At 46.7% G+C, this 71,702-nt stretch overlaps 1 protein-coding gene across 1 annotated transcript; it reads left to right on the top strand.

Moving 5' to 3' along the window:
* Positions 1-38,894: 38,894 nt before the first annotated feature.
* On the top strand, positions 38,895-66,840 carry LOC309793390 (RAD52 motif-containing protein 1-like; the record flags this gene model as incomplete). Its single annotated transcript, XM_082603862.1, has 6 exons — positions 38,895-38,900; positions 61,638-61,760; positions 62,137-62,305; positions 63,256-63,354; positions 65,005-65,090; positions 66,552-66,840. 6 exons carry the CDS (start codon positions 38,895-38,897, stop codon positions 66,651-66,653), a joined length of 585 nt encoding a protein of 194 aa, XP_082459988.1. The 3' UTR covers positions 66,654-66,840.
* Between the last annotated feature and the right edge of the window lie 4,862 nt (positions 66,841-71,702).

The raw sequence follows: 71,702 nt of genomic DNA, 5'->3' as shown, positions 1-71,702 counted from the left end.
AAAGGAACACAAGGCCGCAGGCTCCTCTTTCCTGAAACCGTACTTCAAAGGCAGGCCTTGTTCCTCCATCCCGCCAAAATCCCCATCTGAGGCTAAAAGCAAATCAAAAGGCTTATCCAACGCTATTCATGTTTTCGAAGATGCAAAGGCAAGAGTTAGAAATATTAAGGACTTTGAATTAATCTCACATTCTGGAAAAAAAATAACATCTTCCATAAAATTAGGTCTCATCGGGTCCACAGAAAACCCAAAGTTAAAAGGAGTCGAGGGGCTTCCCTGGTGGCACAGTGGTTGGGAGTCTGCCTGCCGATGCAGGAGACACGGGTTCGTGTCCTGGTCCGGGAAGATCCCACATGCCGTGGAGCAGCTGGGCCCGTGAGCCATGGCCGTTGAGCCTGCGCGTCCGGAGCCTGTGCTCCGCAACGGGAGAGGCCACAATTGTGAGAGGCCTGTGTATCGCAAAAAAAAAAAAAGGGAGTCGAAAGTTCAGAAAGAAAAGTTCACTTGATAGAATGATGCTTGCAAGCCCTCCGTTCTCTGTCGTGAGGAGTCTCATAAATTCCCCTCCACGAGAGGCTGTTTCGTCTTCAAGAGAAGTGACTTCTCAGGAAAATCCTTTTCCAGAATTATTTTCTCTTTCAGACCCTTCTGCAAAAAACACTACTTCAGAAAACAATACTGCACAAAATGTTTCTGAAGCAATTATTTCTACAGGAAACGCTACTCTGCCAGGAGGAACCGGCCCTGGAAACACTAGCCATAGGAACGTCTCCACTGCACATTCTACTGTTGCTGCAGACAGCAGTATGCCAGCTGTTCAACACACCAACAAAACACAATGGGAGCACCACAACACGGTCACTGAATTATCTTCTAAGCCCACAGGCTTCACTTTCCCAGGGCTCGCATCCCCGGGTGATCAAGTTGAAACTCAGGTAAACCAGCAGCTCTGGTCCCTCATCCCCAACACTGACGTGCAAAGGCTCATTTCTCATGTTATCCAGACTTTGAAAATAGACTGCTCGGACACCCACGTGCAGCTGGCCTGTGCCAACCTCATCTCTAGAACAGGCCTCCTGATGAAGCTTCTCAGCAAGCAGCAAGAAGTAAATGTGTCCAAAGCGGAATGGGATATGGACCAGTGGAAAGCTGACAACTATATCAGTGAGAGCACAGAAGCCCAGAGTGAGCAGAAAGAGCAGGAGTCAAGTGAGGTGAGGATAACCCCTGACACATGGGACTTGGACTTTTACTCAGTTTAGGACATGCCATTAACGTGCCCAAGCGGGAATACCACGGGCTCCTAGTCAGTATCTTATCTTCAGCCATGAAACGGGCTAAGACAGTGATCTCCAACTTTGCTCATTGAGAGAGTGTGTCACTATTCCTAGGGTAGACGCGAAAAGGACATAACACAAGATAAATAAATTGTAGATAAATTGTAGAAGAAAATGCTAATGATAAGACTAATAACATTCAATTTGACTTGTTCTTATAGAAGCTACTCGCCTGGAAGGATTGGGTTTCATAGTAGTTTAAGAAGAGTTAGCTATCGTTTAGAATAGGATTAAGAATCGTAAGTTTTCATCCCTTCTATCGCCTTGTTTTTAAAAATTGTTATATATTTTTTTAGCTCACAAAAGAAGTTCCAGGTTATGACTATAACAACAAACTCATCTTGGCAGTATCTGTACCTGTAGTAGTGACGATTTGTGTTAGAATTCTCTGTCTCATTGAGGTAAGGACAATAATTAATTCAGATTCAGAACCCAGAAACTGAGAATCAAATCCACCTTTCCACCTGCTACTACTTGATTCTTCCCTTTAGCCATGAGGACTGACATACACTTTGTTCTTTTAATGAAAATTATATTCCCAGGATGTTTTTGTGTGTGTGTGTGTGTTTTTTTTTTTTTTTTTTTTTTTGGCTGCCTTGGGTCTTCATTGCAGTGCATGGGCTTCTTACTGAAGTGGCATCTCTTGTTGTGGAGTACGGGCTGTAGATGCACGGGCTCAGGAGTTGTGGCACACTGACTTAGTTGCTCCGCAGCATGTGGGACCTCCCCAGACCAGGGATCGAACCTGTGTGCCCTGTGCTGGCAGGCGGATCCTTAACCATTGCACCACCAGGGAAGTCCCCACAGGATTTTTAAAAGGAACTTCACTCCCAGGAGATCCCTATGGAATTGGATCCCTGATAACAAGCTATTGGACTATTTTGACACGTGAAGTTTATAAGAAGGCCAGAGTTGACATGATAGTAAATTTTCTTCAGCTCAAGAAAGTATGCTGACTTGATGTACTCACCAGTCACTCTCATTCTACTGTTGATTTCTTTCCTTCTTGGCTGAAGTGATGAGAGATATAGGATCTCCATACTCAAGGAGCTATCAGTCACCCTGGGAGGGCTAAAAGGACATGCCTAAAAGACAAAAGTGTGATCTCGTCAATTCCTCAGGTTTACTTAGCAGCTTTCTTCTCCGGTGTATTAGGAATTGTGTAGATAGGTTCCATTAAAACACTGCAAGTAAACTCTTGCAGCAGGCTACACTCAAATATTTATAGTAGCCTATTCCTGGAGCTAGCCTGTTTACCTTTTGTTCAGTTACATAGTGGTTGATTACTTTTCCCAGCAGGCAGTTGCTAACATTAAAAGAGTGATTTTAATAGGCTGACAGTCTTGATTCTACACTACCACTCCACATTACTTTAGTTATCTTTTCTCCTGTAATGGCAGCCCTCCATTCCAGCCAAAGCAGCTCCTCACTATACGCTAGTTACACCATAGCCATTCCTACTTTTGTCTGTGCCTTTGTCCATCGAAAATTCCTTTATTTTGCTTTGCCTGTGGAACTCCTATGAATCTCTGAAAAGCCAACTCAAGTTCAGATATCTTTCTCTGTAAAGCCTTCCCTGAATACTCCAGCCCTCCTGATCCTAGTCCTGTGAGGTTTGTCACCATTTCTTAGGGGCCATAGCAAAGCAGTCCCCTCCCCTCAGAACTCACAAAAGTGGTAAGCAGTTTTTTGAAAGGCAGCCCCCCAAGAGAGAACCACCAAGGTTAGCACATCATGGAGCTGAGCAGAGATGTGTAAGGACCAATGGCTTCCTGGCCTATCACACTTGAATCAAACCTGACATGATGTACTAACTTCTAAAGAGAAATGTGTCTATCTGCAGGAGGGTTGGTCACTAGTGAAAGCATAGAAAAGGTGAGGAGAGGCCAACATGGGCAGTGCCCATCCTCACATTGCCCAAGAGTAGAGATGGCACCTTAGGCAGCATAACTGAGGAGTCAGGCCCACTAGCCAGGCTGCCTGTTGAGGAGATGGATGGATCCAGTTACCTCAGGCCTTCCCATTAAGTTCTGGATTCAGCTGATTCCTTTTCTAATTCTGTTCTCACCAAGTAGCCTTCGATTCTGTGATTGTGCTTTAGTGTGCCACGGAGGCCTGTCCCCACAGAAGGTAATTCTCTGATTGTGTAGACACAGATGCCCCGTGTGTAGAACAGATGTATTTCTCATTGTCAGGTAATAATTTGGCATTCTGATGTTTGATCAATCCTGTGATATTGCTAAAGTGAGACTGCCACAACAGGAAGACGTGAGTTCTCGCTTGGTGAGGAAGAGTATGATTTCTGAGCCTAGGAGGCTGGGGACTAGCTTGCTAGTCATTGGCCATTGCCCAGACTGTACCCTCTACATCTCAGGTGGCATATGGCCTTTGGCATTTTTAGAATTTCTGTAAAGTCCCCTTTTTATTGTTTTTAACTTCTTGCATTTGTTTTGTTTTGTTTTGTTTTGTTTGGGCCTGTGTGATCTTAGTTCCCCAAGTAGGGATTGGACCTGTACCCTCGGCAGTGAAACCGAGGAGTCCTAACCGTTATTTCCTCTCCCCACACATACCATAAGCTTTTGGAGGACAGGGGCCATGCAGTGTTCTTCCTATGGTAGACAATAATGGTGTTCAACGGAAGAGAGATGAGGCGTTATGTCAATTCCACAGTGAGGAATAATGCAACCGAATATTTATTTGAAGTAGGATAGAGTCCAGCAATAGACCCCTGTGTTCTTAAGACTTTTGAAATGTCATGTTTTAATATTGCAATCAGCGGAAGAAAATGAATAAATGGTGATAGAATAGCTGCCTAACTATTTGGGGGGTAAATAGCAGATCCCCATGTTTCATGTTAAATAAACATATATCCATAAATGTGAAAAAAGACCACATAAAGGTATTAGAAGAAAATAAAAGCAATATCTCTATAATCTTCTGGTGGGAAAGAGCCTTCAGAGCCTGATGCCACAAGCAGAGCCTTTGATATATTCCACCATCTTGTCTGTGACACCAGCTTAGCACTGATTCATGCCGAGCGTAAGATGAAGAGTTTTCCATATATTGTCTGATTTAAAGCCCACAGTCCTGTGAGGATGATATTACTATCCCTCCCTCATAGATGAAGGAGATCAGTGTAAGGCCCCAGCGGCCAAACCGAAAGCAGAAGGCAGTTTCACCCGACTGCAAAGCTGGTGCTCCCTCCTCCACTCTTTTGTCTTGTCTCCTTAGAGACAAAAACACTGGAAATATTCGAAACACTGAAATTCAATGAAAGCCAGTATTTCTTTACCATAAAGAGTTTTTGTTTGTTTGTTTCGAAGTGGTGGGGTTTGGCCATGCTGTGCAGCTTGCAGGATCTTAGTCCCTTGACAAGGGATTGAACCTCGGGCCACAGCAGTGAAAGAGCCACGCCCTAACCAGTGGACCACCAGGGAACTCCCAAGAGTTTTATAAGTCAACAAGAAGACAAACAGTCCAGGGGAAAAGGGGGCGAGGGCTGTGAAGATTAGGTGTGTTGACAGTCTGCCACCATATCTGCCTGTCGTCTCCTCATGGCTCATGTGGGGTGGGTTTTGTTAGCCAGGCCTTTGTCACCTCGTGATGTAAACATCACCTCTAATATTTTCTTCAAGTACTTTTATAATCTGTCCAGAATTTGTTGTATTTGTTTGTTCGTGTGGTTGAGGTAGGGGATCTAACATTTTCCCCGTACATGAAGATCTGATTCTTTTCAAATCTTTCACTGAATGGTTTATTCTTTCTTCCCTGGTCTAATATGCTATCTTCATCTGGATGCTGTTCTATGATCCAGTTATCTTGTCCTGTACCAGTACTAATATCACACTGCTTAATTCCAGTTGCTCTACAACATATTTTATATCTGGTAGGGAAATGTCCTGCTCTTTGACCTTCATTTGCATACATTTCGTAACTATTCTTACATATATTCTCTACCAAATGTCAGCTGGCCAGGTTTTATTTAGAAATTATTTTGGCTATAAAATGGATTGCATTGAATTTTTAGTTTCATTTGAAGAGAATTGACCTCTTCACAACATTCTAGGAGGATGGTATCTCATGCCATGTAAGTACTTCTTAATGTCCTTCAAAAAAGTTTTAATATTTTCATCACATAGGTCTTACAAATTTGTGGCTAAATTTATTCCTAGGTGCTTTATGCATTTTTATTGATATAGTAAATGGGATGTTTCTTCTGTTTTTTAGTTAGTTAGTTGTGTTATATGGGAAAGCTATTGAGGCTAATATGTTGATCTCTTGATATTGTATGGAGCCATCTTACTCATGTTACTTCCAATAAAATTTCAGTTGATTCTTTTGGTCTTTTTGGGTCCCTTGTTTCATATGCAGATATGTTTGTCTCTTCTTTCCAATACTTCGTTTTTCTTATCGTACTGATTAAGACCTCCTCCACAATGCTCAATAGTAGCAGTAATGATTGGGCATCCTACTCTTGTTCTTGACTTTAAAACAATGCTTAGGTTTCTGCCAGATAATTTTATTTTCTTTTCCTACTTCTAAGAGTTTTTATTAGGAATTATCTGTTGAACGTTATCTAAAACAGTCAATAAAATATATCGCCAGCTGCATGCAAGACCCTAAGTTAGGTACTGTGGAAGAGTCAAAGGATTCTTAAACAGGGTAGAATTCCTTTCCTTGAAAGAGTTATCATCTTACTGGATAGATCAGATTTAAAGTAAAAAGGAATGAATAAGGATTTGGAAATAGTTGTAATGGATAATCATGATCCTGTTTTCTTTCAAAACAGATTTCTTCTCATAGAATTGCAAAAGAGGAAGATAGAAAAAGAAGCAGAAGGTAAATATTGGTCTTTGAAAGCAGAATTTTACAACTAGAGGAGAACTTAGAACTCATCTATTTCAATTTCCTCGCCAAAGGCAGGAGGAATGTTTAATTACCCTAAAGGTTTACCCTAATTTATTTATCAGCAGAATTAGCTCCCCAGCCCAAGCTGAGTTAGAACAGGACTGGCACACATTCATCTGCTTTCACTAGTCCTTTAAGGAAAGAGGGTGGACGGGGAGAGGTTTTGGTTGTACCTGTTCCTGCTGGGCTGATGCCTGGCTCCCAGGCATCAGGCCAGGCCAGAGGCCTTCTAGGAGGCTCTGGGGTAGGGAGGGCCACATGGTTGGGGATTTAGGGGCTGGCCTCACTCAAAGCTGACGAAAGGTAGAACATATGAGTCCCTCCTGGAAAGTGGCAAGAAAACTTCCCTTCTCATCCTACTGTTTTTCAGGCCCCTACTCTCTCTTCCCTTTATCCAAACCTCATAGAATTTTAACCGGGAGAAACTTTAGACACTAGTTTGTCTCTTCCTTTTGTAATAAGGAACTGGAGAAAGAGAAAGGGAAACTATCTTGCCCCATGGTCATGCTGCTAGTGATTACCGAGAAGAAGATGGTCCCTTTCCACTGAGGACTTCTCCACTGATCACACACTGTGCTTGGGCTGTGAGCTACGTTTTATGTCACAGTTGAGTAGACACATACTATATGGACATAAGTAGTTTCTGAAACAAACTTATTGTGCACTGTGATTTTTTTTCTCTTCTATTTGTATTCGAAAAGAGTATTTTGTGCTGATCATGGCCTTTAAACGGATTCCACAATTCACTGACACCTGAGTGACAGCCTGCAGAGTGAAAGTCAGAGAGCTATAGATGACTTTGCTCGTTGGGTTCAGGTGTTTACTTGGTGTGATTCAACTTATAGGATAGAGCAGCCAGGAAAATAAAATCGCCTTCTCCCCACACCCACACCCCCAGCAAATGCTGCATGTGCGACTAAGTCCGAAGCGGACTGGTGTGAAGCGCGTCTAAGGGAGTAACAAGTTTCTGCCCAGTGCCGTTGTGCAGTGTTTTCACTGCACGAGGGCAGTTGGCCAAGGGCAAAGAAAGGTGAACGGGGCTGAAAATCCTGCCTATGCTCCATGCTAAGCCACATACAAATGTCTCTCCAGAGACACTTGGGGTCCATTTTGGACAGACACAGAGAACTCCTGGAAGGCCAGCATGCATGCAATGATTTTCATGATCCTGGGTCTGTGGTGATTTTGCTCATTGTGATTATGGACTGAGGTCCCCATTTAGTCCTAATGAAAGCAGAGATAACACATTGTGAGAGAGATGAAAAGTGACATGTAACACTAACTGTGTGTGTTTTCCTCCAAGGGGCCTTTTTTTGATTTCTGCTGCATAAGAGAAGCTCAGGGGAAAGTGAGAGTCAGGTAGATGTGAGGAGGGTAATGTACTGTGGCCAGAGAAAGCAGGGGAGATGCAGAATTAATATTTCCCTTTCTGTGTTCTAGGAGGGCTTTTTCCGGAGAAGGCGGCCACTTTGGCTTAGGGATATGTATAGGCCTCTCAGCGCCACACGCAAGGAACACATGGCCCAAAAGCTACACGACAGGGAGTCTTCTGATGAGGATGAGATATTTCTGCATCCCAGCAGGAGGCCCAAACTCGTCATCCAGAGCTCACTGAGGAGGCTGAATCTTTACCCAGCAGGAGGGCCCTGCTCAGCATCCACAGACCCCTGAGGACGTTGAATCTTTTTCACCCCAGGCAGAGGCCCAGGCTCAGCATGCAGAGCCCGCTGAAGAGGTAGAACCACCTCCACTTCCGCAGGAGGCTCCATCTCAGCCTTCAGAGGCCCCTGAGGAGCTAGAAACTTCAAGTCCTCAGGAGGCCCTCGCCCGGCCTTTGGAGACACTTAAGGAGGTTGTAGTTCGACTAGAAGCACATCATGGGGTAAATGAAGCTCAGCAGTCACACTTGTACAATGTCACTGTTAAATCTCTGGCTCTGGCACTTCCCATAAATCCACAGGTCACTAAAGAGGTTGAACCTCCTCCAGTCCAGGAGGAGACCCCTTGTCAGCCTCCAGAGCGCCCTGAGGAAATTGATCCTTCTCTACTCCATCAAGAGGCCCCAAGTGAGTCTCCAGCTTTCCCTACTGAGTATGTACTTAAAATTCCAGTGACTGATGAGGTAGCATCTCTACCTGGCGTTCAGCGTCACGCTCCTTCAAACTTGCCCAGTGTTCCACTTCAACCTCTGGATTTGGAATTCACCATCAATCCAGAGGCCACTACGGAAGCTGAGTTTCTGCAGCTCAGCAGGAGGCCCTGGCTCCACCTCTTGAGCATCCTGAGGAGACAGAATCTTCTACAACCCAACAAGAGACCACAGCTAGGCCTCCAGAGCCTCCTGGAGAGGATGAGACTTCAAGGGAGCAGTAGCAGCCAGCTCAGCCTTCTGAGCCTCCTGGGGAAGTTGAACCTTCTCCAACCCAGCAGGAGCGCACAGGTCAGCCTCCAGAGCCTCTTGTGGAAGCTGAGCCTTCTCCAAGTGAACAGGAACAACTGACTCAGCCTTCTGAACCTACAGAGCCTCCTGAGGAGGTGAAAGCAGCAACCCAGCAGGAGACCCCAGCTCAGCTTTCAGAGTCTTTTGGAGAAGCTGAAACTTCTGCAACCCAGGAGGAAGCCTCAGCTCCGTCTCTAGAGCCTCCTAATGAGGCAGAATCTTCTCCAACCCAGCAGGAGATCCCAGCTGTGTCTCCTCCGGAGATAGGACCTTCTGCAACCCTGCAGGAGCAACCAGCTCAGCCTCCAGAGCCTTCTTCAGGGGAGGTGGAACCTTCTCCAACTCAACAGGAACAGCCAGCTCAACCTCCAGAGCATCATGAAATGACAGTTTCACTTCCAAGTCACTCTCATGCTCAGCATTCAAAGTTATCCAGTGTCGCTGTCAAACCTGCAGATGTGGAGCTTACCATCACAGAAGAACCCACTCCAGAGGTGGGACCTTCTCCAAATCAGCACAAGCCTTCAGCTCAGCCCTCAGTGCCCCTTACTAATGCAGAATTTTCTACAACCCAGCATGAGGCCCGCACGCTGCCTTCACAGCCATCTGAGGAGGTGGAACCTTTGCCAGTTCAACAGGAGGCTCCAGCCCAATCTCCAGAAGCCGGTACACATAATAAACCTTCAGTAAAAGAGGAGACCCCAGCTCAGTATCCAGAGAATCCTGGAGAAGAAGTTATACCTGCCACAAGCCAGCAGGAGACCCCAGCTCAGCTTTCAGAGTCCTTTGGAGAAGCTGAAACTTCTGCAACCATGGAGGAAGCCTCAGGTGGAGCAAGACACGCCCCCGCAGGAGTGCAAGCAAGGACACGGGGCCATCCCCCCTTCCTGGTCCCAGTGGTTCTAGCAAGCACTGCGTCCCTCCCAGTTAAGCCTCAGCTGTAGCTACACTCACTACATTAGTCTGTCTGTCCCCTTTCCCTCTGCAGCTTGGCTGCCCCAGGCCCTAACCCCCAGATCCCCAACTCCCCGCTACACTCAGCCTCCAGTTGGGCTCAAAGATTAGGGACACATACCCTCTGCCCCACCTCTAGGGATGAAGCCAGAAGATCCCAGAGGCCTTAGAAAATCTCCTGGCTCCACCCGGCACCCCGGCCTCCTTTCTGTCTCCTCTCTCTTCCCCCCTAGCTCCGCCTCACAGACTGCTGGCCACAGCCCCAGGGAAGCTCTGCTGGGAGAGGCCTCTAGGGTGTTAATTTGCAGTCACCTACTCAGCATTTGTTGTACCTGGGAACTTGCTCTGGATAGAGACCTCAGGAGGAGAACTGGAGAGAGAGAAGTTTCGAAGCTAAGATGTTCTGGGGCAGGCGCTGTACTGATGTTTCCACCTTGGCCAGGGCCCCTCCAAGCCGCAGCTCTCATAGTGCAGGGCCCTTAGCGTGTCTCTGGGGCAGGGAAGAAGTGGATCAATGAAACACTGTGTGTGTTTTCGGGGCTGTGGAGCAGAGGCAGCAATTTTGGTCCTGGGCCCCAATTCTCAGCCTGCTGGACTAGAATCTGAGGATGGCCAGGGCTGGGGGCCGTGTGGCCTGGTGGGGTGAGCTGGCCCAGCCCCTGCCTGGGCAGTAGGGTGTCCATGGGCCTGCACTGGCGGGGAGGGGGGCAGTCTGGGCCAAGATTTCGGTGCTGTCTGGAGGTGGGGCAGGGCCTGGCTTCTTACAAGAAGGCGCCCAGGCTGGCCCAGTCATGCAGGTCAGAGGCCAGTGTGGCATCCCAGGCCTCAAAGAGGAGCTCGGGGGGCAGGGAGCTACAGGTGCTCTCGTCCAAGGGGTGCTCCAGGAAGGATGTGGCCAGGAAGGTCTCATCAAAGTCCAGGCTGTCGGCAGCCTGCTCCACTAGAGGCCCCCAGGTAACAGGGCAGTCGATGTGGTGGCCATGGATGGTGAGGTCCACGTCCCCATGTGAGGCAGGGCTCAGCGGCGGGATCAGCTCCGAGGTCTCCAGCGTGCCCAGCTCCCCGTCCACCGTGCCAGCGTCCAAGATAGCCTCCCAGTCAAAGTTGCCCTTGAGGGGTTCCAGCTCACCCTGCTCCTCGTGAGTCTGCAGCAGGGAGCTGGAGGACCGCGGCACTTTGGCCACCTGCTTGGGCAGCGGCTATTTATGCTTACAGCCCAGCCTGCCCTCGCCTGCACCCCAGCCCGCCTCCCCAGTGGCCTCCTTGAACTCCCGCAGTAGCTGCTGGGCCTCGGTGTTCACGGTCAGTGGCCCGGCCCATGGGGCGGCGCTGGGCACCGGCGCGGCCTGGCGGGCAAAGGCCGTGTGGATGTGGACTGGGAGCAGCCGCCGCTTCTTCAAGGCCCCACTCGGCAGCCGCTCGGCATACTGGGGGTCAGTGCGACAGAAGCCCCCCTTGCCTGGCTCGTCCTTATCCCGAGGCACCTTGATGAAGCCCTTCTTCAGGGACAGGTTTTGGTGGATGGAGTTCTGGACACAGGGAGATAGGAGAGAAGGAAGACAGCTGGGTGAGTGGGTGCGGTCAGTGATGGGGGGCTCCTAGCGCCATTGCCAGTCCCACCACTACCTTCTCTCTAATGGGGGCAGGGACACAGAGACGCTGCTGTGACTGCGAGGCTCTGGGACACCAGCCATGTGGCACCAGGAGCTTGGAGTGGTGTCGGGGGCTTTTGTTCCCTTTTGCCAGGATATCTGCCTGCTCAGTCATCCGAGCCCTGAGCCGCAGGGTGGCTCTCAGTGCCAGCCTGTCCTGCCATCCCTCCCTTACCCCGCTGCTTGCGGCCTCTGGTCAAAGGCCTTGGCTCCCCCAGGTCCTGGACGGCCATCTCCCTCTGCCTGGGCCTGACTGGCCTTCTCTGTTTGTGAAATGAGTGAGTGGGTGTGAGGGGCTGTGTGTGTGGGGTGTATGTAGTGTGGGAGGATCTGATGACTTTCCTTGTTTGTAGAGCCGGCTGCTGGCCTGGGCCCTCACCCACCATGTCCCCCTCCTCCCACCCCAGGCTCTGAGGCCTCAGTTGATTATTACCCAGCCAAGAGCATAGCGCTCATTCCTGGGGCCTCTCGGGCTTGGGGTAGGGTGGGGAGTGGTGGAGGGTCTCTGCTTTCTCACCAAGATTACAAATGGTACCTGCCCCAGCATCAGGGCCCAAGCAAACGTGGAATAGCTGTGATGACAGGAACTTTGATCCTGTGATCTGTGCCAAAGGGAAGGATCTGTGCATCCTCAGGGTCTCTGTCCCCAAGTAGCCCCTGATCCTGATGGTCGAAGAGGCTCAGGGCAGTGTGTGCCCAGCCTGAATCACCATCCTGCCTTGTTCACGCCTGGGTGCACAGTCCAAACCACGCTGGGGCACAGGGGTCTGGGGCCTGGTGGGTGGGGCCGGCAGGCGAGTAGTGGCCCCTGGCAAGACTGGGAGGTTTACATGGTGGCCTGGGTCCCTTGGCTGCTCTGTGCCAGGTTCCGGAGACTTGGAACATGAAGCCAGTGTGGGAGGAAAGAGCCCCTGTGGAAAGCACGTGGCTGAGGTAATTGTCCCCCCAGGGAGTTTGATGAGAAGAGGGGGAGGAGTGAAGGCAGGAAACTAGGGAGGGCTTGGGGTGGGGGATGGCACAGCAGCTTTCGGAAGGCCCCGTAGCCCTTCCACTGGGACACAGATGGCCTTCACACCCCGCAGCACGCCCCTCAACCATCCCAGACCACCTCCAGCCAACTGAAGCCAGGCAGGATGGGGAGCCTGGCAGGAACGATGCTCTGCTTGCAGTCACGCCCTGACAAACTGAACTTGAGGAGGGTAGTGTCGAGGAATTCCAGGACTTGGGACAAAAGTGTGTCCCTCAGTCCATCAACCTACCCTGGGGGGCTGTGTCCACGCATAGTTCAGCCCTGGTCTTTGGGCTGAGCCTGCCGGATGAGTGACAAGTTCTTTCCACTTGAACCTCTATGTCGGCACCCCTACAGCCCTCTGAACATCCTCCCTCCTCCGTCTCTGAAGTCAAAGGGGCAGCAGTCCAAGCACTGGGCTCCCTTGAGGTCCTTCCTGGACGGCCTTCCTCTCTCGGGGCCCTGGCCGTACCGCGCCTACTTGGCCTGCGGACCTGTCATGTGAGTCCAGTCTGCGCGGGCATGGGGAGGGAGGGAGGGAGTGCCTCCCTACCTTCCAGGTGGGATCAGCGTGGCGGAAGTAGCAGAAGTTGTCCGTGATCCATTTGTAAATGGCCGACAGGGTGATCTTGGTGGCCTTGCTGGCCTGCATGGCCATGCAGATGAGCGTGGCATATGAGTAGGGCGGCGTCACGTGCGGGTTGGTAGCGTAGTCCACGTCGTCGGGAGGCGAGGCCTGCAGCCCCGAGGGGGCACTCCGCGACGTGCACGAGGACGTGGGCTTGCCAGGCGTGTGCAGCTGCCCCAGCCCAGTGGGGTCCGCTGCCAGGGGAGACCCCAGGTCGGCCGAGCCTGCCAGCTCGTGGGAGCCGTGGGGGTCGGTGTCCCCCGAAGGCAGGGCGGGGAGCTCGGCGTTGAGAATGGAGAATTCCTGCAGCCACTGCAGGCTGGTCAGGCTGTCATTCAGGGCGTTGGACTCCTCCAGGCCGCCTTCCGGTCCGGCCTCCTCCGCTGCCCCTGCTCCCGAGACGCGTAGCCAGCTCTCCGCCATATCTGCGGGGACTCTCCGAGGGGGCTGTCAACATCCACGAGCCGAGCCGAGGGTGGCCGCCGAGCTCTCCGGCCCGCTGACTCCCGCGGCTTCGGTCACGCAGCCTCCCGGAAGCGGGCTTCCATCCCACGATCCGGGGGTAACCTCCTCCAAACGGAATGTGGTGCCTGCGGGGACCAGAGCGGGAAGTGAGCCCTCTTTCCCCACCCCCGAGGGGAGAGTGTGGGCGAGGGGGGAGGCTCTTACTAAAATCCTTCCTGCAGCTGGGGAGGATCTTTTACTGCCGAGGTCTGGGAAACAGAAGGTGTGCCCGGGGGTCCGACCCACACGGGGTTCGCCTCGCTCTTTTCCTCTTTGATTTTTAGAGGAGACTTAATTAGCCAAACGAGGGAATAGTGTAGGGGCATGCGAGGCCCCCCCTTTCTCCCTCAAAGCGGGGAATTAACCCCCCTCTCTCCGTCCACAACCAATGGAAATGGGGCGAGAGAGTCCAGGAGGGCAGTACGACGGGTCGGGGGGCAGGGGAGGTCGTCTGATCTTTGAAAAGGGATATTAGGATGGGGATCAAGGGGAAGGAAGGAAACAATACAGAGAGTTATAAGGGGGCAGGAAGTGAGTGTCCCCCAAACGCCTCTGATGTCAGTCCCCGGGCCCACCACTTCCGTCGGGGACGGATGGGAGAGCGGGCTGGTACTGACGCCCTCCCTTCCCACGGCCTGCAGCCCTCCCCGTCCCTTACCTGGCTCAGAGCGCAGCCCGGGCCAAAGGAAGGTTCTCAAAGAAATTCCTCCCACTGCCCACCCTCACCGCGGCTCTCTGCTCCCAGCTCCAGGGCACAGCCAGCAATCCTCGTCGGCACTCACGCCCGCCGGCGCCTGTCTGAAAGCCAGCGGCCAGGGACCAGCACTCAGTAGCCGCTCGCAAGGCGTCTCCTGCTGCCGTGGCGACGCCCCGCCCATATAAACAGCTTCCGCTTCTGCCATTGGCCAGGGCGTCTCCAAAGAGACCGCAGGCTCTTAACCGCTCTCTCACGCGGTAACTCTCTTCCAACTCCGTCCGGCCGCCCTCTCCCGCGCGCGACCCAGCCCCCTACCCGCCACCGCGTCCCGGCTCCGAGCATTCCCGCCCGAGGGCCCCGCGCAGGGCTCGGAGAGGCGCGCGGCTCGGCGCTCCCGCAGAGGCCCCGGGGCCCTCGGCGAGCAGTTCGCGGCGCGATCCGTACTCCGCCCCACCTCCTTCCCATATGGGCTGCTCAGAGGTGGCGACGGCTCCTGGGACGCAGCCCGTGGCGCGGGGGCCAGGGCTGGGGGCATGCTTGGGGCTTTCCTTTCCTCTCCTCTGGGCTGCGAGTGGCAATTCCTACGTTTCTGCGGCCTGCCCCGGTCTCTCGACCGAGTGTCGTCTTGGTGCCCGCAAGCAGGTCTGACACTCCGATGCCACCTGCCGTTCAGGTCCGCAGAAACCGCAGCCCTGGTCTCAGACACCCCAAGGTGGCTAGGGTAATCCAGTGTTTCCCGGTAAGCGCTCCCTCCCCGCCCCGTCCTCAGCAAGATTCCCAGAAGCTGACATTCCAGAGGCTTCTTCGGAAGTGCTCTCCCTCCTTTCCAGATAGCCGAGGAAACAGAGCCGCTGGGTGAAACCCAGGAAAGCCATGGACTTGCCAAATTCTTCTACTGGGTTCATTAATTTCACCAACCTTTAAGTGACGGACTAACGGTGGACTGTGGTCTTTCCTCCTCCCTTCCCCCAGCCTACCTCCAGTCACCAGCTTTCCTGCTCTTCAATTATTGAGGAGCTGCAGTTGGAAATTCTCCGGTTGAAGGGGGTGGGGTTCGGTGTGGGGGGGTGGAGGAGAGGGCTCCTTATCAGGCCTCTGCGCAGGAGCTGTGCCCAGGGGATGGTACACCAGCTTCCACGCAGAAACATGTCTTTCCCTCTACCCCTTGCCCTCTCACTCCTCCATGTCCAGCTTGTTTTGAGTCAAAGTATTAAAGACGTGCTGGAGAAAGTCGCACAGAAACTTTCACAAATAAGCCAACTGCGCAGTTAACAGCTCTTCTTCCCTTGTGAACAGTTTTATTCATTTTTAAAAATCATGCAGCAATCCATAAATATTGCATCCTTGACGTCCCCACTGTAGTGTGCCCATGAGTGTACTCCAGGGAGTGAGGGGTACACAGATGGCACAACAGTACACACATACTTACACACACTAGGTGTGCAGATCCTAAAGCAAAGTGAGCAAGCAGCATGCCAAGGTCAGGTGAACAGGACACAAACCCTCCCCAGGTGAGATGGCTTAACGTGTGTGGGTCCGTGCCCAGGAGATGCCCCAGCGTGGGCATGACCTCTGGTGGGATGGGACTGGGGAGGAGAAGGAAAAAGGGCTCTGTGAGAAGGCTGGGATCACCACACCACCCGGAAGTGAGCTCATAGGTGAGCTCCGACCTGAGTGTGGCAGGAAGGAGCCCCAGGCCTCCGGTTAGTCTGTGTCCTTGTGTGAGAAACCAGGCCCCGTCATATTCTCTGTGGGTCAACTGCTAACAACATGACCATCTCCAGATGATGACTGGGGCGGCTGTCCTGTTCCCCGACCAGGCTCTGTGCCCTGTTCCCTGATCCCAGCCCTTTTGGATGGGATATTTCTGCTCGCCAAAGAGCTAAATGAGGGCAAAGAGGTGAGGGGATGGGGGAGAGAGCAGGAACTGTCTGAGAAACAGGAGTGAAGGGCCACTTCTCACCCGGGTATGTCTTGGTTATGGAACCAAGGCCTTGAGGAATCTCTCTGAGCCTCTTCCTGGGAGAAGACAGACCCTCCAGAAAGGGTGAAGGCAATGGCTTCCTCTTAGGGTTCCTGGCCACTGTGGCAACTGTTTACCTGCATCTCCTTCATCTCAGGTAACACCACACTCTGAATACTACCTGTCGGGAGAGGAGGTGGATCTCTATGCCACCACCCCAGGCTAAGGGAGCACCCCCTTCCCTAGTGCTTCTGGGACTCAGACTTCAAGGAGATCAGGAAGTGTGGTTTTTGCTCGAATCTTCAATATGAAAGGGTCTGTAAGAATATTTCGGGGAAAGGAAGGACATTAAATGGGGCCTGAAACAGCAGAGCCCACTGCAGGATTTCAGAGCGGGTGGACACGGGAACTCAAGGCGGAAGCTGAGATTCAGGCTTGGCTCATGTAGTGTCTGTCAAGACCACAGGCCTCCCCCTGCCCGCCCCCAGGGCAGGATGTGAACCACAACCACCAGGCAGTGAGGGTCACCAGGCACCGGGTGGCGCAAAGCAGCCACACAGGAGGTGCAAAACATTCCCGGGCACTGGGCTCTCTTTGAGGCCTTGGGAAGGACCCTGAAAAGCTCTTCTAGGGCAACAATTCCAACTACTAATTCAGGCCATCATGGTGGGCATAGCCTAGGGCTCTGTCATATCTCAGCCTCACAAAATGTTGGATCCCACTTTGCTTCTCAATCTCATGCTCCACTAAATAACCACCTCTTCCAAAAGCCAGCAGACAATGCATCTATCAGAGAGCTATGAGGAATCCATTGATAACACTAGTGTTGAGGGACGAACAGCCAACAGCTTACGGTCTTGCTGTTTCAGGCTGTTATTTATATGCCCTACAGCAGAGTGAGGTGGGGTGCACATGTGATTTGAACAATATCTCTAAATCTCTGATGAGCCTATGGAAGGCAGTACCTCCGGCTCCCCCCATCAGGCTCAGCTGATCTGGAGGACAGGGGAGGAAAACCGGTGGGGTGGGGAGCCTCCCAGACCACCACTGACCCCAGCTCAGCCCTTCCCCCAACCTCCTTTGGGGTTCCTGGGCACCAAATGAGAACCACCGGTCCACCCCTCTCTCAGCTTCTTTCTTCAACTCTTTCAGAAAAGCGGGGTGGAGACGGGGGCAGCAGGGGTAAGAATGCCACCTGACAGGGCGGTAGTGATGAAACGTGATAATATACGACAGTCCCTAACAAGTGCCTGGTACATAGAGGGGGTCAAAAATGCCTTTGCAGTGTCACCTTAGGATGGAGCCCCAGGCCTTCCTGAGTGCACCTGATCATAAAGAACTCCCCGGTAGGTCATCATGTAACTGAGGGGTTCTCAGATTCAAGGCCTCCTTCCTAAGCAGACACACGAGGCATAGCCTCTGCTACCAGAAGCAAGAACTGTTTTCCCAACCAACCTTCTGGTGGTTGCCACTGCTTCTTGTCCTTGAGAGAGGAGCTCCTAATGCATTTTGAGGGAAACCCCACTTACAGTGCAATATGGCTTTCCCTTCTCACAGGAGTCATCCCCCAACGCCACCCCAATCTGCAGGTCTCAGATTGGTTATGATGTCCCAGAGACTAGAAAATGCCAGATGGGTGTTTGTAATGAAGTCACCCAAACTCTTGAGTCTTCTTGGTCTACCTCCTCAGGAGAAAAAAAAAAAAAAAAGATGCGCAAGAAATAACCAGTCTGTAGACCACAGCTCCACCTGAAGATCAAGATACAGTGGAAACATTCCAGAGACTCTCTGCAAAGGGTCTCATGAGCTGCAGTTCGAGTGACTTTAGCCCACAAGGAGAAAAGAGGTTTCCAGTCCCTTCTGAGAGGGGAAGGATCACGGTTGCGGAAGAAGATGAGTCTGGGAGAAGGGTCAGGTGCCCTCAGCATCCAGCTTTCACGTGGGTCTAAAAAGTCTCCGTATGTCTTGCTGAGGATGCCCAGGAGGTCAGTGGTGCCATGAGGCCAGGATGGGATGTGAGAACGGGAGGAGAGCCCTGGTACAGGGGCTAAGGCTCTCAGATGGCCAAAGGATCCCACACGCAGAGCCTGTTCTCGGGGTCCCCCAGCCTGCCAGAAGATGAGCGTCTGCGCTGCGTGTTCCGACGACTGAGCACGTTGTCGTCAGCCTGCCAGGCACCTGAGAAGAGGAAAGGAAGGTTACCGGACCTTTGGTTTGGTGCAGATGGTGTCTCTGGCAGGACAGTCCGGGAGTTTGGCACGAAAGCTGGCAAGATGCGCATTAGCTGGAACTCCCACAGGGTGCAAACCACAGCACGTGAAACTTGGGAGCAGTGGCGTCCACTGGGCGAGGGACAGTCATGGCCACTGTGGCCCACTGATGGAGGGACATGCAGGATGGTCCTTGTTTTGTGAGCTTGCCGTAGGATCCACCTTTGTATCTTTATTTGGTCTTGAAGTTTGCCTAAGTGTTACAGCGGACCAGGAAAAGAAACTGAGTCTGGCTGAGACTTTCACGAGAGCAGGAGGAGGTGAAGGGGAGGGAGAAGAGTGTGTTAATTTGGGCTCAGAGTTAGTGTTTGCTGTGGGGGCCAGGGTGGGGCAGGAAGGGACTGGCTGCCCAGCAGGGTTCCAGGGACCAAATGGCATGGCAGAGAACAGAGTGACAGCTGTTCCTCTCCTTCTGCACCCGAACAGCCCACCGAGAGTTGCTATCAGCTGGTGCCACCAACCCCAGGAGACATTAGCTCCAGAGCTTTGGGGTCCCCCGGGTACCATCCACGAAACTCATCATCTTCCCCCCTTGTCCTGCAGTTCCTGCACGAGAAGCACCCGCTGCCCATGCTGGAAACCCACTCTTGGTGCTTCTCTCTCCTTCATGCTCTGTATCCAATCCATCCTGACCTCCTGCTTGTTCAAGCTCTAGTAAGGTCTAAATCTGTAGTCAGAAAACCGGGATACAGCCCCAGCTTGTAACGTACTGACTGTGTGACCTTGGGCAGGTCACTGTACTTGGAGCCCTGGTTTTCCCATCCATCAGATGGGAGACAAGTACTTACTCCCCAGGGATGCTGTGAGACTAAGCGAGGTGACATGGAAGAGTGGTGAGCAGGGCGCCTGACTCACAGAATGTGCGCGACAACCATCCGCCCCCCCAGGCCTTGTTCAGGCTACACTCATCTCCCCGAAGTCGTCCTCCCAGCCCACAGACTGTCTCCGTCTGATTCAGTCCCCCCAGTGCAGCGAGATGCCCCTTCTGAAGGGAGAGGATGAAGCCCTAACCCCCTGAGTTGGGGGAAAGCCTTCCATTCTCTGGCCGAGGACTGCTGAGCTGCCTCTTCCAGCACCTGCCCCCAGAAGGCCCCCCCTGAAGCCAGATGGGGTCCAGCGTGCTCCGAAGTGCTTCACCACTGGCCGGTACCACCACCCTATTTCTCATGCTGTGTGGAAATTGCTGGATCCTCCAGCACACGGTGATCTCCTCCAGGGAAGAGCCGAAAGCCATGCCCTTCAGAGGGCTCAGTTCGTGGACGGAGCCGGCTGACCCTGGAGGGTGGACGTGACGCTCACTGTGTCACATTTGAGGGAGGCCACTCACAAATGTCTGGGGTCAGCTTCAGGTTAGGCCAGCCCAAGACACGAAACCCTTTAATGGCAGAAACACTAGGATTCAGCGGGTATAAATTGTGTATACCCATAAATGTCCTGGTGTGCTAATCCGCCCTAAGGCTCTAATAATAGTCTTGTGGAGGTGGACCCCAGGGGAAGGGGAGTGAGTGGGACAGGAAATGTTTAGGTATCTCTCACAGCCAGACGGAATGCGGGGATCTGTACTCCCTGGGGGTACCGGAGTCCGGCACATGGGTCCACAGTGCTTTTCCCTTCTAAGGGTGACAGGATGCAGAGCAGGCAAGATGGCCCTTTTAAGTTAGGAACCCCCAGATGTAATATGTTGTTCCTTCGTTTTATATAATTTGGTAGATCTCATACTTATTCCTCTGTGTTTAATGGGCAGGACTCCGGAACTGCGGCTGTTTGGTACGAAAGACCAAAAGCAAATGGTAAACAGGAGAGAAGACACACACACAGACACACGCACACGCACACGCACACACACACAAAGTCAAATCAAAACACTGCCGCAGCCTCGCCGCCACCACCACTGGCTGCCAGGCTGCCTGGCTCTGAATTCTTGAGTCCTTGCTACAAACACCACCGGTCCAGATTCTGAGCCAGGGCTGAAAAGTAGCTCCTTCTGAAACAGCCTCAAGACTCAGACCTGAAGTCTCTGATCTCCCCAGCTTCTTAGTACAGTCGGTGGTGCTCTTTCCTCTAAAAAGGCTTCTGCCAGACCCTCGGCGAAACCCTGCTGCTCCGTTCATCCTGGATGCAGAAGGTAAGCTTGGAAGGCGCAGGAGGACTTCCTGAGCGAGTGCTGCCATTCTGTCCAGCCCTCAGCCAGAAAAGGGAGCCTGGAGATTCAAAATCCTTCACGGGAGGTAGAGAAAGGTGGTTCCCACTTAATTCCATCCTCAGGCTCAGAAACGGGGGAGTGAGGAGACCTCTAGAGGCAGATTTGGGGAGCACATCTAGGGGGATTCCACACACCTCTTTCCTGCCTCTACCCAGCCACTAATTAAATTTAAGGTCTGTAACAGTTCCACCATCTTGTAGGGTTTCTCTCCAGGAAAAGAGAAAGTTAATTCCGATTTTTCCTTAGTATCTGCGAAGCATAACCCTTCCTAGTGGCGTCTTAGTCTTGGGTTATTTCAGGTCTCCATAAGTACTTTTCTTTGTTTTGTTTTTGGCTGTGCAGTGGCTTGGAGGATTTTAGTTCTCCGACCAGGGGTTGAACCAGGCCACTGAAGTGAAAGTGCTGAGTCCTAACCTCTGGACTGCCAGGGAATTCCCTCCATAAGTACTTTTAGATTTCATCGGTATGCCCACTCCTGTCCAATGACATCATTTAAAAACATCTGTATCGGGCTTCCCTGGTGCCGCAGTGGTTGAGAGTCTGCCTGCCGATGCAGAGGACACGGGTTCATGCCCCGGTCCGGGAAAATCCCAGATGCCACGGAGCGGCTGGGCCCGTGAGCCATGGCCGCTGAGCCTGCGCGTCCGGAGCCTGTGCTCCGCAATGGGAGAGGCCACAACAGTGAGAGGCACGCGTACCACAAAAAACAAAACAAAACAAAACAAAAACATTTGTATTTCCACTAATAAACTCAAATTATCTTTGCTTTTTCCCATCACACTCCCCAGAGCCTTTTCACAGAATTGTCACTGGTCCCCTGGCCACTATCCTGACGCCTGTGTGATACTCCATCAGGTTCCTTGGGGCCCCGTCTACCTAGCACGGCCTCGCGCTTCTAATCGACTCACCACCTACAATGGTCAACTCAGATTTCCTCCCTTTGAGAACCTTGCAGAACAATCTCAGAACATACCATCGCCCCCCCACCTTGGTCTCAGGGCCAAAGAAGACCCAGAGGCTTCTTAGCGGAAGAGGTGCTGGAATGACACAGGTGCTTTCTCAGCATCACTCCCACAAGGGTGATGAGAGCAGCGAGGATGGGGACCTGAGCCATCCTTGCTGCGAGCTGGGGCTCCTGGCAGAGCACCTGTGGGCCTGGGGAGGGTGGACCATGGGATGCTCCCCGGGCTCCCTCCTTGTGGGCGCTCCGTGAGGGGAGTGGCATCCATGTGGGGAGGGAAACAGCGTGGAGAGGGAGACCAAGTGCCTGAGAAGCTGTCCTGACGGCCAAGCCAGCCTGAGGCACCTCAGTCATAGGATGGAACTTTGAACTTACAGCTGAGCGTGGTGAGGTCTGTTGATTCCACGGGAACTACCACAGTGGATGCTCCTGTCATTAACCTGACATTAACCCGACAGATGCTTCCAGAGAGTTCCCCAGCTCTTTATTACCAGTGTGACGCTAAAGCAGAACCCGAGAAACATTTTACCAAGAGAGCAGATGCACTTTCCTTCTCCCGTAAGAGCCCTTGAGACCTCGGGGTGAGGCTACGATGCGACCCTCAACTCCCTCTCCCGGCAGCCGCCACTGTCATTCGGTTTCATGTCTGGCCTGAACGGTGAAGCCAGTTTAATCTGAGAATGGCTGGCTCTCGAGATCACCATAAAGAAGCCCAGGCATTGTTTTCCTTCCAGGTCTCGCTCCCCTGCCGCAATCCCAGAGTGGAATAAACATCCACCAGCAGGTTGGCCCGTAGGAGTTAGGGAGAGGAGGAAGCACAAGGCCTGGGGTCAGTTTCCACCAACATGGGTGGCTGAAACAATTCCCAGGAGCTCTCTCTGCCAAACACGGGGGTTGGTGGGGAGCCACTGCGGGGAGGCAGGAGCCTAGATTCCTCTCTTGAAGCCCAGTGAGCGGCTGGCCGGCACAGCTGCCACAGACTCAGGGCGGAGTGAGGGCAGAGATGGCATCTTCCCCAACTAGTGACCAAAACAAATCCTGCCTGTAACCTTTGCCACAGATGCATCCCCGCTTTTGTGGAACAGGGATTAATCTAGTCTCACAAATATTTTTTTTTTCCTGGAAAATTTCAGCATATTAAATACAGGCTCTTGCCAGTTAGGAATGGAAGCCTCAGCGAGGGCCCCTCGGATGTGCGCGTGCCCAGCAAGCTTGGGGTTGGGTGTGGGTGAACATGAACTTTCACACGAAGTCTGGGTAACCTAAATGAGTTTCAAAATAAAGAAACTGGACAGACAGACGTACATTTGGCAAAAAGACATGAGAAACAAATGGACAGACAGAAGCCAGGTAAAGAGTGGGAAGGCAGGAAGTGAAGTGTACCCCGGACCTCAGCCGCTCAGGCCCAGGCCTGGCTGGGTCAACGCTAAGTGGAAAGGCTGGCGAGCCCCTGGGAAAGCCATGGGATGTGTCTCTGGGGATTACGGCTTCCTCCACCACAAGCCTGCATGGGGCCAGAGGGGTGAGGACCTGGGTCTTTTGCAAGCTGATGGAGAGTGGCAACCGCAGGAGTTTGTGTCCCTCCAGCACCCGTAGCCACGTTGCCAAGGGGGTAAAGCAATGGACCCACGATGGGACGTGGCTCTCCTGAAGCTTAAACATGTCCAGGGCATGTTTAAGAGATTACAAACCATGCAACATGAAGGCAGTCTCTGCCGTGAACCCAGAAGGGGCAATTTCGACCTAGTCCACCGGGCAAGACGTGGCTTTAGAGCCATGGTTGGTGAAGCCCTTGGTGAGCATGGAGAAGGGGGACATCAGTGCCCAGAGTGTGACTGACAGGTGGGTTCCTCCTGAGAACTCATCCCGGATTCAGTTTAGTGTCATGAGAAGGAATAAGGGGCACGTTGATGGCCCTGATTGAATTTACAGAGTTAACGCTCCAGGGAGAAGAGTCACCCTCGACCCCTGATCGTTCCTTTGGGATCCAAATCTAGGGAGCACAAGGCAACTGGTGGTCGCCCAGGGCTCACTGGGTCACAGAGCTAGTCTATAAAATGCTGGCTTTGAAATTCCTCTCTGATCCTAACTAACCACTCTCCTCTGAGGGGCTACAGGTTCCCTTTTCAAGGGCTCAGGCTCTCTTTCCAAGACCTTATCACCGACGCCGTGTCTGCCTTAAACTGCCTGTTGATGGAAACAAGACCAGGCCCCCTGCCATGGGACCTGCAAGAGAATGATGGAGAGGACACGGTCAGGTCAAATTGGAAGGCTTTGGAGGTATTTTTGTGCCTTTCTCCATGCCCAAATAGTTTCGCTTAGAGCAGAGTCGCTCTTTGCCCAAGGACTCTCCCGAGGTCGCCTCACTTCCTTTCAGCAACTGGCTCCCAGCACCTTAGCAAAGCCCATGCCTTCTTGCAGGAACTGCAGGGCAGGAGATGGGTGTCCCAGGGTGAGAGCAGGGGTGCGAGCAGGGGAGCATCTCCCACCAAGTTCATGTTCAGCAGACTGCCACTCACCGGGTAAGCAGACCGCAGAGCACAGCTTATTGTCCAGTGCTTTCATGCTGGCGATGTCAAAGTCATTGTTATTGTCACACTCCATACCTAGAAATGCGAATGTCCTCTGGCCTCTAACGGAGTTAAGGCAGTTAGAGAGGACCTGGCTGTGTTTTTCTCTGCTTTGCTGTCCTTAAAATAAAAATCTTAAGGATGGAGACAAAAAACATCAAATCATATGTTAAAAAAATAAATAATTAAAATTAAAAACAATAATTATTGGGGAGAGTGGACAATAAAGGAAACTGTGTGGGTACGTTTGTGTTCTCGCTCTGTTCTGCTCTGTTTCCTTAACTGGCCCCTTTCCAGCCTTCGTTCCAGGGAAATCAGACCCTGGGGAGGTCTGTGGGATTCGGACACGCAGACGCGGGCCCACAGCAGAGCTAAGCCAGGCTGGAGGAGCCAGGAGAGCCACGGGGGAAGTGACCCCGGACTCCGGCCTGTGTCTGTCGGTGCACGTGGGGTGTGTTTATGACCACAAGGCTCTGCGAAATGACTAATACATAAAATGGCAATTAAAGCTCTTTGGTCCCGTAATTTGGCACCTCAAATCAAAGAATCGCATTGTTCGCAAAATTATGATTTATTTTCTTTGAGACTTAATTTGCTATTCTGAGGATGTTTTAAGGGGATGACCAGAAACCTACAGTCGTGTAAGATGGGAAGGGGACAGTTTTAGATGTTATTTTTTCAAGCTCCCCACCCGATTTTTTTTCCTTGGTGAAAGGGAGAGGAAGAAACATACATGTACTGCGTACGGCATGTCAGGTGGAAACCACATATGGAATGTCAGGCGGAAACCACGTACTGCCCTGTGCCTTTTAGAAGCAAATATTCTACTGGGGACGACAATCACAATGGAGATCTCGGAGCCTTGTGCCCTGAAGACATCAACCGAGGGGAGGTAGCGCCCAACCCCGGCTTGGTTGGCGTGTGCGTGCGGCAGAGGCACAGCCTGGGCGACCACCCCTCCTTCGGCACTACTTTGCCAGGAGAGTGTGGTCATGTGCGCATGCGCACCCCTGCACACCACACCGGCCCCCAAGCAACTGCCATGGTCAAAGCAGAAGCGACTAGCATGGCATCTGCATCCAGGCTGGGATCCATGTTTGCTCTGGAGGTTGCCCTTCTGTGGAGGCATCTCAGAGGAGCAAACTGAAGAGACACCGGTTCCTGGGACGCCTGGTCCTACACTCCCAGGTGGGATTTCCAGGTCACCTCCCCACCCCCACTTCCTTGCTCTATATGTAGGTCGTTCCTTTGCTTCTCGGCTTACTAGAAACAACATTCTTCCGATTGAAGATAAGATTGACCTTATTTACAAAACAGAAATAGAGTCACAGATGTAGAAAACAAACTTATGGTTATGGCGGGGGGCAAGGGAGGGGAGGGATAAATTGGGAGATTGGGATTGACATATACACACTACTAAATATAAAATAGATAACTAATAAGGACCTGCTGTAGAGCACAGGGGACTCTACTCAGTACCCTGTAATGGCCTATATGGGCAAAGAATCTAAAAAAAGAGTGGATATATGTATATGTATAATTGATTCACGTTGCTGTACAGCAGAAACTAACACAACTTTGTAAACCAACTCTTCCCATTAAAAAAAAATATCTACTTGAGGCCTGAATGATGGTAAAGAGAATCGTTCCAATAGCCTACAAACACTAGTGTACGCTGAGCTGCTAACGTCTCTTCCCCTCACCTTTGCTGTGCCGCCAGGGCTGTGATCCTTCTGCTACTGTAACATCAGCCGTTTTCTTCACTAAAGCAGGAAAACCTACTGCCTAACAGTCGGTTCCCCCAAGGGGAGGAAGCTGTTCTCCTGCTGCAGCTGAACTTTGGGGCTGCTAGAGCAGTTCTGTGAGACTCGGCTGAGAAGCTGAAGCAGGAAGGAAGGTGATGGCAGTTGCCCAAGAAGCTTCAGGATCTACTCAACGTAGATGGAGAACTCCATGTATCTTCTGCAGCCTTGGCTCAGAGGCCCAGAAAGAGCCAGGAAGGCTGCTGAGGTCCTCAGATACCCTGCTTGCTTTGATATTCCATCAAGAAGACAACCTTTCCCCAAAGCCACACCCTTGAGCAGTGCCACCAAGTCACACCAGTGCCCCTTTCTGTACCCTTCAGAGAATACCCGGGAAAGAAATATAATAAAAGGGAGCAAAAGACCAGGTCTTTTACCATCTTCTTGTGTGGGTGATCCGTCCTCTTCTTCTAGAACATCATCTCCCTAGGACAGAAGGAAGGCACTGTGAGTCCGTAAAGCAGTGAAATGAGTCTACTGATGGTCAGAAGACAGAACTAATCACCCTCATGGTATCCATACATTTCCTGTCCGTGTGAGATGGCTGGGAGGCCCAGCAGAGGCAGATTTTGTTTGGCGAGGCAGGATCGGCCCGTAGGGACCAGGTCTGAGGCACGTTCCAGAGGGTCCAGGTCTGAGGCACCTTACAGAGGGACCCTGGGACTGTCAGGAATAGCCTTGGTCATAGTTTAGCTCACACTGTTTCTCTCAGGTGGAAATCAAAGTTGTCAAATGAAAAAGCAAACCGTGAGATCATAAAACTTTCAGAAACCCTTTAGGATCCCCAATCCCATACAGATACTCCTTTGAGAACATCTGGCTCAAGAGAAAGTTGTAGAGCCCCCACTGGGAGCTGGGCATTCCATATACTTCGGCCACACCTCCATCAGAGCATTTCTCACGCTGAGTTATAAGTCTGATTCCTCCATCAGACGGAGCTCCGGGATGGGTGGGATGGGTGGATTGGGGGCGTGGGCAGGCAAAAGCCATGTCACTCGGTCTTTGTGTCCCCCAGTGCCAGGAAGATGTGAGATGCCTGTGCCAGGTAAATACTAAGTGAATTGGAGGACAAACACCCTCTCAAGGGTCTGGCCTGGAGACTTCCCTCTGGAACTCACCCCACGCCTATTACGCTGAGACCAGCGCACTCTGCTAACCGGACAGTCCCTGTGCCTGCACCCTGCCTCTAACAGATCCAAGTGCACAACCATGGAAGGCTTCTTCCAGAACAACCCCCATCCTATTTGCCTCCTCTGCCAGCGCCGGCAGTCCCTCTGACCGGGGAGGGGCACCAGCGTCCACCTTGCTCTTACCTCTGCATCCTGCTCTTCGGCGGTGGCGGCGAGGCCCGCAAAGTTGCCTTCTGGAGACGCCGCTGGCGTCACCTGCAAAGGAGCAACAAAAGTCAAGGTGCAGATGCCACCGGCTCTCCTACGCAGCTCGCCTGGCAGCAAACCAAACCAAGTCCTCAGGACAGAAGTGGTGCCACATGGAAGATCACATCTGAGGGAGTCTGTGATTCAACGACACGGTACCCTGTTTTCCAGGGCTCCCCTCCCGAGCACTGGGGGGCTTTGCCGATCTCCCTGGCAGGCCCTGGACTGAGCTCCTTGGGACTCGAGTACAGAGCAGAGCAGAGCGGCGAGGGCGATCCCATGCTCCTCTCTTACGTCTCCTTCTTCTGAGGGGGTCCTGCTGGAGGCCCGGGGGCAGGGGAGAGCCTCCCCTTCCTCTTCTGTGCCAGGGGCGATGTAGGAGCCGGATATGGAGGAGACGGTGTTGGTGCTGATCTGGGAGGACACCATGGACATGACAGACTGGGCCAGACTGCTGCTGGCAGGGTCTTTGGAGACAGGAGTTGGAGGAAGGACACGGAGGTCAGGCCCGGCTGCTGTGACTGCACTGGGAGCAGAGCTCTCTCGCTGCACCCGGGCAGTGAGGACACCAGCGGCCTGGCCTTGCCCTCACCAAATAGGGTTTAGATGGAAGGTTTTCCAAGGTTTGGCTGCTTTATATTTTAGAACTCCAAACTCAACCTCAGGGATGAGGGATTTGCTTTTCCCTGTCATAATGTTAAAGAAACACTTATGACAGCAGGACTGGGAGTGAGATACCTGCTTCTCCCCCAGCTCAGCCACTAGACCGCCCTCTCATTGCAAGGGAGCGAGTCTCACTTCCTCTCAAGCTGGGGCCTATTTTGTCTGCCGCTTAGGTATTAAAGTGCTGCTCCCTAGTCCATCCGGGAGGACTCGGCTGATGGGGAAGGACCTGCAGTTGTTCCGACCCACCATCATGTACCTTCTGGGGAGGAAACTGTCGAGGAGAGAGGCGTCCCCGTGCAGGACGACTGGTCAATAGCTCCTTTCGGTGACAAGGTCAGGTTCTCACTTTCTGGGGTGATGCCACATTCCTGGGTGGGAAAGAAGTAAGCGCCAGTCAAATATGTTAGAGGGGAGGAGTCAGGGCAGGGCACCCGTGCGAGGAGGAGGAAAGGGGATCTGGGAAGGGCGGCAGGAGGCGACATGCAGAGGGAGGGCTGGTCTCTCCTCTCATCACTTCTGTGCACCCCTGACCCGGAGTGGCTGTCTCCTGGGGGGAGGTGCAAGCACATCCTGCCCGAGGCCCAGCAGCTGCTGGAGCCACACAAAGACCGCAGCTCAGGTGACACTGGTCACCCAGTAGCTGTGACACAGGAACACCCCAGGTTTCCCCAGGATTACTAACAGCTCTCCTTTTTTTTTTTTTTTTTTTTTTTTTTTTGTGGTACGCGGACAAATAGCTCTTCTTCTGAAGCGAGAGAACACAGAACCAGCAGAGGCCCTGGTACCTGCTGGGCTTCTCCTCTTGGATGGAGGGTTAGTTCCAGCTTGATGGATCTAATACAAACACCGCCTGTCCCTCAGCCCACGCCCGGCACCCCCATCAGTCACCTGGGCTCGCAACCTCGGTGCACCCCAGGGCAGATGCAAAAGCCTACTGATTCTCTTTCTACAGCCACAACTAAAAGTTCACATGCCACAACTAAGGAGCCAGTGAGCCATAACTAAGGAGCCTGCTGGCAGAAACTAAGACCCAGTGCAACCAAATAAATAAATAAAGATTAAAAAAGTAAAATAAAGAAATGAATCCAGACTCTACATTATATATAGGAACTTGCTTTTTTTTTTGGTAAACGATGTGGTCCTAGATATATTTGCACCTCAGTGGATACAGCTCTACTTTAGTTTTGCCTGAATACCAGTTCATAGTATAGATACATTATAATTTATTTAACAATTCCTGCCTGATGTGCGGAAAACCCACACACATCTAGTGTCAAAAGTGAATCAGGAGGGACTTCCCTGGTGGCCCAGTGGTTAAAAATCTGCCTGCCAATGCAGGGGACATGGGTTCCTGCCCCGGTCCGGGAAGATCCCACATACCGCAGAGTGGCTGGGCCCGTGAGCCATGGCCGCTGAGCCTGCACGTACAGAGCCTGTGCTCCGTGACGGGAGAGGCCACAACAGTGAGAGGCCCGCGTACCACAAAAAATAAATAAATAAATAAATAAAAATAAAATAAATAAAAATCTGCCTGCCAATGTAGGGCACACAGGTTTGAGTCCGGGTCTGGGAGGATCCCACATGCCATGGAGCAACTAAGCCAGTGCACCACAACTACTGTGCTCGCGTGCCTCAATTACTGAGGCCTGCGCACCTAGAGCCCATGCTCCACAGCAAGAGAAGCCACTGCAAGGAGAAGTCTGTGCACCACAATGAAGAGTAACCCCTGCTCACCACAACTAGAGAAAGCCGGCGCATAGCTAACGAAGACCCAACGCAGCCAAAAATAAAATAAATAAAAATTAATTAATTAATTAATTAATTTTAAAAATGTGAATCAGCATTGTAGGAGAATACTGAGAGCAGAGGAAACACACAGGCGTATGTTTTTCCTTTACATGGACACTCAGAGAAGTGAAATAGCTGGGCCACAGCTGAAAATTTACTAAATATTGCCAAACTGAATGCCCAAAACAAAAACAGTTGTACTACAGTTATAAAGGAAGGAAGAAGGAAAGAAGATAGCAGACAAAAGGCAAAAAATCCAGTCTAATACACACACACACACACACACACACTCGGTAAAGAGGCCCATTCCTTCCATGGACTTTACATTGTGCTATGGACTCATGTCCCCCTCCCCCATTCATACCTTGAAGCCCAACTTCCAATGTGACTATATTTGGAGATGGGGCTTTTGAGAGGTAATTAGGGTTAGAAAAGGTCATAAGGGTGGGCCCCTCCAGATGGAATTAGTGGCTTTATAAGAACAGAGAGAGAGATATCAGTCTCTCTCTCTTTTGTTTCTTTTTGGCCACACCGTGAGGCTTGCAGGATCTCAGTTCCCCAACCAGGGACTGAACCCGGGCCACGGTAGTAAAATCCGGGAATCCTAACCACTAGGCAACCAGGGAACTCCCAGTCTCTTTCTGTCATGTGAGGACACAGTAAGAAGGCAGTCATTGCAAGCCAGGAAGAGGGCCTTCACCAGCAACCCAGTCTGCCGGCACCTTGATCTTGGAGTTCTCAGCCTCCAGAACTGTGAGAAGTGAGTATGTGTTGTTTAAGCCACCCAGCCTGTGGTATTTTGTTACGGCAGCCTGGGCAGATGAATACAGGCTCCAAGGCAGTAGATACTGGGGTACTTGTGACCAACCGGTCTGGTTACACTGGGGCCTGGGCACAAACCAACCTGCAGACAAAACCCGTGCAGAGGATCCCATTTAAGTGGTAGCTGCCCCCAGGGACTGCTCCTCCGTGTCCTCTGCCTTAACTTCTCCCCTTCCCTCAACTCACACTGCCCACAACTTTTGAATCTGCACCATCCTTATTTTTTAATGCTGCTATCCTAGTTCAGGTAGTTTTCATTCTTAACTAAAACTATGACCTCTTAACTGGTCTCCTTAATCTCCTCCCTTTCTGATTCACTCTACACTGTGAGTTGATTTAAAGAGCTAACTTTCTAAAATGGAAATCAAATTACAATAGTTGTCATTATTTGAATTCTGAAAATATTCCAGCAAGATGGATATTTTTTTTACTTTTTTTAATATTTTTAATTATTTGGCCGCACCGTGTGGCTTGTGGGATCTTAGTTCCCTGACCAGGGATTGAACCCAGGCCTGCAGCAGTGGGAGCATGGAGTCCTAACCACTGGAGCACCGGGAAATTCCCAAGATGGTTTTTTGTTTTTTTCCGGTACGAGGGCCTCTCACTGTTGTGGCCTCTCCTGTTGTGGAGCACAGGCTCTGGACGCGCAGGCTCAGCGGCCATGGCTCACGGGCCTACCGATCTGCGGCATGTGGGATCTTCCTGGACCAGGGCATGAACCTGCGTCCCCTGCATCGTCAGGCAGACTCTCAACCACTGCGCCACCAGGGAAGCCCTAATTGGGAGTTGTTATTGCAAGATCTGTAATCAATCTTCCCTTCTTTTGGTATTTTTTTAAAAATTGAGGTCACAGTAAAATAAATTAGATATCCTGCCTAAAAGTGGAAAATACTAATCTTCACCTATTTACTTTTGGACCAATGGAGTTATATCCTTGATTATTGTAGAAAATGGAATTGTACTTAAAAATAACTTCATACAAAATTAAAATATGGGAAAAAATTAAAAAGAAATAAAAAGAAAAGGAAATAAAAAGAAAAATTAAAATATGGAAAAACTGGCTATGGAAATCCTATTACATTTTCATATATTTGAAAAATCTTCATCTACATGGCATTTCAATAACATACTTTAAGCTTAAGGTCACAAAAATAAAAGGAAAGTAACAAAATTGTATTTAAGCACCTCTAACTGTTCAAGTCAATTCTAATGCTACAGTGCTGCTTTTGTTATTCATGTTTTTACCTATTTAAAAAAATTATACGGACTTCCCTGGTGGCGCAATGGTTAAGAATCCACCTGCCAATGCAGGGGACACGTGTTCGAGCTCTTGACCGGGAAGATCCCGCATGCCGCGGAGCAACTAGGCCCATGCGCCACAACTACTGAGCCCACGTGCCACAACGACTGAAGCCTATGTGCCTAGAGTCCGTGCTCCGCAACAAGAGAAGCCACCTCAATGAGAAGTTCACGCACCGCAACGAAGAGTAGCTCCCGCTTGCTGCAACTAGAGAAAGCCCGCGCCCAGCAGCGAAGACACAACAGAGCAAAAAATAAATTAAATAAATAAACAAAATTTAAAAATTATATAAGTAATACATGTCTTTGACAAAAAAAAAATACAAAGAAGTACGTAATTTAAAAAGTGATAATCTGGGCTTCCCTGGTGGCGCAGTGGTTGAGAGTCTGCCTGCCAATGTAGCCAATGTAGGGGACACGGGTTCGTGCCCAGGTCTGGGAAGATCCCACGTGCCACGGAGCGGCTGCGCCCGTGAGCCATGGCCGCTGAGCCTGCGCATCTGGAGCCTGTGCTCCGCAACGGGAGAGGCCACAACAGTGAGAGGCCCGCGTACCATGAGAAAAAAAAAAAGTGATAATCCAACACTATGAAAGGTAACTCCATTATTAACAATCAGTTTGCAGCCTTCCAGATTTTCCTATACATATATAAACACATTCAGGTTTTCTGTTTTGCTTTATTTTGATATTTAACCTAATTGGGATATTACTCATATTGATCTGCATGTTGTTTTTTTTCCTAATGTACTGTACTCATCTTTCCATGTCTGTACTTACGGATTGACCTCATTGCCTCGTTGTTTTTTTTTTGGCCCGCTGCGAGCAGCTTGCGGGATCTTAGTTCCCCAAACAGGGGCTGAACCCGGGCCTCAGCAGTGAAAGCGCCACAGTTCTAACCACTGGACCGCCAGGGAATTCCCAAACTCATTGTTCTTAATGACTACATAATAACCACCTCTTGGGCTTCCCTGATGGCGCAGTGGTTGAACGTCCGCCTGCCGATGCAGGGGGCAGGGGTTCGTGCCCCGGTCCGGGAAGATCCCACATGCAGCGGAGCAGCTGGGCCCGTGAGTCATGGCCGCTGAGCCTGCGCGTCCGGAGCCTGTGTTCCACAATGGGAGAGGCCCCAACAGTGAGAGGCCCGCGTACCGCAAAAAAAAAAAAAAAAAAGAAAGAAAGAAATAATTTTCAAATATGTAGATATTTTCTTAGTTTTTTTCTTGTTTTCTACCTTAATTGCATCACTGTCTGAGAATGTACTCTGTATGATTTAGAGCATTTGAATTTGTTGAGACTTGTTATATGGCCCAGCATTTTCATAAACATTCCATGTAGACTGGAGAAGAATTTGTGATCTGCAGTTGTGGGTGCAGTATTCTCTATACATCTATTAGGTAAGGTCTGCTTATCCAGTTGTTCAGATCTCTTTCTTACTAGCTCTCCATCTGCTCATTTTAAGAGTTACTGATATATGCATCTTCCACTATATTTGTAGATTTGTCTCTACCTTCTTGCAATTCTGTCCATGGGTTTGCTTTCTATATTTTGAGGCTATGTGTATTAGGCACACACAAATTCAGAACTGTTATGTCTTCTTGGTGAATGAAGCATTCCATCATTATGAAGCATCCCTCTTTACTTCCAGTCATGCTTTTTTGCCATAATGCCTACCTTCTTTTGGTAGTTTTTGCATGGTTTGTCTTTTTAAATTTTTGTTCTTCTTTCAAAAATTGTGGTACAATGCACAATTTACTGTCTTAACCATTAAACTTTTTAAAAATTGTGGTAAAAACTCTGTTAACATGAAGTTTACCATTTTAGTCATTTTAAAGTGTACAGTAAAGTACATTTACATTGTTCTGCAATTAATCTCCAGAGGTCTTTTCATCTTACCACACTGAAGACGCTATATGTGTATCCAGTTAACAATTCCCCATCCTTCCTTCCTACCCCCTGCTTGGCAATCACCCTTCCTACTCTCGAAGAATTTGTCTACTCTAGATGCCCTCATACAAATACAATCAGACAGTGATTTGTTTCTTGCTGCTGGTTTATTCCACATAGCACAATGTTGTCAAGGTTCATCCATGTTGTAGCATGTGTAGCATTTCCTCCCTTTTGAAGGCTGAGTAATATTCCATGGTGTGTATATACCACAATAAAAAAAAAACTATTCATCTGTTGATGGACGCTTGGGTTCCTCCCACCTTTTTGTGATTGTGAATAATGCTGCTATGAACATGAGTGTTTAATATCTGTTTGAGTCCTTGCTTTCAATTCTTTTGGTTATATACCCAGAAGTGGAAGTGCTGGGTTATATGGTCATTGTTTAATTTTTTGAGAAACTGCCATAATGTTTTCCATAGTGGTCGCACCATTTTACATTCCTACCAGCAATGCACAAGTATTTTAATTTCACTACATCTTTGCCAACGCTTGTTATTTTCTGTTTTTTGTTTTTCTTTTGATAACAGTTGACTAAATGTGTGCGAGGTGATACTTACTCTGGACTTAAGTTGCTGTCAAAAGCAAAGGACCTTAGGGCACAAGGACCCCAAATCTTAGAATCACCTCCCTGTTCTGTCTACCCCTGATAGTTTTCACTCTTATTAACCTACCAGATGTTTCCAAGCAGATGTTTTGAGGAATACATTGTCTATTTTGTTTTAGTAGTCCTTAGTGGGGGGGGGGGGTTAGTCTGAATTATCTGGACCACCATCACTTCTTTTCTGTATTTCAAGAAGAAATGAAGTGGGCCTTAAAGGTAGAAGGAGAGTAGGAGTCCATGGATTTAATATTTCTTTATTTTTTAACCCACGTGATTTCCCACGTCTATATTTTAAGTAATCTGGAGTAGATATCCTGGCTGAGTACTCGCAGTAGCTCACATTAACAGGCAGTGAATTTTTTTTTTAGATTAAGTGGGAATAAAAAGAGAAGAAAATCCATGGAAGAAAAAGGAGTGGAAGAAGAAAGGGAGAGAGAAGGAGGACCTAGAGGGATAGAGATGGAGAAGGCAGAAAAGCGGGAAAAAGAAAAGAGAAAGATGAAGCGGGGAGAACAGAATTAAAGGAAGCTCCATTTAGTTTTACCAAGACCTGTAGCCAGCGCTTCTGTAGAAATCCAGAGTTACTACCTGCTTAACAAGCAAACAAACAAAAAATTCCTTTCACATTGTCCTTTCCTTGCCAACCATTCACTTATTTTCATGACTGGTCGTGGAAAAAGGAAACTAATTCATTCACTCAACAAACATTTATTAGGTACCCACTATATGCCAAGCTCTGTTCTGGGCACTGAGGAGAAACAAATGAACAAAACCTACACAAGCCCTTGCCCTCACTGAACTTCTGTTCTAGTGGGCCACTGTACCCAAGGTACAGTGATTGAGGTGCTAAATGCTGTAACAAACAGATCACAACTTCTCAGCAGGTTAACATAATAAAGGTCTGTTGTCTGCTCAGCTGAGAGTCCTTGCATGTATTTTTGGTCATGCAGATCTGCCCTGCTCATTCAGAGTCACACTTCTGCTTCACGTCTATTGGCAAGAACTAGTCACATGGCCCCAAAGGCAAGGGCATGGCTGGGAAATGTAGTTCCCAGTAACAAACACAAGTCTTTGGTGATCAGCAAACTGATTCTTCACATGGAAAGATACAGACAAGAAACTGAATAACAAATTATTTATTACTTTCGGAGGTGATAAATGCTATGGGAAAAATGCAGGAAAGAAATAGAGTGTCTGGGAGGGGGGGGAGTATTGAAAATTTAAATAGACTGGTGAGAGACGGACTCACTGGGCTGAGCAAAGCTTGAAGGAAGCAGAGGCGTGAGCCATGTGAATATAGGGGAGACGGTGTGACTGGAAGAGGAAACACTCAAAAAGGAGCCCATTATGGCTGAAACAGAGCCAGCGGAGAGAGGCAGGAGATGAGCTCAAACAAATCAGAGGCAAATCGTGTGGGACTCTAGATTTATCCTCTGAATGAGACGAGAAGAATCAGATGGGTGTGAGCAGAGGAGAGCTAGGATTTGATCTGCACTTTATCGAGACCAGTGTGGTGGCTACGTTGGGAATACACTGAATGGGGGCAAAGGGAAGGAGATAAAAGTGCATGGGACCAGAGTGGCAACAATGGAGGTGATGAGAGATGTAGATTGCTAGATACAATTTGAAGGCAAAGCAGGATTTGTAGATGGATTGAAGATGGAGTTTGAGAGAAAGACAGGAGTGACTGTGGCCTGAGCAATTAAGAGATGGAGCTAGGGAAGACCATGGTGGAGCACGTTTGTGGGGGGAACTCAAGAACTCACCTCTAGACATGTTGAGCTTGCGACGTCCATGAGAGTTTCATGTGGAGACGCTAAGAAGCTGCTGGACTAGGGTCTGAAGCTCAGGAGAAAGCCCTGGGCTTGAGCTACAGGTTTAGAGTCCTTTCTCAGGGTAAAGACGCTACTCAAAGCCTTGAGACCGAAAGAGAAGGGCAGGCAGTGTAGTTGAAAAAGAGAGACCCAAGGACTGAGCCTTAGGTCTGGACAGAATAAGATGTGGCCATTGCTGGGGATGGGGAGAAAAAAAGTGAGGGAAGGAAGCGGGCGTGAGTGGGGAATTATTTGGGGCTGTGGTTCATCAGATCAGAATCAGAATGGAGCACCATTAATGGTGACCAAGGGGTCTGTTTCCCCCCAACTCCACTCCTACCTGCCTGCCTCTAGCTGTGTACAATCCCAGTGGTCTGATGATGGGCAGGGCCGTCAGCTGCTCATTCCATGCTTCTGCACTCTTTCACCACCACCCCTCGCTCTCATAAAGGTTTGGTCATTCATTCAACAAATCTTTGCTGAATGCCTATATATGTGCCAGGCCCTGAGTGAACAAGCTAGACAAGGCCTGTGCCCTTCTGGAGCTTATACTCCATAAGGGGGCTGGGGCAGAAAATAAACAATCAACAAATAGACAAACAAGAACATTCCTAATCCAGGGTAAAAGAATAGAAAATGCCCTGCTTTGGTGAAGGGGATCATGAAAATTCTCTTCCAGGAGGGGACATCCGAGCTGAGACCTGAGCGCTAAAAGGATGATGGCCATCAGATCTGGGGGTCAAGGATCTGGCTGGAGGGAGGCTTGCAGTGCTGCAGGGGAATGTTGAAGGCCAGTGTGCTGATCATGGTGAGGAGCCCCCTCACATGGGACCTTGGAGGCTATGGTTAGGAATTCGGTTTTATTCTAAGTGTGACGAGGACACCTCCCGTGGGTTTAAGCAGAGGACTCACGTGACAACATTTCACAGACCTCACTGGGTTGGTCAGATGGAGAGCAGACAGTAGGGGCCAGAGTGGAGGCAGCGAAAGGAGTTAGGAGGGTTTTCGAGCTGAGGCCACAGGTGGCATCTTGCACTAGGATGGGCCAGGATGCACGTTGTCTTGAACGAACGGGTGGGTCAGGCAGTCATACATATATCAAGCTCTTCTCTGGGTCCAGGCCTATGCAAGGCCAAGAAAAGCACCTCCTAAAGAAACATGAGCGAGGTACAGTCCTTGCCCTAAGCTTACTGAATGCTGAATTACAGGAAACTCAGACCACACATATTAAGGTGCCGGGTAAACACAAAGCAACCAGTAAGTCAGTGCATAGGAGAGGCTGACTAGGTGCAGAAGGGGGACTGGAAACAGTAACTGGCTACCGCGTAAAGGGGAGACTTTGGAGCCTTCTCCAGACGGGCGGGGCGGCTCATTTTCCAGCGGGCAGTGGCAGAGGGTCGCGAGCAGCGCTGCCTCCCCGCCCCCAGCCCACGGCCCCGCGTGGCGGCGGGGCCTGGATTGTCCAAGAACTTGGCTCCGGGCTCCAGTTTCCCAACTCACTCGGAGCTCAGAGAAGCGGTGACAAAGGCGAGGGCCCTCCCGACACGCCGCGTTCTCAGCCGGCCTGCAGTGACTCACCACCTCGCTCCCTCCCTCACCGCTGACCCCGGGCCAATCCCTTAAGGAGTCTACACCCCACTCTTCTCACTTGGCCGGGACAATTGCCTGGTGGAGTTTTTAGCTCCCCGGGGGCAGGGCTTTTGTCAGCAACCGTCCAGGTTCCTCGAGAGAGGCTTCTCCTAGGGGCTGGTGGAGCGTAAAACCTTTGGGTGGACCCGAAGGCCCCAGGCCCTCCCCGTGCACCGAAGGAGGGCTTTAATGCCTGTGCATTCTTCTAATTTCAGAGCCTTTCAACAGCATTTTATACCGAATACAATTTCGCAAGTCTTGGTGTCCTGGAGGAATTTTCCCTTGGACACCTCTTGGTCAAAATTTGCTAGGGGAAAACAAAAAAGCAACCAGAGTAGGCCCCCAAAGTCTGCAAAGCAGAGACCAGTGGCAATGGGAGGTGAGAGTGCGGCGGACTGACCAACGGGCCCCGGGGCAAGGGGACCACCGCGCGAGGGCGCGGGCCGAAGCTCTACTCGCCCGCGCAACCGAAAGCGGGCGGCGAGTATCGCGAGAGCGCTCAGCTCCCCTGCAGCGAGCCCTCGGGCAGGAGCAGAGGCCCAGGCGGCGGGCGTGGGCTGCGGGGACGCTCGCCTGGTTCTCCGGCTGGCATCTCGGCGCCCCTACTTCCAGCGCGCCCCGTCGCAGCCAGGCGACCTGAGCGTCCCCCAACCAGCCTTGGGCCGGAGTGCTGCCCGCAGTCCTCCGCTCGCCCGGCCGCCGGCGCTCGCCGCCCGGCTGGGACCCGGCAGGTGGACTGCGGCGGGCGCACCCTCCTTCCGGCCCCGGCCCCTCCCTCGAGCCCTGGCGCGCCTCTGCTCCCCGGCCAGAGCTCGCCATCTGCGCCCCCGAGTTACCTGCCTCGGGAAGTCCCAGTTCGCAAGCAGCCGGGACTGTAAAAGGGTGGATTCGGCAGAGCCCAAAACCACATTTCTAGGGGAGGGGTGGGGTCCCCATCTAGAGGGTCGCAGATCGCATTACCGGCCGAGGGGAGGAGACAGCGGAAGGGAGAGTCAACAGAGGTAAAAGTTGCTTTTCGCTTACTACTCCCCCTCCCCCTCCCTTACGCGCTGCGATGCCGGTAGGCTCGGGGACACAGTGTCCGCCCCGGAACGGTTTGGCAGGACAGAGGTATCTTTCCATACGCGGATGCTGCAGTCAGAGCGCCGCTTGGCCTGCAGGGCTGCCGGGCTCCGGGGCCCCGAGGGCGACCCCCGTCTGCCCGGGGGCGGGAAGCAGAAGCCCGCCTCCGGGCACCGAAGATCTAGAGCAATAACAGACGCATAAATAAACCAATGAGCGGCTCTTTGCTGCCAGCAGCAGGGAAACCTCGGGCTGATTAAATGCAGACGCGGGGTGTCTTCCAGGACAGGAGGGCGGCGGGGTAGAGGGAACCGGCGTGGAGGCGAAGGGTGGGGGCAAGGGAGGCCGGGGCAGGAGCGACGGGAAAGACCCAAAGCCACGTTTTTAAACATGGCGTGGGGGGGGGGCGGTTTTAAAGGCAACCAGTACGGGGGAGGAGGGGACCGGTCTGCGGGCCTCTGGACCTTTTTTAATACATATTACTTTGAATACATATTACCATGTGAAGTGTTAGTATTCACTTCAAAGTGAAGTTGGTGGTTGGCCACCGAACAGGTTGTCACACGAAGCATTCTAAAATGGGAAATGCCATAGTACTGAAGTTTGTGGTGAAGCGAGGGTCTGTGTCTTTGAACACATCGCTTTTTTAGTCTGTCCTTTTGGCTGGGAAGCTGGGACACTATTTTTAGGTAAGGCGGGAGTTTTGGGGAGTCAGTAAGTGCCTCTCTATCAGCTGGTGTGCTTGATTTTTGCAGTTGTTAGCAAGAAGTTTCATTTCTAATACCATAAGTATTCAATCTACATTGTTTTAAAGTCTGTATACATTTATGGACAGTCCAGTGTTTTACTGGAGCAGGGAGTGATGCCAAAATAACAGGGGAAATCATTTCTACTTGCAAAGGACCTTGTGTAGTTTAAAACTATAGAGCATATTCATGAAAGGCTAAGAATATTGCAGAGGGACCTACAACTAAGTAGACCAGATCTTACACATGCACTTTTGTCCTCTGTTTAAGAAGTAGGCATGGTATTGATATTAAATGCAAATTAGTCTATAATTATCTGTCAGACTCTATTTAAGATTCTAAATACAGGCCCAGCACAAGAAGTAAGGTCCTTTGCCTGTTGTTTTAAATGCTTAACAGTTTGAAATGCCTAGTAGACTTGGGGCCAAGTTTATCAACTTGTCGATAAACAAGAGATGGGGAGGAGCTACTTAAAAATTATAAACAAAGTGTTATGGCTGTTTATTTCCATAAACTTAGATAAGTATACATGCAAATATAATTTGATTTCTAAATAATAGTTTGAATTGTTTTCTAGGAGAGAAGTATGATATGTGTGGAGAGTGTGGCCGCAGCAGCTTGTAGTTCATTTAAATTGCTGGGTGTAGTCAGGATGACTTCGGTAGCACTGGCTAGGAGCCACATAAAACTTAGTGGTCTGTCACTTCACCGGTGGCTGAGATTATACTTTTGAGCTATCCTGAATTTAATAAGGTTAATATTCCTCTTTCAAAAATAAATAGTAGATATAACATGAAGATTTTTAATTTATATGTATATATATGTGTGTACATATATATTTATATATGTATCTATCTTTATTTTAAAAGCTACCAATTGTCTAAAGCAAATTGAACGTTTTTCAGCATACTACTAAAGAGTCATACCAACTTGTTTACTGGTGTAAATTGTACTGGGTCAGTTTCTCCAAGGGCAGGAAGTTGTCTGGTAAAGCCAGAATTTGTTTTTTTTTGTTTTGTTTTTTTTGCGGTAGGCAGGCCTCTCACTGCTGTGGCCTCTCCCGTTGTGGAGCACAGGCTCCGGACGCGCAGGCTCAGCGGCCATGGCTCACGGGCCCAGCCGCTCCGCGGCATGTGGGATCTTCCCGGACCGGGGTACGAACCCGTGTCCCCTGCATCAGCAGGCGGACTCTCAACCACTGCGCCACCAGAGAAGCCCCTAAAGCCAGAATTTGTGTGTTCAACTTGTTTTGACCCCCAGAAACCCTGATTCATCATTAGGTTCTTCAAAGAATGCAGGCACATTTTTTTGAGTAAACCATTGTGACGTGTGAATGTTTGTGATTTTTGTTATTTCTGTGCCATATTTTAGGTGTTCTCGGAACATCTGAATTTGCCTTTTTGCTTTCTTCTGTCGATATTCTCCTAGTGGTGAAAATAATCCTGTGAGGCGAGCTTCCTTTCAGTAGGCAATATGTGTAACTAATATAGTTTAAAAACTTATTTATTTTTATGTAAAACTGATGCATGCTATGGTCAACAAATCCAAGCAGTGCTAAGTGTATATAGGAAAAAAGATAAAAAGCCTCTGCTCTCCTTCCTCCATCGTTAGCCATGTCCCCCTAATCTGACCGTAGAAAGCAGTTGGTGTTACTTGGTGTTTGGAAGACCTCTCTTGACTCGGTGCGCGGGCAGTAGTGAAAGCAGAGGGAGAAGTCATGGAAGGCATGGCCACGGAACCCGTTTAGATGTTAGGCAGGTATTCCACCCTTATTTCCTGTGATGTTAATTAATATTGATCATCTTAAACTTCCATTAGTTTAAGATAACTGTAATTGAATTGTTAGTGAAACACTCAAACAGTTAATTGCATTGTCAGGTTGGTAAAGTTTTGATTTGTTGATCTTGTAAGGAAATAAATATTTGGAAATTGAATTCACGTAACCTTAGGGCTGGGAGTAATGTTGGTAATTATCATCTGTGGAATTTTATGATGAGATGCACAGTATACTTACTCTAGGCTTTTTATAACTCATTATGTTTCCTTTAGTTTTCAGAACAACTCCAAGATAGCTGTTATTTCTGCTTTGCAGAGGAGATTTAGGTTAAATGTGAATTAACGAACATAACGTCGCAAGACCAGTAAGTGGTGGTGCTGGCGCTGTGCCTTGGAAAGGGCGTTCTCTTTCCACTGCAGTATGCTCTGCTGCTTCTATCTAGTCTGTCTTATTTTCCAGATGAGGAAATTGAGGCCTGGAGAAGTCAAGTGACTTTCCCAAGGTCATACAGCTGATTAGTAGTAACATTAAACCAAACTTTTATCTCAGGACTCTTGGTCCTGGCTGGTTATGCTACATTTTACTGAAGTACTGTGGACCAAAGGACCATATGCTGTGACCACTGGATACAAATGCTTCAGAACTGATACATCAGCAGTGGTGTTTTCTAGTATGTATTCAAAGGTTCCTTCTCTCTCTTTCAGAAATTATAAAGAGCTCTGATGGGCTCTTTGGGTGATACCCAGTGCAGTGAACTGCAGGTGAGTAAGGTCTGGGAGAGCCTTATTTACAAAGCAAGGACTTGGTAATGCCTGAGGAAAAGACCAAAGGGACTTAATCTAGAGGAGGGTGTCTGGTCAGCAAGATGAGCTGGGACAAGGTGGAGGAAGTAGGGCCCTGGTGCAGCAGCGGTGACCTGACTGAATTGGCTACTTCTGGGGCCGACTGGATGATGGTGAACCTACTCCAAACAGACTGCCTGATGCTTTGTCAGTTTGTTTGAAGAGAAGTGAGGGTAGGTTAATCTTCCACTTCTGTTTTGCATGAGTAACTGCACAGGGATTCAACCTATCTGCATATGATTGGCTCTTCAGAGGTCCTTCAGTTTTTGTGTCAACATTCTTGAGTGTTGACCGCCCAGTGCTCTGATGAACAGGTTAAGTGTTAAATTGTCTGTTTTTCCTGTTATCTACTATGTGTGTATTGTCATGAATGACTATATATCTGCATTTCTGAGGATCTGGATACCAGGAACATACCAATGGAAACAGAAGGTTAAACTTTTTCCCTAATGGTTGTATTAGTCCTTCAAATTATTTGTTTATTGCTGAAATGCCCTAAGAATGACATTTTAGTCTTGAGTATTTATTATTTCACAGTAATTAATCTTCTTGGTCCATTATAGTATCTTGGCCATTCAGTATTAAACTAAGAAAATGGTAATACTACAGAAAAACAATGAGAAGACTGTTCTAATATTGTCCTTGTGGGGCATCAGTGCTAAAATTATTTTTTGATGTATTTTTAATGCTAGTCCCAGAGACTTTAATGAGACAATGCTATATACTTTTAGGGTTTATAATTAAACTTAGGCTTGGCTACTTATTGATTGCTAAAGTAAAACATTGTTGTAGGGGTTCTTTGTTTCTTGAGTTAGGGTAGTTTGCACGATTCATCCCCCACAGGTTCATGGGGATGATCAGAAGGCTAGCTGAGCTGGTTTCTTGGTCCTTGGAAAGCTGGGGTCTGGGTTGTCATAGGTCATTGTGATCAGAAGTACATGAGCGTTCTCAGTTAAGGCCAAAGTGAGCAATAAAAGAGAGGTGTGGACCTCTTCCTGAGACTATATCGAGTTTGCATCCTGGGACCCCTAAGTTTGCTCAGTATGGTAGAACTTCCTCTCTTAAATTATAAAATAATTTAAGAATTGTTATTAAGTAAATTGTTAAATATTTGGGTTACTACCCCTAAAACAGTTGATTTTATTTTTGGCATTCTGTTAAAAATATATATAGAGAGATATATATCTCTCTATATCTATCTATATATACATACACACACACATAGATTATTGTACTCCTTTTTAATTATAATGTATATAATTTGAATTTTTCCTACTTATTAGATTATGAAACATTTCCATGTTATAGTTGTCACAATTTTAATTGACATGATTACACTTTGAGAGGCTGCAAAATATTTCATCAAGTCATGCCGTCAATAATTTACTTAACTCTTTTTATGTTAGTTATTTATGTTGCTGGCTCGTTTTCAGTTAATACTTTAATGTACATTATTGTAGATATTATTGTACTTTTCTTCGGGCTCATTAGATCTCTAGGATAAATTTTTGAATGCATTATTGTGTTAAATGGTATGAATGTTTTTATGGTTTTTGATATATATATCGCCGTCCTGTTTTTCAAGAATGTTATACCAGTTTGTACTACTAAGAGATATACAGATGTACCTGTTTCGCCATAACTGGATATAAATACATTTTTTCCTTAAAAGTTTTTGCTTATTTAATAGTGTAAATTGGCATTTGTACTTCTTTGTTCTATAATGTTGAATTTTTCTCTTTGAGTCTCTTCATGGTGAATTGTTTGTTCATATCCTTTGCTATTTTAATCAGTAAACTATCGATGTGGGCTTTGGATGGTAAGGCAAGTATAACCAGCTAATAAACAGGTGATTATTAAAAAGATGATCAGAACCTGTTCGGGGAGAATGTTCAGAGAGAGTCTAGTCTGGATGGTAAGTTTTCTTGAGAACATAGTGGTTGAAGGGGAACGGGTGAGTTATTCCAAGGTTCAGCTCAGCACATGTTTAGTGCGCATCCATTGTGTACCACGTGTTGCATCCTCTTAGTGCTTCTCAAGTCATCGTGGCGTATACTTGGCTGAAGGAGGAGGCTGCTTGAGGCTGCTTGAGGCTTGACTTGTGGGACTTTGGCTGCTGAAGTCTCTTTGTGGAGGGCTGAGGGGATGACTGACTAGAACCTCTTTAGCTCATTCAGGGCATACCACAGTGCCACGGCACAGTCTTTGAGAAGCTCTGTTCTGAAGGATACAAAGACGAATAAAGCATCATTTCCTCTGACAAGGAGCGAATCATCTAGTAGAGAGAGTAGGGGCACCAAAACAAGAAAGGACTAATAGGAATTTGAAGGGTGCTGTAAGAGGGGTTCAGACAAGGTGCTTAGGGGTTCAGTGGAGGGAGTGATACTGCCCCCTTGCGGATGTAAGGGAACGCTTCAACTGAGGAGGTGGCATTTAAATTGCACCACTGTGAAACTGAGGCGCCAGGGCAAGAAGAGGGCATTCTGGAGGGAAGGGTAGCTTGAGCAAAGGCTGAGGGGTGGTGTTGGAAATGAGGTGGATGTCCGGAAACTGAGTATCCAAATTACCCGGACCCTGGGTTACATGAAAGAACATAGTGGACAGTGAGGCTGTTGAGAGGTCATGACTGGGTTTTGGAGAATGCATATGATGGATTGTGAGTGAGGAGAAACTAGAGACAGGGTTTTCAGTCGAGTTCATGGCACTACTCCAGGTGAGGGATGATGAGTGCCTGAGTTAGTGTGCTTGGGAATGAAAGGAGGTGGTGGAGTCAAGAGATACTTTGGAGGTTGAACAGAGAGATGTGGTGACTGATTAGGTAGGAGGGGAAGGAACAGTCAGTTCTGTGTCTTAAGTCAGAGATGATGCTGAGGTATTTGTGGTTGGATGGCTGGCAGAATGGGACAGCAGGAATACAGAGGTCAGGAGGAAGAGCAGGTCTTAGGGGTTTAGAATAGAGAAAAGATGATTTTGGTTTTGTGTGTTGAGTTTAAGGAACTAGTAGAAAGGTGAAATCAGAATCTTAACCCTGGAAGGAACAGATGAGGAAGTTCAGGGCCCAGAGGAGCTAGAGGGACCAGTGAGGTCTCACAGTTAGATAAAGCAGAGTGAAGACTGAAGCTTCCTGATTCCCAGTGCAGCACTCTCTTCAGTGCCTCAGACTGAGAAACTTCTCTGCTGTGGTGTTTTCCTCGCACCCAGGTGTGCTCAATAGGAAGTTGGAAGTGGCAGAGCTTATGTTGGGAGTGAAGAGTTTATTTTTTAATTACATTTTTTTATTATGGAAAATTTCAGATGTATAGAAGTGGAAAGGGTATAATCAATCCCACTGTACCCATTGTTCAACTTTAATAGTTAGTGATGTTGTTTCCTCTGTTTCCTCCCTCTCCATCAATTCTATTGAAGCAAATCGGATAAAGTGTTTTGGTGAACTTGAACTCTGCGTATCTGTAGTTAAGGAGAATTGAACAGTTCAGTAGGGTATGTTCTGAGCTTTCTGGGTGGGGGTCTAGAGTGAACAGAAGTAGCATTAATTGCCAGGATTCCTGGGCAAGTCACTTACGTCTTCTGAGCCTTCGTTTGTCTGTGAGACGGAGGTAATAATGGCAGCGTCACAGAATCACCTGAGATAAGGTGTAGAAAACCCTCTGTGAACTGTGAGCCTGAAGTGTTATGCAGATTTTAGTTGTTGGTAATAACAGAAAGGTAGTGCTATTCCTTTGGGCTTCTGTGTTGCTGGCATTCAATACATTTTTATTATTCAACAAAGAATGATGTGAGGTACCTGAGGCTTCAACAGGGAACAAAACAGACAAAATCTCAGCTCTCCTGGAACTCATGTTCTAGGTCTGGAGTATAATAGGAAGCTACTACCTTCATAGTGATTAGTGTGGGCCAGACACTGTTCTAAGTGCTTTCATATTTTACCCTATTTAATTCTTGCAGTAATGCCTTGAAGTGTAGCCCTGTTACTATTCCCATTTTGCAGATTTGGAAATCAAAGCAGATTTTTAAGCAGATTGCCTCAGGTCACAATGCCGGGATTCAGATTCAGGCAGAGCTGGCTTCAAGCCTGTACTCTTACCCCTGTGCCATTAAAACACTTTAGCTCATTCATGGCGTACTAGTGTTTGGTACAAATACAAAAGGTAGGCCCTGATTGAAATTATTCCTAAACAAGTAAGTGTTCTCTTCTTGAGGGAGAAAAAAAGACAAAACCAAATGAAAAAAATGGCAGTACACAGTTCTCTGTGGATGGGGGTATATTAGTATTCTTACACAGAAAAGAATGTTTCTTCCTAAGTTTTTATAGGCTTCAGCAACTTTCTTGGATTCTTTAGATACAAATGGCCACCTCAGTGGAATGAAGTCATTTTCCTGCTGGTACTTGGGAAGAGTCTCTTCTTGAATGAATCTCCTTCTTGCTTACAATTCTTCTTTTTTCTCCTACTCCTCTCTTTCCTTACCTTGGGGCAGTTCCCTTCTCTGATTTCCCCTGTTGTCTGATCCTCCTTTTCCTCACAGCTGTGGTGTCCCTTCCCAGTGTCATCAGCTGCCCATGTTCTCAGGGATTTCCTTCCTTCTGCTTTTGCCTTCTCTTCCCTAGCCTGCCTCTGTCCGTCTTCTTGGGCCTTACCCTCTGTTGTGGCTCTTCTGAGTTTCTTCAGCGGGACTAACGTCAGGACCAATTTCCCGCCTCTGGCTCTGGCTCTGCCTTGCCAGCTCGTGGTTCTTCTTCCTGGGCAGGGAAGATGGGGAAATGGGCAGTGAGCATTCCTTAAGTTTGCATCAGGATTAGGACATGGGCCTCACTCCTTTTAAGGAGGGTTAGGAGGGTATTATGGCTTGCATACCTGTGGGGTTTTTTTTGAATATTGTTAAAATATACATAACATAAAATTTACCATTTTAATCATTTTAGCATACAATTCAGTGTCATTAAGTGCATTCACATTGTTGTACAACCATCACCACCATCCATCTCCAGAACTTCATCTTCCCAAATTGAAGTCTGTACTCATTAAACACTAACCCTCCATCCCCCTCTCCCTCAAGCACCTGGCAAACATCATTCTACTTTCTGTTTCTCAGAATTTGAATAGGGTCCATTCATACCATAGGTACCTCATGTAAGTGCACTGATACAATATTTGTCTTTTTGTGACTGGCTAATTTCACTTAGCCTGTCTTCAAGGTTCATCCATATTGTAGCACGTGGCAGCATTTTCTTCCTTTTTAAGGCTAAATACTATGCCATTGTATGTAAATACCACATTTTTAAAAATCCATACAGTTTTTGATAGACACTCAGGTTGCTTCCACCTTTTGGCTGTTGTGAATAATGTTGCTGTGAACTTGGGTGTATACATATCTGTTCAGGTCCCTACTTTCAGTTCTTTCAGGAAATACCCAGAAGAATTGTTAGATCATATGGTAATTCTGTGTTTAATTTTTTGAGGAATCCCCATATTGTATTCCATAGCAGTAGCACCGTTTGATGTCCACCAGAAATGTAAAAGGGTTCCAATTTCTCCACATCCTCGCAAACAGTTATTTTCTATTTTTTGGATAGTAGCCATCCTAATGGGTGTGAAATGATAATATATACTTGTTTTTAAAGGTGTTTTATGTAGAATAATAGAATTTCAGGACTGGAAATGGTATTAAAGATTTCTGGTTCAATTAGCTGTAGACAGCAACAAATGTTCTCATATGTCTTAGCATTTTCACTTCTTTCTCAGTTGGAGAAAGGCATTTTGGGCAGATGGGTCTCTACTGGATCTTCGGCTCAAGATGAACTATGTCTGACCCAGGCAGGGTACATGGAATGCAGCTTTGCCAGAGATCTGCTCTTCTCTTCTGCCAGTGACTCTCTTTCTTATACTTCTTTACAGTTTCCAACTGTGTCTTCTGGGTTATTTAATCTTCTTTCCAGCTTCATTAAGGGATAAGGTAATTGTATTCAAATAAACATTTTTATTTAAAAAAACTAGGTAAGTTAGCAATTAATGAGCCCAAGATCAGTATAAACTGCTCAGATGATTAAAAAGACTCTATTCAATATCAATTTGAAGGAAACCTAAATATTACTCCTGGATGTTAGCTATAATTCCTTACTATGGAAAATAAGTCACCCCTTTTCAATTTTTTTTTTTTAATTTGGAGGAGATGAGTTAAGCAGCATAAAATAAAATATATTTTATATTTACGAGAAGATTATAACTTCTGGATTAGTTTGGGTTTTGAATCATTTTTAAGTTAAAGAAAACTGTTAGTTTAATTTATATTATGAAAATCTTTACGCCTACAGCAAAGTTGTAAGAATAGTATAATCAATACCCAATTGTTAGCGTTATGTCATAATTTGCCTTGTCTCCCTTTCTCTGTCAAATAGATAGAATTTTTTTTTCCTGAGCCAGCTGAAAGTAAGTGGCAGACATCTTACATGGCATTTCATTCATACTTCATCATGTGTCTCCTAAGAATGAGGACATATTTCTTCATAAACATAATACCATTATCACACCTAAGAAGATAATTCAGTAATACTAATAGTTATACTATCAGATATCAAGTCCATGTATAATTTTTCCTATTTCTTCCCAAAATATATTTTATTTCTTTAGTTTGTTTTTGACTCTTTAGTTTCTTTTTTTTAAATTAATTTATTTAATGTATTTATTTTTGGCTGCGTTGGGTCTTCGTTCCTGTGTGTGGGCTTTCTCTAGTTGCGGCGAGCAGGGGCTACTCTTCATTGCGGTGCACGCGCTTCTCACTGTGGTGGCTTCCCTTGTTGTGGAGCATGGGCTCTAGGCGTGTGGGCTTCAGCAGTTGTGGCGCACGGGCTTACTTGCTCTGCAGCATGTGGGATCTTCCCGGACCAGGGCTCAAACCCGTGTCCCCTGCACTGGCAGGCGGATTCTTTACCACTGCCCCACCAGTTCTTCTTTTATCAAAAAATTATGTCCTCATTTGTTTTTATGTGATGATGCCTTTATTTATTTATTTTTATTATTGTTTATTTTTGGCTGTGTTGGGTCTTTGTTGCTGCGCGCGGGCTTTCTCTAGTTGTGGCAAGTGGGGGCTACTCTTTATTGTGGTGCGCGGAATTCTCATTGTGGTGGCTTCTCTTGTTGCGGAGCACGGGCTCTAAGTGCGCGGGCTTCAGTAATTGCAGCACCCAGGCTCAGTAGTTGCGGCACACAGGCCCTAGAGTGTGTGGGCTTCAGTAGTTGCGGCGTGTGGCCTCAGTAGTTGTGGCTCGCAGGCTCTAGAGCACAGGCTCAGTAGTTGTGACATACGGGCTTAGTTGCTCTGCGGCATGTGGGATCTTCTCGGACCAGGGCTGGAACCCGTGTCTCCTGCATTGGGAGATGGATTCGTAACCACTGCACCACCAGGAAAGTCCCAGACGTTCCTTTTTTTAATGACAATTTTGAAGAGTCCTGGTTCATGTATTTCATAGACTGTCCCTCAACTTGGGTTTGTGTGATGTCCTCCTCATGACTGGAATGGAGTTAGGGTTTTGGGGAAGGAGATGTTTACTTTTAATATTTTGTTTCATCTCTCTCTCTTGGCTTTTTATATAAGATATTCAGTGCATATAGATATATATTTTAAAAAGCATGCTTGTAGACTATTATTTTATAATCTGCTTGCTATTTTGTAATCTGGTTGGGATGATGGTGGTATGCTTTTTTTTTTTTTTCCAGTACGCGGCCTTTCAATGTTGTGGCCTCTCCCGTTGCGGAGCACAGGCTCCGGACGTGCAGGTTTAGTGGCCATGGGTCACGGGCCTGGCCGCTCCGCGGCACGTGGGTTCTTCCCGGACCGGGGCACGAACCCGTGTCCCCTGCATCGGCAGGCGGACTCTCAACCACTGCGCCACCAGGGATGCCCATTTTTTATTTTTTTGCGGTACGCGGGCCTCTCACTGTTGTGGCCTCTCCTGTTGTGGAGCACAGGCGCCGGACGCACAGGCTCAACGGCCATGGCTCACAGGCCCAGCCGCTCCACGGCATGTGGGATCTTCCCGGACTGGGGCACGAACCCGTGTCCCCTGCATCGGCAGGCAGACTCTCAACCACTGCGCCACCAGGGAAGCCCGGTACACTTTTGTTTTAATTATGCAGTTGGCTCTCTTGCGTTGATTTACATTTTATTTATAAAGCTCCACTGCTTTGGATTATGATGTGTTTACAAGGCTACACAGATAATCTGGAAGGGAAAATGAAGAAATACAAATGACAGAAAATATTTTATAATAATAAAATTTTCTTGGCAAGCAGCAACCTTTTCTCAAAGTCAGTCTTTTAATATAATTGGCTTGCTTCATAAATATGGATTTTTTGTTTTTTCATATCTTTATTGATTAGTAAGCATATTAAATGACTTGGGAGGAATCTCACTCTCTTCAAGAAATAATTTGGAATTATTGATCCAGAATGCTGACAGTTCTCAAAAATGGGTCAGGAAAATCAAAGTAATAGATGGAAAAACAATCTCAATTTTAGCTCTTGATATAACTTTTCTAAAATTTAAGGTTCTTTTTTATAATTTAAGTTACTAAAACAGATGGTGGAAGGTCCATCAAGATATTTATTTTATGTATTTAAAGCATTTTACTTTGCTGTATTGAATTCCATTCATTCTGGAATTTAGGAGAATTTACCTCTTTATGAAAGAGATGATTCAAAGTAGAAAATGATTGATGACCTTCGCTTCCAGTTTTCTTCTCAATAGACTTAGTCTCTCTTCTAATGCTTCTTGCATACTCAGTAATTGTATAAGTTTTAGAGAAAAATGCAAGTCTGGCTGAATATTAAGCACAGTACACTAAATAAAGCTTTTTTCCTTTGCAGAATATTTTACATGTGTGTCCCATAGATTCATCAGAGATTCTAGTTTTGGATAAAGGCAAGTACATTTCAAGACAATACAACATCCCTATCTAGGACATTGGCATTCAAATGAGAAGTGAATTTGGTTCAGGACAGTTCTTGAAATGCTTAGCATTTAGGTTATTTTAGGTCAACTCTTTGGGAAATTCAATTAGAGTATTTATTGAATGGTTTTAGTGAGCTGATTGGTTGTCATGTCATGTCATAGATGATATAAAACATGACTCCTATTTATAAAATAGTTGTGTTGGTCAGATAAGGCATCTTACATGGTGTATTTAATCCAAGATAATGGATGAGTAAGAGGCAGATCATTGTCTAGGAAGTAATTTTGGTTTTGAGAGAGGCATTCTTAGGGAAATAGGCCTTGAAGTGTTCATTTAGAGCTGGGCAGGATTGAGGTCCGGAGAGAGGAGGGAAAGGATATTTGGGTAGAGGGAAGGGCACTGGCAGAGCCTCAGAGGCCTGACGGTTCCTGGGGCCTGTGTGGGAATGGTGGGAAAGTTGGGTTGCAGTCAGCCTGTGGGTGGCCTGGACGTTGGGTAATGAGCGTGGCCGTGAGTTTATGGGCGCCCTCTCTAGAGTGGTGTGTAACTTGCTTCCTCCCTGAAGAAGTGTGACACGCTTGTGCTAGCTGCAGTGTCTTCCCCACAGCTGTGCTGTCCATTGAGGAGAAAGGGGCCTGCTCTGCCATGGCTTCCTTACTCCTCAGGGTATGGCGTGTGAGTTATTTTAATAATGTATCAATCTGCCTTTTTTTTCTTTTGTCACAATGCATTTACTTTCTAACGTGGTCTTGTTTTCAGGGTAATAATTGGGTTTCCACAGGGAAAATAATAATGTGTGAGGCAAATTATTGACTTAAAAAATGAATCTCTAATATTTTTCTAGTAGTTCTTCTTTTGTTTAAATTTTTGTTTCGTTAGTTATGTAAAGAAACTTATGGATAGTAATTTCTGCTCAGGTGGATAGTGGTACTGTTTAGCACAGCTCATTGGTCTTCTGAAACCTTTACAAATGCAGTCTGATTCATTCCAGCCAAGTTAATTATGAGGTACATCATTTTTTTCCCTTAATGGAGACAAATGTAAAAGACAGAGATACAGAAATCATCTTCCGTTTAGATTGAAGAAATTTTAGTTACTACTCTTTGTTCCTGCTATTTGATCACAGTTTATTTTTATTTTTTGAAGTCTGTCTCTAATCAAATAAGATTTAATGTTTTAGAAGTAATAGAGGACCATGACTAAACTAATAAGAAAAGTTAATTTAAGGACAAGAATGGATTTTTAAAAACATAAAAGTACATTTCATGACTTGATTTCAAGATGATCTGGTGGTATCCTTATACTGTCACAGAAGGAAGTCCACAGTGGGACGAGAATGATGCTTACAAATCTGCACCCTTATTATCTATTACTGAACATGTCTTAGTCCAGGCCAGTCTGCCTACCACCTCTGTGGAACACTGTTGATTTCATTTTTCTTCCAGTATTTACTTTTGGTTCTGGACCAATTATCTAGCTGTGACGGGATTCTTCAAAAGTATCCTACATTTTGTACTTAGTGAACTAGTGATTGTTCTGTTTGCAGACATTCTTTCTGAGGCTCTACTCTTGCCTCGAAAACCTACATTTGCAGAAAGGGAAATGTATAGGTTTTCCTTTTCAATGTATTTATTTTTATTTATTTTTTATTTATTTTTGTCTGTGTTGGGTCTTCGTTTCTGTGCAAGGGCCTTCTCTAGTTGCGGCGAGCGGGGGCCACTCCTCATCATGGTGCGTGGGCCTCTCACTGCCGTGGCCCCTCTTGTTGTGGAGCACAGGCTCTAGATGCGCATGCTCAGTAGTTGTGGCTCACGGGCCCAGTTGCCCCGTGGCATGTGGGATCCTCCCATTCCAGGTCTCGAACCCGTGTCCCCCCCATCGGCAGGCAGACTCTCAACCACTGCGCCACCAGGGAAGCCCAGGTTTTCCTTTTATTAACAAACTTATCCTTCTTTATTTCTTTCCAGTTTTTAAAAACCGTGTCCATTGTGACATTGAGATTCATATTTAAAAATAATTTTAAAATTTTATTCTTAAAATTATCGTACAGTAAAACTAACCTTTTTCTTTTATCCTGTTAATTTAACACGTGTAGTTTGTGCAACCAGCACTACAATCAGTATACAGAATAATAATATCACCCCCCAGAATTCCCTGATGCTATCCTTTTACAGTTAACTGTCCCCATCCTATAACCTCTGCAACCACTGACCTTTTCTCCATCCCTATAGTTTTGTCTTTTTGAGAATGTCCTAAACATGGAATCATACATGTAAGCTTTTGAGACTGGGTTCTTTTACTCTGTCTTTGAGATTCATCTAAGTTATTGCATGTATTGAAAGTTTATTCCTTTTTATTACTGAGTAGTTTTCCATTGTCACTCATTAAAGGACATTTGCGTTGTTTCCAATTTTTAACATTTAGGAATAGAGCTGCTGTAAACATTTGTGTACAGACTTTTGTGCAAACATAGTTTTCATTTCTCTATCTCTAGGGTAGCTGTCTCTGGGGAGAGGGGATTGCTGGATGGTATAGTGAGTATATTTTTAACTTTATAAGAAACTGTCAACCCTTTTTCCAGAGTGTCTGTACCATTTTATACTCTCCCACTAGCAATGTACGAGAATTCCACCTATTCCACATCACTGACACTATCAGTGATTTTAATTTAGCCATTCTAATAGGTATGTGGTAGTATCTTATCATGGTTTTAATTTGCATTTCTCTGATGACTAATGCCATTGGACATCTTTTCATGTGCGTATTTGCCATCATTAGATCCTCTTGGTGGAGTGCCATTGAAATCTTTTGCCTAGCTTTTAATTGGGTTGTTTTCTTACTGTTGAGTTTTGAGAATTCTTTATATATTTGGATACAAATCCTTTTTCAGGTATGTGATTTGCCGTTGGTTTTTTCTCAGTCTTTAGCTTGGCTTCGTATCCTTCTAACATAATAGTGTCTTTCAAAGAGGAAAAAGGTTTAATTTTGAGAAAGTCCAGTTCATAAATTGTTTTCTTTTTTATATTATACTAAGATGGGTAGATTTTAAAATAAGTTTCTGTTCTATAAAAGTGGTGAAAAGTAACTTAGTGATGGGAATGTCCTCATAAAGTTGACTTTGTGGAAGGTGCAAATGTTATTTTCTGGAAAGGTAGTACTAATTAATATACCTCTTAGTCTTGGGAACATCTAGGACTTTTGTTTAACCAAAGAATGCAATTGGTTGAGGTTTGTGAGGGTTTTCACACTTTTTAAAAAAATGATGATCACTAATGTGGTTAAATATGTATACTTTCATAATGCAGAACTATGTAGGAATTAGTCCTTAAGACTCTTCCAGGGTTAAAATAGTGGTATATTACATTCCCATTTGATGCTTTGGGGAGTGCCTGAGTTTGAGTTTCTGCTTCACTGGAACAGCATTAGAACTCTGAGTGTAGGTTCAGATTCAGTGTCATGGCTAAAAGCACGAGCTGCATCAGAATGTCTGCATTTGAATCCTGCCTTTTATTTACAGTGTAACTGTGGGTGAGTAACTTAACTTGTCTGTGCTTCAGTTTCCTTGTCTGTTAGTGGGAATGATACTAATAACATCCACCTTGTAAGGTCATTATGAGGACTCAAGCAGATTACATAATATAGTCATTTCAACGGCCTCTGGCCCGCAGGAAGCATTCAGCAAATGGCTCTTGTTATTATTCTTATTCTTATTGCTGAAATAGCTTTATGATAAAATTGTTTAAACAAATGTTTTGGAATATTTTCAAGAGTCAGGATAACCACATATCACACTAAGTCATTTCTCTCCCATGCCCACTTTTTTCTCTTGGCACTTGTTATTATTAATCAATACCTGTGACCAGTGTTTTTAATAATCATGTATATATACACTGTTTTACAAGCCAGCTATCAGTTCATTCCATTTTTCACATCCTGTGAGGTACTAATCAGATATACACATATACATCAGTTCGCTTCAGCTGCCTGAAATATCAACCTAAATTGGCTTAAGCTGGAAAGAAATTTGAGTTAGGCTCACCTAACTGCAAAGTCAGGCACAGCTAGCTGGATTCAGGGCTCAAGTAAAGTCATCAGGACTCAGGTTCTCCCCACGAGTCAACTCTGCCTTTTCCTGTATGGACTTCAGTTGTCGGAACTGTATGTTAGAAACTTGGCTGTAGCATATTCACCCCCTGTAGCCTGTCAGCGTTTAGATTCAGCCGGAAAGAGCGCCTGTCTCTTTCCCAGAAGCCTCAGCAAAAGTCTCATGATGTCTCATTGGCTCTTATGGGGTCACATGTCTGACCTGGAGCCAATCGCTGTTTGAGGCTGTGAGACTGGGATTGGCCAGTTCTGGTCACGTGTCACCCGTGGCTCTTTGGCGGAGTCGAGCCCACCGGAGCCACGCTGACTGAGAGGCGGGGAGAGGTACCTACTCTGAGGGACTTTGTGGGCTTTTATTACCAGAAAAAGGGCTGGACGCTGGCTGGTCAAACGACTAATGTGCTGTTAGGCTCTTTTTGTAGATCGGCAACGGATCACAGGGGTTAATGGATTTGAATTAGACCGGATTTGAATTAGAACCTTGGTTACTGATTCCAGCTTTTTTGTCTCAGGAATGCCGTTCCCCACAGGGTCAGGAGTTTGCAGAAAGTTAGTGTTGTGTATTCTTTTGGTGAAAGTCGGATAATGTTTAACAGGAAGAGAAAGAGTCAAGGCAAATAGGGGTGGCCTTCTCAATGGGTGGACGTGGTGCTTCTTCCCACACTGGTGGGTTTAAGCGACTCAGCGCCCTTCTCCGGGCCTTTCTGTCCCCGTGGCAGAGGCTGTACAAGACCCAGCTTGGTCAGTGTCTGTCCGCTACATGGCAGGGTTGCATGCTGTAGACACGGGTGTATCCGTGTATCCCGGCCAAGAGTGTTGGCTACATGGTGAGGTGTGTCTGGTGCTGGCGTCGTTTAGAGGTAGTTTCTAGATCTCTGTATTTTTTATAGTCCATTTTAGTGTGGCTTGAGACATTGTCTCACTTTGACTTCGGCTGGCAGTTTCTATTTTATGTTTTTCCAGAAGACGCTTGAACTTCTTCAGGAGTATGTGTAGCCAGGTCATGCTGTTTTCTGAAGAACCAGAGAAGGCAGTTACCAGAGACCTGCCTTGTATGGAGAGCTACGCTACAGAAGTACCCGCAGTGAGGTTCAGGGAGACCGCAGTTAGAAATGAACTGTTGGGACCTGATTAATTGTGGTAGGCATCTTCATATCCAGTGCTGAGGTGGGCACCTGAGCCTACATATCAGAGACATTAACTCTTGAAATTAAGTCACTTCCCCCCATAGCTCCCGGAGTTAGTAATTCTGTCCCTAATCTCTACTTCTGTGTTACTTTTATTGAGATATCCCTGGCTAATATGTTTGGTGATTAATGTTGATGGTAGGCTTTGTGATCTCCCCTCAGAGCCAGTTTTAGGGGTTAGCTTGTGTTTGTCAGTGATGTACAAGTACACTTGTTTCTCCAATGGCTATTGGAGAGCATAATCATTCTTATGATTGCATAATCATAACCATTATTATTTTACCGAGATGGTGAAAATGGGTGAAAATAATTCCTCTGTCAAGTAGATAAAGTAGTTACATAGCATGATATTTTATTTTCTAAAACTAGAGTGTTGTATGTTGAAATCTGTAAAGTGATTTCCACTTTGTATAAATTGAAAATATGGAATTTTAGTGAAATAACAATAGCTAACACTTACTGAGCACTCACTGTATGCCAGGCATTCTTTTAAGCACTTTACACGTATTATTTCGCTTAATTCTTAAGTGAAAATAAATAACCATAGGAGGTAGGTATTAGTTGTCTCCTTGCCATTTTAGAGGTGAGCAAGTTGAGATACTTGAGGCTAAGTCATTTGCTCCAGGTCACACAGCTGGTGAGTGACACAGTTGGTGAGTGACAGCTGGTGAGTTCTGAATGTAAGTCCTCTGGCTCCAAGCCTGTGCTTTGGATCACTATGCTGTGTTCTGTCCCTAGTAAAGATTTTAGCTCATGTGTTGTTAGTTTTTCTTTTCATTTTGCTTCTTTTTGTAATATTTTCTAGATGTGGGCTAGGAGTTTTATAGAGAAGATTTGCTAATTCTAGGACCTTTGGAATCCATGGATTTATCCATCTTCTGTTGCTGTTATTTGGCAAGCAAACACTCTATGCTTGTTTAGATCAGTAGGTGTCAACCAGGAATGATTTTGCCCCCCAGGGGACATTTGCTGATGTCTGGAGACAGACATCTTTAGTTGTCGTAAGTCAGGAGACGTGCTCCTGGCACCTAGTGGTCAGAGGCCAGGATGCTGCTGAAACATTTATGAAGCACAGGACAGCCTTCCGCAACAAAGAATTGTTCAGCCCAAAATGTCAATAGCATCAACTCTGGCCTATAGAATGAGTGACTGATGATCTTGTAATGCCATTCTGATCTCTAACGGGCAAAGTCACATTAGTAATGTAGAAATGATTACTTTTGATGTTTGTTTGATAATTGATTTCCCCAAATGAATGCATGTTTGTATAAGGGACATAAACAGCAACCATAACTTAAATATTGAAGTTCCCTTAAAGTAAACTGGGAATTATAGCCCACTGAGGGAGAGCTGAGGAAGTTTAAAGGGAGGCCATGTAATGCCTGAGGATACAATACTCTAAATATTTGTTGGATTACCTTGTGAATTACACAATTAGATTTCATTTTTTGTATTGTATTAACTTGTCAAATGTATAAACATTTTAAATATCCTGTAATTTTTAAAACCGTGTTTTGGTATTTTTTTAATTAAAAATTTCATACTGAGAAAAGTGGAGAATATTACATTGTACCCCATGTATGTACCACCCATATTTAACAAATGCTAACAAATACTGAAGTCCATTTTGAGCTCTTTCTCATCCCATCCCTTAGGTGTTTCTACATTTTTTATTATACCAAACATCTCAAAAGTTGAAGGGGCCTGGAACTCTTCCGTTGTCTGTCGTCAGGCCTCACTCACTGCTGCTGCCTTTTGTCTGCCTGTCAGCTTCTCCCCTCATCTTTCACTGCAGTATATAGGCGGTAGAGGGCGGAGCCAGGTTGTCTTCTCAAAGCTGGAAAGGCCAGGCCGAGAGTGGATGCGTAGGCTGGAGGGAGGCGGGAGGACAATAAGTATGGGTTTCCCCCAATGACTGAAAGCAGAGCGTTCCCATGAAGCCTTTCATAAGCCGAAGTGGCGTAAAGCGAAGAAGCAGTGACCATAGGACACATCTTGCTAACGGATGCACAAAATAAATTGAGCTAAAGTACAGAAGCTCAGTGACAGTTCAAAGCTATGGTGGCTTGATGCTGAGGTGCTGAGTGTGGTTCCCAGGAAGGAGCTGGGTGGTGCCCCTTGCACCCGCTTTTGCAGCGCACAGTGCGAATTGCCTCTGTACGGGCTGCTGCACAACACGTGCCGGGCACTGTTCTCATTTTCCCCCCTTTTTTGTGAAAATAGATACCTCTTTGGATTTCTTTTGGTTGGGAAAACAGGCGCTAACGTGGGTCTTTCTTAAAAGCGAAGTGGCATAAATTGAGCTTTGGAAGGATGGAGGAGACCTGTACCTTGGGGCCGTTTGGTGAGGTAGAAAGTGGGGAGAGTGAGCGAGGGTGGGAAGAGGCAAGAAGAGCAGTCTCGGAACCAACAGAGATGGTGGTGGGAGGTCTGCAAGCGTGGTCCGCCGGAGCAATGTTGTGACTGTCAGGTCAGAGGATCTTAGGTCTTCTTTGCCCAGGATTGCTGCTCCCTGCATTATGAGTGGTATAGCTCAGGAGAGGCTGCGCTTGAATTCTCAATCTCTATTACTTGGACTGCTTAGTGGTCTGTTCTTAATGGCAATGCCTGCTTATCACCAGTTGTTCACAGGACTTCTACATGATAGGTTCCTTTTTTTTTTTTTTTTTTTTTTTTTTTGACCACACCATGCCGCCTGCGGGATCTTAGTTCCCCGACCAGGGATCAAACCCTCTCCCCGCCCCTTTCCGCCGTGGAGGAAGCGCGGAGTCCCAACCACTGCACTGCCCGATAGGTTCCTCCTTTATTTAAACACCTCCCATCATGCTCCATTGCTATGGAATAAAGCCCTCACTTCTTGTGGCATTGGAGGGCATTCTTAGCTCCTTTCCCACTTTCTCTGACACACCTGGAGTGTATCATGTGCTTTTTCTTGTCTTGGTGACTTCTTGTGCATTCTCTCTGATAAACTCCCCTGTGCTCCCTATCATCTCTGCACAGTGAACTTGTGTTCTTTTGAGGGCAGCTCATGCCTTTCGGCAGATGGAAGGTATTTCTTGCTATTTTTCATTTGTGCTTTGCCTGTCTTGCTAGAATCTGAGTTTCTTGAAAGCAGTGATGGCATGCTTCCTCTTTGCGTTTAGTGCTGCTAACACAGGGCCTGGCCTCAGGAAATGTTTGCTGAACTGAATTAATAGCCAGTTCGAACTTGCCCTTGAGCCAGTGTTTTGTACTGGTGGGAAAAATCCTACACGGTGTGGACTTTGATTCTCTGAAGTGTCAGTTACAGTATTGTAAGACGGAAGATAGGAGCCTGGGATAGGAAACAGTTTTGCACCTTCTGGTTTTTTTTTTTTTTTTTGCGGTACGCGGGCCTCTCACTGTTGTGGCCTCTCCCGTTGCGCAGCACAGACTCCGGACGCGCAGGCACAGCAGCCATGGCTCATGGGCCCAGCCACTCTGCGGCATGTGGGATCTTCCTGAACCAGGACACAAACCCGTGTCCCCTGCAGCAGCAGGCGGACTCTCAAACACCCTGCCACCAGGGAAGCCCTATATTTCTTTTGTTAATGCCGAGCCTTAGTTTACTACCCACACCCCCGATATTGTTACCTCCTTTAATTATGTGTTCTTTGTAAATTTTAATTATTTATTTATTTGGTTGCACCGGGTCTTAGTTGCAGCATGTTGGCTCCTTAGTTGCGGCTCAAGGGCTCCCCAGTTGCAGCAGGCAGGCTCCTTTAGTTGCGGCTCGCAGGTTCCTGAACTGTGGCATGTGAACTCTTAGTTGCAGCATGCATGTGAGACCTAGTTCCCTGACCAGGGATCGAACCCGGGCTCCCTGCATTGGGAGCACAGAGTCTTAACCACTGCACCAGCAGGGAAGTTCCAATTATGTGTTCCTTTATTCATTGGCATTTATACATAATTCTTATCTTTTTCCCCCTGTATTTTTATAAACACAGAAAAGTGAATAACATCTTAAAATAAAATGAAGGAAAGGCCTAATGTATCTGAGTTTTTCTCAGTAGCACGAAGGGAAATGTTTGCCAGCAAGAACTGTGGCAAGGTTATCCCAGATGTCAACTGTCTCTACTACCAGGGGCTCAGAGCCCTTCTGAAGCTTCCTAATTGTCCAGGACAGCTCCATTATGGCTCACCGTACAGGGCCTAGCCTCTCATGCGACACTCAACATTTAAAAATTAGTCTTCATTTCTCCTTCCCAGCAGGCAGCTTCAGTTGGAGAAAGTAACTTCATTTTCTTATGTACTCGTTCATTCACTCAGTCAACAGACCATCACTCCTCTATTATATGCCAAGATCTATGCTTGCTTCTGGTAACAAGGAAAGAATGGTTCCTTGTTATGGTTCCTTCAAGCACTTAAGGAGCTCATAAACTAGTGACAGAGGAAGATGCACAAACCAGTCAATAAAGAATTAACAATGCTTTGACTTTCTTTGTATTATTTGAATTTTTATGACTATATTTATATACTACACCCTGTTCAAAGTGGAAATAGATATTTAAGAAAGAACTAGTGATGTAAAAAATCCACAGTAATATGTAAGTTATTTAGAGAGTTAAGACTGGCGATATTTGCACTCTCCAAGAAGCTTGTTCATGCAGATGAACCCCTACTTCTTTTGGTTGCTTTATTTACATTTATAGAGGTATAGGTATTCCCTCTTCTAACAGGGGTTAGTAACTTGGGGAGGGGGTGCTACAGATTAAGGTCCTGATTCAGTGGCAGGTCCATCTTACCTCCTCTTCAGGTCATATTGTCAAGCAGGAGCTACAGGATGAGACGAGTAAAACAGTTCACTTCCTTTGCTTACCCCCAGCCCCATGATAGGCTTCTGCTGGGCTTCCTTGGTTGTTTTCATCATCACTTTCACCACCAGAGGTCAGGGAACCTTCCAGTTAATCAGGGGCCCTGGAAATGATGCAGAAAAGTACTGACTTAAACATAATAAATAACATTTATTTAGGGCTGACTGTGAGCTCATTGCTTAAAATGTCCTACTTAATCTTCACAACCACTCTAGGAAATTGGTATTGATAAATCTCAGGTATATCCAAAACAAGTCTCTATGTAGGATTGTGATATTTTTAGGACTTTTATGTCTTTAGGTTCGTCTTGGCACCAGACATAAGGCGGTTCAACATAATACGCTGGCCCTAAACAGCTCCAGATGCCAAGAATTGGCAAATCACTACTTTGGTTTCAATGGGTGGTCAAAAAGGATCATCAAGGTGAAGTCTGTAGATTTTCTTTGACTCACCAGACTCCTTTCAACATTGAACTCCTAGACTTTAGAGAGAAGAATAGAACAGGGCTATGGGGAGGAGATGTGAGAGCCTTCCACATGGAAGTATGTGAGCATTGGCCTGCCACCTAGAATTAGTGATAATCTCAATGACTTGGATGGCGGTGTCCATAATTTTCGCCAGTATTTGTATGGTATATGATAAAAAATAGTTGTCCATATCTAGTCATTCATTTGCAAGTCCCAACTTGATTTTGAAGCTATTGCATACCTAAACTATTACCTGGGATTGCTGGAGTTTCGTTTTTATTTCTAACAACAGGATATTTTGAAGCCTAGCCTTTAATTCATAATCCTAACAGCTTCAGGATCTTTCTAACCTTGAAGAAAGGGAAAATGAAGCTATTGTGACACGAATTCAGAAGCAAAGCCTGAAGTTCTTCTGTGCTTTAGAGGTGGTGTTGCCCTCCCATGAGTGCAGGAGTCCCGGAGTTGTCATGGCTGAGGAACCTTTGCATAAGTTGGAGGAAGGTCTGTTTTCCAGTATGTTTGTGTGTGGGGAGGTGAGGGAGTGGGATTTCTCTTTTTTCCTTTCTTTCTGAAACTCACCTTTTCAGACACATCATCGCTTTTCTAAGCCACTAAAGCCCTGGGCAGATTTTTTCTGCCTGACAATATAGGTTTTTATCTTAGGCAATACCTGACAGCACCTTAAACTTTAGAATTTGAGAACTGACCGCCTGCCAAGAAGCTTAGGAGGAAGGAAAATTAGTTAGTTTTTGTTGTGGTTGTTGTTAATAATTTGTTATGTGCTAAAATATTCCTTCAAATACAGATGTCTTCTGGCCTTCAGTTATCCCAAGAAAATCATTGTCTAAAGATTGAAATAAACCCTTGTGTAAATATTCAGTCCTTTGCCTCCTATAGAAGGGCCTGAGCAGAAAAAGTTAATGTAGATCCCTAGAAAGGGGATTCCAATTGGTACTGAGTTTTTTCCTAGAATCCATGGCACTTGGGCTTAGGGTTTTAACTCAGAGGCAGAGCTGTTAGTGAATGGAGTGGAGGAGGCTCCACCATCCACCTGAGTGGGTGATGGTTGAGGAGAGGCCAGATCATCTGCACTACCGCCAAATCTATGTCACTGTATGAATCCAGCCCTTTACGCACAGGAGAGCAGGGTCTGTAGCAGTGCAGCCTCAGCTTGTCCATTTGAAATCTGTGAGTAGTATGAGATTTGTGCACGTTCTTGGTTTGCATTTCCCATCGAGTGTTTTAGGAACTTCCAGAATAGCAGTCAAAATGTGCCATGCCAGGGTATACCTACAACAGAGACATTCACCCGTACCCCAGTGTTGTGCCTGCCCTTAATCACTAAGATAATGATCTAAGAATCACAGATGCATTTTTAGTTTTACACACATAACCTAGAAATCAGTTATGCAGACAGGCATTTTACATTCATCTGTTTTGGTTGGATTTAGGGTCATTATCATTCCTTATGGAAAGGAAGGTAACCCAGAAGCTTGCTATTCAGAAGGCTATGACAGATGCATTCCAGAAACTGCTGATTGTGGCTTTAGGTAAGACCTTTTTGATTGTCCTTGAAGTACTTCAGTTTCAGTGAGCAAGTAAAGTTACTTGAAAAGTTAATTGGATGAAAATAATGGTTAGCGAAAACATTACATATTCTTTCATTCACCAGGTGCTTTCACAGCAGCAGTCTTAAATTTGTTCTTTGTGGCATTTATGAGAAAAATGACAGCAAATATTATTGTCCCCAGTGTTTAGATGTAGAGTGACTTGCCACAGTTCCTACAGAAAGCGTTTGATCCCGTTCTTCCCCAATTGCTTGCTTATCTTCCAGAATAGTGCAGTGATGATAAGCCTTGGGCACCTGCGTTTGAGTCCTAACTTCGTCTCTTAGATTTTGTTGTTGTCGTTGTTGTTGCAATTTTAGGCTTTTCTAGCCAGAGGCATTGGAAGGTATTTAATATCTCTAAGCTGCAATTTCTTTATCTGCAAATAGGACTAGTAATACAGCTTATCACCTAATGGAGGCTATTGTAAGAGTAAATGAGATGATGAATGTAAAAAGCTTAGAACTATGCCTGAAACATAGTAAGCAGAGAAAATATATTGACTATTATTATTATCGTTTTTTTCTTGTTGAAGAGTTTATCAGATGATGTTTTTGAAATCAGTTTAATTTCAGTTTTCATTTCTGATATATTGGGTGAATATGATTCTTATATAATAATTGGCTACGTTTTTGTGAGCCTTGAAAGTGGTCATGCTATTGAATAGTGTTGATTGTGTTCCCTATCGAGTTATACAGTGGTGAGAATGTCACAGGCTGTGCCCAAAGGAAACTTTATGATGAGTAGATTCCCGGAACAGAATTGCTCCCCTGCTTCACAGCCCTGCAGGCTTAGAGAAAATCCGAGCAAAGTTGTCAGAGACCTTATTTGCTTGTAAGAGTTGACCCTGGATTGGTCTTGGCCTTCCAGCCTGGGCAGTCCTTCCAGTGAAGTTTGACTTCCCTGGTCATCAGGCAGAATCTCCATCAGCTGTCAACTCTGGGTAACAACCTTTAAGAACGAAACTAAATGTCTGGGTTGTTTGTCCCTAATATGCCAAGGTATTCCTTATATGTACTCCAAACTCCTTAGACCAAAAAGCCTGGTGGCTCTAGCTTGCCTTGAGGAAAGCTGTATTGTCCAAAAGGTACATGGGCTAGTTTCTGCCAGTAGAGTGTTCAAATGCTGTCTCTCTCTGTCTCTGTCTCCAAAGCTTTGTTCATTGTATCTGGTAGAAGTTTGGTCCCAAGGAGTAGGCCCTGGCCTTGCTTCTAATATGAAGTATCTATTATAGTCCAGTGGTATCTCTCCAGGTTTGAACTCATTTTGACCCCCACCTAATGCCTTCCTATTTCATTGTATTGTGATTGAACATTTTTGTTTCCACAGCTTTTAATTTCTATGTCATTATTCCTTAGTTCTTATTTCTAAGATCATAAAGGTTTTTGAACCAAAGTTGATACTTCTTATATATTTTTTCACAACTAATTATGATAAAAACTGGAGTGTCAGATGAGGGAACTTCTAGGAAAATGCTCTTATTTTCTGCTTTTAGAAATCAAAAGAATGTCTAATTATTGGGTGCTACCATTGTATACAGGAAGTTTTAGAGCAAGAAAACTTCTGCATTGATCCTTGTTAACTTTATCTCAGAAATTGGTAAAACAGCCGTGGCATATAGACTCTGTGAAGAGGTCACAGATGCTAGAACCAAAGAGGAACTACAGGATTTAATTCAAGTATGTGTATGTGGAGATACAAACTCAAGGGGTACACAGCCAGTGTAGCCATAATTCAAAACAAGCAGCAGGATTTGGAAGACTTTGGCATGTCTACTCAGCTCTGTCTTCCTTAGGAAAATGTGAAACTCTGAAACTGCTTTTGAGGCAGGGAATTTCTAGGACTTTCCCAAGTCCCGAGCCTTGTCTCTGGCCCGTTATTTGAAGTTTGGAGAGCAGGATTGAGGGCCATCAGTGTACGTCTACAGTTGTGGACACAGGAGAAGACACAGGCCCTTTAGAACTCCCCTCAAATAGAATTGCAGGGATTTGGGAACAAAGTAACTATGGCCTTAAGTGTGATTATGCTACAGTGTTTTAAAACTATTCATGCCTTTCAAGTAAGGTATATTACCCAGATCTCAGCATCTCATATATATCTTGTGTTAAATATTTTGCCGAAGCACCTTTCTGTAAACCAATTATATGGATGCCTCGAATTAGGGATTAAGTTGTCAACGTAACTTCTAAAAGAAAACATTAATGTACTGTATATAGGATTTTTATTAAAAAGGAGCAAAAAATGTGTTTCATGTCATTGAGAGCTTATTTTGGGGCTAGTTTTCTGATGATTTAACTCACCCCAACGTTGCAAAGTTTGTTTTGAAGGGAAGAAAGTAGAGAAAGAAAAGGTGGTTATGTTCTGAAAAATGTAGAAATTTTGAAAGTTTTTCCTGTACAAAATAATTATTTTAATTCAATTGAAATCAGTCAAGGAAACTTCAAACGTATCCATGTTTGGACATTAAGAAGTCTAGCTTCCTGTGAAATGTGAGAGGAAAGGACTCCGTATTGATAGTAAAGATTTCGGAAAACTGATTGTAACAACAGATCCATTCCTAAATGAGGCCAATCTTGGAATCAGTTCCATTGAGAAACCATTATGTGCCAGGCACTGGAAATAAGATGAAGCTCCTTCTCTCTTGGAGTTTAGGTGTTACAGGTGTACCAGACAATTAAAAAGGACTAAAATTAAATAGATTATGAAAAGGACTGTGAAGAAAGTAAACTGGGTGCTAGTTAGAGTATTTGGAGAAAACTACTTCACATGCTGACTTTAACATTCTAAGTGTCTTCTCCATGTCTGCACACAGGGTAGACCTCTGAAAAGTGACACAGTAGTTTTTTCTAGATTAATGGTTCTGTTGAGACAAGGTGGGATGGGGGAAGTTTTCCCATGCTAATATAAAGGGCCATTCGCTTGGTTTTAGACACTCTTTCCCAGAATGAATTGCTCACCTGCCCCAAACCCCTCCTACAGAAGTTCTGGAGTCATCACTGATTCAGTGGTAACCTCTGATGACAGAGTGGTGAATTAATAATGAGACGTGAATACTGAGAGTTTGGAGGAAATGGCAACATTTTAGAATAATTGTAAGGTGTGTTCCCCTCCCGCCACCCTGACTGGTGCTCATTTTGCAGGTCAGCTACTTTTCTTGTCAGCCCTGTAGCCAAAGGGAGGAAGAATGTCTCTCAGACTTCAGCTTCGAGGAGGAAGAGTTCAGATTGTCAGAACTGGACTAGCACTTTTGAATTTCCCAGAATGCCACATCCTGTGGTTTCCTCGGGAAGCTCTGCATCCTTCCCAACCCCCCTCCACCCCTGGGCTGCTGGAGTTTGGGGCCACTGGGGTCTGCAGCCCAAATCCCGCCTCATTGTTTGGGGCCTGGGAGGGCAGGGCGGGGTTGGGAAGGGGGCCCGGCAGGAGGTAATTGTCTCCTTTGCAAGGGGAAGGGTGGCTTGTGCCCTGGGGACTCTGGGAAAAAGGCTCACTCTGGTGGTGTGCATTGGATCTCCGCGGGAGCCTAATAAAGGTGGAGTAACTACAGATGTCATAAATAACGGGTGGGACGTTAGGTGGGGGAGGGGCGTGCGGTTGCTAACGGTTGCTAACGGTGAACCCTCACGTCGCAGCGCTGGCATAACGGTTCAGTTCGGCTCTGAAGGAGGATGTGGCTCTGGCTTCTCGCTGGCCTGGGTCGCTGTGCCTGGGAGCCGCCACATGTTATGTCCTGGCTGTGCCTCTGTGTCGCTGCTGCGCCCCACGGCTCCTCCTCACATGGCAACGACTGTGGCTTCTAGTCCAGGCAGTTCAGCCTCCAGAGTGGGCCCTGAGCCGCGTCCAGGTGACCCCCTAACCCCCGCGCCTGACCGAGACTTGGTCTTCATACACCTCAGACAGCCCTCCCAAATTGCCCCTTGCCCTTACACCCCTGGAAGAAGCCGGGGGCTTTAATTACTTGACGTCCTCGTCTCCAGTCCAGATGTTGGCCCTGCCTCATCAGGAGTTGAGTGAGACTGAGGCTCCATACCCGGACACGGATTCCGTTGTAGAGCTGCCTATAGGGCCAGATCAGTTTGCTGTTCCACATCAGTATCTGAATAACGAGCAAATCCAACATCAAAAGCTCCCAGAGGCGGTTCCAGTGCTAGAGTGGGATCAGAATCAGCCCTTGGTTCTGCCTCCTCGACACAAAAGTAAGACTAAACACATAGGTCTAGATCAGGCTGAAGGTCACCAATCATTTGAAATACTTGTTCCACCTCTAGGTAGTAAGAGCTCAAAACCAATGAGCTTTATTGTTTCACCCCCAAACCTGAAGAAAGATCTAGTTCAGCATCGACGGCTTGCCAAAGTTGTTGTTGGAACTATAGGCCAATTTGAAAAAAAACACTCAGTGTCTAGAACAACAGTTGCAGGGTGATTATTTACATCCAAGTATGGAGGCCTTTTATCCTGAGGAGAGCATACCTAGGGATTTTCTGGGGAGCCCAGATGAACCTCCAGAGCCCCATGAGGAAGCTGAAATGTCTGAATCCCAGCAGGAGGCCCAAACTCGTCATCCAGAGCTCACTGAGGAGGCTGAATCTTTACCTCATCAAGAGGCCCCTGCTCAGCATCCACAGACCCCTGAGGACGTTGAATCTTTTTCACCCCAGGCAGAGGCCCAGGCTCAGCATGCAGAGCCCACTGAAGAGGTAGAACCACCTCCACTTCCGCAGGAGGCTCCATCTCAGCCTTCAGAGGCCCCTGAGGAACTAGAAACTTCAAGTCCTCAGGAGGCCCGCGCCCGGCCCTTGGAGACACTTAAGGAGGTTGTAGTTTGACCATGTGTTCATCATGGGGTAAATGAAGCTCAGCAGTCACACTTGTACAATGTCACTGTTAAATCTCTGGCTCTGGCACTTCCCATAAATCCACAGGTCACTAAAGAGGTTGAACCTTCTCCAGTCCAGCAGAAGACCCCATCTCAGCCTCCAGAGCTCCGTAAGGAAGTTGTAGCTCAGTCTCCATTGTATCCCGAGGTGACAGTTCCAGCACAGAGCAGGATCATGCTGAGCATCCAACATCACCCAGTATCAAGAGCAGTGGTTCTCAACCAGGGTGATTTTGCACACAGGTGACATTTGGTAGTGTCTGGAGACAGTTTTGCTTGTCAGAACTGTATATGCTACTGGCATCTAGTGGACAGAGACCAGAGATGCTACTAAACATCCAACAGTGTACAGGAGAGCCTCCCACAGCAAAGAATTATCCAGCCCGAAGTGTCAATAGTGCTGCCTAGCTAGAGAAATAAAGATGACTTAACACAAGTATTTAATGAGCATTTAGTATTTTGTATCTACTGCACCACATATATAATCATGAAAGTATAAATCATAATATCTCCCACAGTGAGATTTCTTTAGTGTATGGAGGGAGTAGTGATGTTATGTTTCATCATATATAAATTAGAATTATTGCCAAAGGATAAATGTTCTGAAAGAGTATCTACTTTTCTAATTCTTTTGCTTGTGTCTTTTTTTGTAGAAATCTTGGTTGCAATTTACTCCCAGAACTGAGCTTTGGAACGTTTCAGGCCTGGCATGGAATGCAGTTTTTACACAAGTTGTAAGTGAAATAGAAGATGAATACATGTAAACAACTGTGTGTAAAAACAATCATGCAGTTATTGGTTAGCTGGGTGTAAGTAAGCCCAGTATGAATTCTGGAAAGTATGTCTTGAGAGCCATTTATTTTTTTTTTCAAATGAGGAAACTAAGGTACAAAGAGGCCAAGAGACTTGTTTAACTCATATATATGAAAGGCTCTGCTTTCCATAGTACTGATCTTTGGCATGGTCAATTAAAGGCCCCGAACCAAAACACTCAGATTAGCATTGTCATGGAATCCCACGGATGCCTCTCCAATATGCGAATGGTCCAGGCACTTCCACTTTTGAATTTCACTTTGATTCCTTTTCATGTGCAAAGTTCCTAACTGCTCAAAATGTATGCAACACAGAGCTGCAGAGAACTAAGTTTAGCAGGGTGTGGTTCAGTGGGTGTGGGTGCTTCCCCAACCATCATTAGCTCTTTTAAATGGTAAAGCAGAAAGAATTCCTGAACACCCACCACGGGGCTCTCCCCAGCCACCCAGAACATTATTTTTCAAAAAAGCATATATTGCTGAAGTGAATTATCTGTGGCCAATAGGAACCTTTGAGGTATGGAAAAAGACGTTGTTTGTGTTCAGCTGTAGTGTGAAAAATATAAAGAAAAGACTTTGCTGTGGCATAATTCAATATATTTTCTTTGCTGACTACTCTTCAATAAGAAGTGTGGGTTTTACACCCCTTCAGCTCAAAATTTCTCTTATTTCTCATGACACAAGGAAATAATAGTGGGTACGTTCAATGGCCCGAAGGCGATTTTAGACTCAAGGTAAAGAGCTCTTCTACACCTGTCTTTGGAAAAGACTCTCCTACCTGTCTTGTGGTTCAGAAATCCAGTTTCACACAGTTCCCACATTTTGGGTTAATGAAGGTGTTGAGGCTGTGTCTGGAGCTGGATTAACAATTCCTGCAGATGCCTATCTTTAGCGGCCTCCTTCCTTTCCCTTGTTAGTTTGCTGACGCCTACCTTGGGGAGAGAGCACCAAGGGTCGGTTTTTCTTTTGTTAGCACACCGGAGAGCAGGCTCGTGAGGTCCCTTCACCAGGAGGTTTTAGTAGCGTCACTACAACGTCTGAAACTCACCACTTTTCCTAAACATCCTAGAACACCAAGAGTTCCTTATAAGAATCAGAGTTTCACTAGAGTTATGTAGGCAACACAGGACAATACATTGTGGAAATAAATAAATAAATCACAGTTTAAAAATTAACGAATTCATTCCAAAACATTCACTGAGTGCCATGCCCACTGTCTGTGAACACTGTACTAAGTGCTGGGGATACAAAGACGCATAGGGCAGGGAGTTTGTCCCCAAGAAGCTTTCATACTGGAAGGAGAAATATGGATGTCGATGGGAAAACATATATGAGAGCCATTCTAGCATCTATGCAGGAGGGTAACAAGGTGAGGGAGGGGTGTGATGAAGTAGAAAACGGGTGGTAGGTTAGAAAAGATTTGTAATGGAAGAGGCACCAACATGTTCCTTTGGAATTTGTGCTCCTCTTAAATGACAGAAAAAGGTAGTGAAAGAATCAGAACTATCTGGTGTTGTAAATAAATTAGTACTGTACTCCGAAAACTCATTCACAGTTACTTTCAAAAGATTGTCACAGTATAGTAAGTCTTTGTTTTGGACTAAGTCTTTCTAATAGACAAAGCTAATTTGCTTCAGGATACATTTGCCATGGTGAGATATAAACTTTATTGCATCTCTTACCAAAGGCAAGCCACCAAGGGAAGATGCCACCCTCGAGTTAAATCATTTTACTACCTATAATGACATATTACTGGGGTGTTTATAAGTTGCCTGCATTAAATAAGTTTGGAAAAGGGCCCCAGCTGAGGTGGACTTATCATGAATTCAATGAACCTTAGGCTTCAGGGCTCCTCACTTGCATAGGTCCCTTCCAAGGTCTTGAGAGGGGTCCTAGCGATTTTTCTATTTATAACTTTGCATGTTTTTATTAGATAGGATTTCCCAAAGTAGATGAGGTTCAGGCCGCACAAATCCTTGATTCATCACCGGGTGTCAGGTAATTATAAGTCAGGAGGTTTCTTGAATGAAGCCTCTATGTTACTGAGAAATATCAGGTGAAGTAGTTAGCAGTGTGGTAGTCTATTTTAAATCCGAAATCTACCTCAAAGATGAGCCAAGAGCTTATTAATAAAGTACCACTTTTTCAATGGTGGTAGTAATCATATCTCTTTCAGATAAAATCAGGAATGAAATATACTATGGAAAACCGGCAGTGGTTGATAATCCTAAATGTTAAGTATGCTTTTTTTCTCTGACTGTAAAGTGTTTCTCCTTCATTCACCTATGCAGGTCCAGACGGATGGCTTATTTTTAAAAATTCTTTTAGTCACTTCATTGGATCTAACAATACAAGCTCCATGATTTTAGAAACTGAAGGACTCTACAATGTAGAAAGGCTATATAACTTAAGCAGACAGAGCACATTCACATGCTGGCTTGTCCGTGGTACATCAATATTGTACCAAGAACATAAGCACGAAGAGAGAATAAGAGGAAAATCAAAGCCTTATCCCTATTGAATTATTTACCCCATTGTTGAGAATATCAGTGCGGGAGGTGTGTCCACACTATGAAGGCAAATTGAGCTGCGGTCACAGAGCC

This window comes from Mesoplodon mirus (genome assembly GCF_964341445.2).
Source record: "Mesoplodon mirus genome assembly, chromosome: 18".
NCBI classification, from domain to species: domain Eukaryota; kingdom Metazoa; phylum Chordata; class Mammalia; order Artiodactyla; family Ziphiidae; genus Mesoplodon; species Mesoplodon mirus.
This window is presented reverse-complemented; position numbering and strand designations above follow the sequence as displayed.